We start from the raw sequence: 71,700 nt of genomic DNA, 5'->3' as shown, positions 1-71,700 counted from the left end.
CCAGGTCTTGTAGGGAGATCATACAGGCACGTGGAGGCGACACACACTACTGAGCATCATTTCCTTGTCTTGAGGCATTTCCACCGAAGTTGGATCAGCCTGTAACTTCATTTTCCACTTTGATTTTGAGCATCATTCCAACTCCAGACCTCCATGGGATATTAGTTGTGATTTAGGTTGATCATTTTTAGGTTTTATTGTTCTCAACACATTCCACTATGTAATGAATAAAAATTTACAACTGGAATATTTCATTCAGTGATATCTAGGAATTCCCTTTATTTTATTGAGCAGTTTATATATAATGATTTAAATATTTACAAAGAAATGATAATATGGTATTTGAATTTGTAACCTCAATTTTCCCAGGCATTCCAAAGAAAATACTGCTAAACAGTGAATTTTACACGGAATCAGACATTCTACGATGTGCACTCCGTGTTGTAAGATGTCTGAGAGACTCCGGCATGACTGGGCTCTCTTAAAAATGCTGGTGAAGGCAACTCCCCCTGTCAGAAAATCTGTTAATGATTTAATCACAGTCATAGGGCAGATTGCTTTAACCCCTTTACCGACAACGGTGGTTTGCACGTTAATGACCAGGCCAATTTTTACAATTCTGACCACTGTCCCTTTAAGAGGTTATAACTCTGGAACACTTCAACGGATCCCAGTGATTCTGACACTGTTTTCTTATGACATATTGTACTTCATGAGAGTAGTAAAATTTCTTTGATATGACTTGCGTTTATTTGTCCAAAAAAACAGAAATTTGGCAAAAATTTAGAAAATTTCGCAATTTTACAAATTTGAATTTTTATGCCCTTAAATCACACAGATATGTCACACAAAATACTTAATGAGTAATATTTCCCACATGTCTACTTTACATCAGCACAATTTTGGAACCAATTTTTTTTTTTGTTAGGGAGTTATAAGGGTTAAAAGTTGACCAGCGATTTCTCATTTTTACAACACCATTTTATTTTAGGGATCACATTACATTTGAAGTCACTTTGAGGGGTCAATATGATAGAAAATATCCAAAAGTGACACTATTCTAAGTCTGCCCCCATCAAGGTGCTCAAACCACATTCAAGACGTTTATTAACCCTTTAGGTGCTACACAGGAATTTTTGGAATGTTTAAAAAAAATGGACATTTAACTTTTTTTCACAAAAAATTTAGGTCAGATCCAATTTGTTTTAAATTACCAAGGGTAACAGGAGAAATTGAAAACCAAACGTAGTTGTACAATTTGTCCTGAGTACACTAATACCTAAAATGTGGGGGTAAACCAATGTTTGGGCGCATGGCAGAGCTTGGAAGGGAAGGAGCGCTGTTTAAGTTTTCAATGCAAAATTGGCTGGAATCGAGATCGAACGCCATGTTGCATTTGGAGACTCCCTGATGTGCCTAAACAGTGGAAACCCCCAAGTGACATCATTTTGGAAAGAAGACCCCCTAAGGAACTTATCTAAAGGTGTAGTGAGCACTTTGAACCCCAAGTGCTTCATAGAAGTTTATAATGTAGAGCCATAAAGATAAAAAATCATATTTTTTTCACAACAATGATCTTTTCGCCCCCAATTTTTAATTTTCCCAAAGGTAACAGGAGAAATTAAACCCCAAAAGTTCTTGTGAAATCTGCTCCGAGTACGCTGATACCCCATATGTGGGGGGAACCACCATTTGGGCGCATGTCAGAGCTTGGAAGGGGAGGAGCGACGTATTGGAATGCAGACTTTGATGGAATGGTCTGCGGGCATCACGTTGTTTGCAGAGCCCCTGATGTACCTAAACAGTAGAATCCCCACACAAGTGACCCCATATTGGAAACTAGACCCAACAAGGAACTTATCTAGATGTGTTGTGAGAACTGTGAACCCCCAAGGGTTTCCCTAAAGTTTATAACGCAGAGCAGTGAAAATAAAAAATAATTTTTTCCCACATAAATTATTTTTTAGCCCCAAAATTTTTATTTTCCCAAGAGTAACAGGAGAAATTGGACCACAAAAGTTGTGGTCCAATATGTCCAGAGTATGCTGATACGGTAAACCACTGTTTGAGCGCAAGCAGGGCTTGGAAGGGAAGGAGCACCATTTTACTTTTTCAACACAGAATTGGCTGTAATTGAGATCAGACACCATGTCACGTGTGGAGAGCCCTTGGTGTGCCTAAACAGTGGAAACCCCAATTCTAACTCCAACCCTAACCCCAACACACCGCTAACCCTAATCCCACCCCTAACCATAACCACACCCCTAACCGGAGCATACCCCTAACACTAATCCCAATGCTAACCACAACCCTAACCCCAACACACCCCACACCCTAATCTCAAACCTAACCACAACACTAACCCCAACACACCCCAAACCCTAACCACACCCCTAACCCTGACACACCCCTAACCCTAATCCCAACCGTAAATGTAATCCAAACCCTATCCCCAACTCTAGCCCCAGCCCTAACTTTAGCACTAACCCTAATCCTAATGAGAAAATAGAAATGAATAAATTTTATTATTTTATTATTTTTCCCTAACTAAGGGGGTGATAAAGGTGTAAAGGTTTGATTTACTATTTGTGGTGGGTTTTTATATCAGGTTTTTATGTTTGGCAACTGTCACATGATAAAAGATGCTTTTTATTGCAAAAAATAGTTTTTGCATCACCACATTTTGAGAGCTATAATTTTTCCATATTTTGGGCCCCAGAGTCATGTGAGATCCTGTTTTTTGCAGGACGAGTTGACGTTTTTATTGGTACCATTTTCGGGCACATGACATTTTTTTATCACTTTTTATTTCGATTTTTGGGAGGCAGAATGAACAAAAACCAGCAATTCATTAAACTCTTTTGGGTGGGGCGTTTATACCGTTCCGCGTGTGGCAAAATTGATAAGGCAGCTTCATTCTTTAGGTCAGTACAATTACAGCAATACCTCATTTATATCTTTTTTATGTTTTGGCGCTTTTATACAATAAAAACTATTTTATATAAAAAAATAATTGTTTTTGCATCACTTTATTCTGAGAGCTATAACTGTTTTATTTTTTCGCTGATGATGCTGTATGGTGGCTCATTTTTTTGCGCGACAAGATGACGTTTTCAGCGGTACCATTTTTTTATATCCTTCTTTTTGATCGCTTGTTATTCCTTTTTTGTTTGGCGGTATGATAATAAAGCATTGTTTTTTTCCTCGATTTTTTTAGTGTTTACTGAAGGGGTTAACTAGTGGGACAGTTTTATAGGTCGGGTCGTTACGGACACGGCAATACTAAATATGTATTTTTTTATTGTTTTTTTATTTACACACAAATGTATTTATTGGAATAATATTTATTTTTTCTTGATTTAGGAATTTAAAAAATAGGCATTAGTCCTACCGGTAATTATGTTTCCAGGAGTCCATCCTGACAGCACCATGGCAGATGTCCTCCTCCCCCTTGCTGGGACAGGAAACACACGAGAGTTTAAAGGTCATGTCCCACCCCCAAATCCTCAGTGTTGTAACAAGAACCGCTTCATGGAAATGCAAATAATACTTTAATGACAAAAAAACATATTACATCTTATGTCAGAAACACATTACATGTTATGTCATAACATCAAAACAGGGAGGGAACAACCAGTGCTGTCAGGATGGACTCCTGGAAGCATAATTACCGGTAGGACTAATGCCTATTTTCCATGACGTCCCTCCTGACAGCACCATGGAGAGTACCAAAGCACCTCCTTAGGGTGAGATTACCACTTGGAGAACTTTTCTCCCAAATGAACAGACAAGACATCAAGTTTATAATGTTTACAAAAGGTATTGGTGCTTGCCGATGTTGCTGCCCTACAAATCTGCTCAAGAGAGGCACCTGCCCTCTCAGCCCAGGAGGTAGATATCCCTCGAGTAGAGTGGGCATGAAGATCCCCTGGAGGAGGGACCCCTTCAGACAGGTGGGCCTCGGAAATCACAGATGTGATCCAACAAGCAATAGAGGCCTTAGAGGCCCTCTTACCCCTATTCTTTCCCCCAAAAAGAATGAACAGGTTTGGATCTACCCGCCAGGAACTAGTGGCTGCTAGGTAATCTAAGACTGCTTGCCTGACATCAAGGGAATGAAGGGCTTTTTCTTTTGCGTTGGCAGGGTTATTACAAAATGAAGGCAATACAATCTCCCGATTTCTGTTTTTGGCTGAGCATACTTTTGGGATAAAAGATGGATCAAGTTTAAGGATTAGACTATCCTCTCTAATATGTAGGTACGGGTCCCTAGTGCATAGGGCCTGGATTTCCCCCACCCTCTTGGCCGTGGTGACTGCCACTAGAAATGCTGTCTTTCGTGTGAGTATTGAAATGGGCATATTATCAGACGAGGCGTATGCACCTGAGGACCAGGTTGAGGTCCCAGGGAGGAGTCAATTGCCTAATGGTGGGGCGCAACCTCTGAGTAGCGCTAATCAATCTAACCACCCACGGGTGAGAAGCTATGGGGTAGTCAAAGAAGGAGCTAAGTGCTGAGATCTGCATCTTCAGAGTGCTTGGTCTAAGGCCCTTGTTGAACCCGGCCTGCAGAAAGTTTAGGATTCTAGGAATGTCCGGAATGTCTGCCGCAACCTCAGACTTGCCACCCTCCAGACAAACGCTTCCAGATCTTTAAATATATAGCCGATGTGACCGGCTTCCTACTGGCCTTGATAGTGGCTATCACCTGATCTGATAAGCCCCTAGCCTTTAAGATGTCCCTTTCAGGATCCATGCTGAGAGATGGAGTTTCCCTGGATTCGGGTGGTAAATCGGACCCTGGTGGATTACATACTCCCGGAGAGGAAGCTCTATTGGGCTTTCGATCGCCAGGTTCCCTAGCAGAGGGAACCAGCTTCTTCTTGGCCAGTATGGGACAATCAAAATAACCTGGGCTCGCTCCTCCTTGATCTTCCTGAGAACGGCTGTGATCAGCGCCAGAGGTGGGAATGCATGAGAGAGGTTCCTCCCAGTCCTGGCTCAGAGCGTCTACCCCTTCCGGTAGATCCAATGGGTTCAGAGAGAAGAATCTTGAGACCTTCGAGTTTCTTCTGGTTACAAACAAGTCTATACTGGGAGTTCCCCAACGAAGGCATAACTCCTGGAAGATATCCTGGTTGAGTTCCCACTCTGTTGCGCACACCCGCCTTCTGCTCAGATAATCTGCTATCACATTCTGCGAGCACTCCAGGTGAATTGCAGTTATGGATAGAACCGAATTTTCTGCCCAGCGGAATATTCTTCCCACCAGATCCTGGAGCGGATGGTGTCTCGGGCCTCCCTGATGTTTCAGGATTGAAACCGTTGTCACATTGTCGGATAGTATCCTGACATGACGATTTGCCAGAGTGTGCCGGTTTTTTCTCAAGGCCTCCCAGACGACATACAGCTCCTTGAAGTTGGATGAGTTGTGAATTACATGTTCTGGCCACCTGCCCTGTAGAATTCTGCCTTTTAGATGGGCTCCCTAGCCCCATGCGCTGGCATCGGTAGTGATCACTACGTAGGGGGACGTAGACCATAGGACTCCGACTCTTAGATTCTCTGGCTGTGTTCACCAGTGAAGAGACCTTCACACTGGGTCTGTTATCATCAAGGCACTATCCAGTGAAGACTGTCGGTGATCCCAATTGGAGAGGATCAATCTCTGCAGAGGTCTTGAATGTGGCTGTGCCCATCTGACGCATGGTATGCATGCCGTCATTAGACCTAACACTCTCATGGCCATCCTTATGGAAACTCTGTATTCCAATAGGTGCCTGATCTGGATCTGGATTGCCTCCAGCCTGTCTTCGGGCAGTAAGGATATTCTGCTTCTGGAGTCTAGGCACACTCCCAAGAAGGTCTTCCTGTGTTCCGGGATCAGGTCGGATATCTGCCAGTTTATGACCCAGCCTAATTGTTCCATTACTGATATAGTCCGGCTTCTGTAGGCTGATAGTGCCTCTGGCGATCTTCAAGATATGGAACTATTATGATCCCCTGGCTTCTCAGGAAGGCAACAATCTCCGAGACGAGCTTTGTGAATATACGAGGTGCTGAGGCAAGCCCGAAAGGAAGGCATTGAAACTGGTAGTGACAGGTCCGGGTCGGCAGAGCTACAGCAAACCTCAGAAACCTCTGAGATGAGGGATGGACGGGAACCTGGTAATAGGCACTCTTCAGATTGATAGTGCACATAACGGTGTCCCGATCTATGAGGTGATTTGCTGATCGAATGGATTCCATACGGAACCTTTTGTACCTGACCCAGGCATTCAAAGGTTTTAAATTTATTATCGTGCGGGAGTCGCCGGACGGTTTTGTGATGGATGTGCACTTACCCCTTCATTGCCGGTCATGTCTCCTTCCATGGCGCCAGCAGCAATCCAAAGGTCCAGCGATTCCAAACGCCGTGGAGGAGTGCCCGTGCTGCTATGCATTCCACCACTGGAGCGCACGCACTTCCCCGCTTTTACAGCGTCACCGGAAGTGACAATTACCAGATGCGGCGATACCGGAAGTGACGCGGTTCCCTCGGAGATCTGGAAGACGCTGGTCAGAGCGGGATGCCGTGACCCGCTGCCCCATGGAGTCGCATCCGCAGTTGAGAGCCTCCCCCTGGGAGGAGCGGCTGCCACCAGGAGCCTCGTCCTGCTCCTGGTCTTTGGAGCAGAGGGACTCCCCACCGGAGACTTTCTGCCCTGAGCCTCTTGACAGGGGGAAGGGTATTGGCAAGCCGTACGATCCCCCTGAGCTCCGATAAGCTTGCGCAGCTTCTCTCGTGCGTCCCTCCTTGCAGGGACAGGAAAAGCACTGAGGATTTGGGGGTGGGACATGGCCTTTAATCTCTCGTGTTTCCTGTCCCAGCAAGGGGGAGGAGGACGTCCTCCATGGTGCTGTCAGGAGGGACGTCCTGGAAAAATATATTTTTACACAGTATATTTTTTACATTATACAGTGATGTCCCACCCTGGGACAAAGTCAGATCGCTGATCTGATACTTTGCACAGCACTGTGTCAGATCAGCGATCTGACAGGCAGTGAAGGAGGCTTCTCAGCGCCTGCTCTCAGCAGGCACTGAGAAGCCACCTCCCTGCAGGACCCGGAAGGACCTGTGACCATCTTGGATCCGGGGGCCTGCAGGGAGGAGACCCTCGAAACAACACGATCACATCGCGCTGTTCTGAGGGTCTCAGGGAAGCACGCAGGGAGCCCCCTCAATGCGCGATGCTTCTCTATGCCACAGGAAAGCTGCGATCTTGTTTGCTCGCAGTGCATCATAATGTGCAGTACAGGAGGCATCTGCACCAGTGTTGTGAACAGGGAATTGGGAAGCACCTAGCACAGGAGAAGAGGCAGTGGTGTCACACACTGGCACCAATCATGGACCCAGGCGCCACGTACTTAGATGACATGTGCTCAATCATGCTAATGGTGGTTAGGCTCTTAGTGGTCAGGTCTCAGAACGCTCTTTAAAAAAGTCCCAGACTGGGGAGATCCTAGATGGTGAAATTCACGTGTCGGTACTCTACGGAACAGTTGCCTGCTTCTCCCTCTGGCCACCTCATTGCCTTTTTCTGCCTGTTTCAGTGCTGCTGATCCATCCCCCTTCTGGTCTCGCTCTGCATGCCTCCTTGGGTCAGTGACTTCGTCATCCACCACTTTCAAATCCTGGCCTTCTGACTTGGTGACTTAACAACAACCTGACTTGTCAACAACTGTGCCTCATAATCATCTTCCACATTAGACAAAATGTGGGTACACTAAGTTTTGTGCATCATTAAACAGAAATTCCAAGAGTTACAAGGTGACAATGCAGGCTGAGAGGCAACAATCAAGAAATTATATTGTAGAGAGTTTCTCGGAGTATCCTAGTGTGGGATCACTAATCTCCTGGGAATCAACATGGAAGGAGGGTCAAGGTGAGGATTAAGTGATCCAGGCTGGTGAGACTGGACCGTATGGAAGACTGGGTGGTACTGACAAGCATGCTGGAAGCATTATCTGCTATCCAACCCACCACTTGTTTGCACTGTTCTGGCTTCAGAAGTGGTGTACCTTACCTTCCTGCAAAGTGGGACAGAAACCATGGTGATGTGGATGGGAGTGGTTCTTGTGCTTCAGCAACAGGCGTAGTCACATCTGCTCTATATCCTCCATCATTAGCACCTCCACTTCTCCTTTCCATACCACACACATTACGAATTTTCGAATTTCTATGTCTCTGGAAACCAAGTTCATTTTTGATAAAACATAAATTGGTCATCTGCAGCAGTCAAAGCATTTTTTTTAGTTTATTATCACCATAATGTAACACAAACAACGTAAAAATGTATGAATGACAAATTATATGCAGAAAAATTTGTCAACGCTTATTTGGAGTGTTATATACCACTGAAATGCACCACAAAGCACATAATACTCTACGGATAACGCTATAGTCTATTTCTTCACCCCCCAGAAAAGATTGTGGTCCACTGCCGCTGCTATATATTTAGCAATGGACTGCAAGGCACTAAGCCCTGCCTAGAGACAGTATTCAGCCACTTTCCCTGCTCATGCAACTGTCTCTCTCTATGCTAAATGCAGAATGTATATTATGCAAACAAAGCACAAGATTAGTCCTTACAAGGTTCAGCTTCAGCACTAGTATAATCACTACAGGACTCCGATTTGTTATACTATGCACACACAGACCTGTACAACCACTCTCTTCCTCTAATAAGAACTGTCCTTGAGCTGTGCACTGACGTCAGTGTGCTGAGCATGGCGGCACCTGTTCTTTTATAACCCCTGATTACATAATACTGCCAGCCAATCACAGTAATGCCACTACCAAGATAGCTACGGAATTACAGTGACTGGCAAGCAATCCCCTGCATGTTTATTGGCTGTGTAACAGACACCAAACATGCGGAGTGGGGATTCGAACTTCAAATCCAAGCAACGGCTAATGCTCACCGAGTATTTCCAAGCACCCAGATACTCAAGTGATATCCGAGTATCACAGAGCACGTTTGCTCATACAGTTAGGTCCATATATATTTGGACAGAGACAACATTTTTCTAATTTTGGTTATAGACATTACCACAATGAATTTTAAACAAAACAATTGAGATGCAGTTGAAGTTCATACTTTCAGCTTTCATTTGAGGGTATCCACATTAAAATTGGATGAAGAGTTTAGGAGTTTCAGCTCCTTAATATGCGTCACCCTGTTATTAAAGGGACCAAAAGTAATTGGACAGATTAAATAATTTTAAATAAAATGTTCATTTTTAGTGCTTGTTTGAAAACCCTTTGTTGTCAATGACTGCCTGAAGTCTTGAGCTCATGGACATCACCAGACGCTGTGTTTCCTCCTTTTTGATGCTCTGCCAGGCCTTCACTGCGGTGGTTTTCAGTTGCTGTTTGTTTGTGGGCCTTTCTGTCTGAAGTTTAGTCTTTAACAAGTGAAATGCATGCTCAATTGGGTTCAGATCAGGTGACTGACTTGGCCATTCAAGAATATTCCACTTCTTTGCTTTAATAAACTCCTGGGTTGCTTTGGCTTTATGTTTTTGGTCATTGTCCATCTGTAGTATGAAACGACGACCAATCAGTTTGGCTGCATTTGGCTGGATCTGAGCACACAGTATGGCTCTGAATACCTCAGAATTCATTCGGCTGCTTCTGTCCTGTGTCACATCATCAATAAACACTAGTGACTCAGTGCCACTGGCAGCCATGCATGCCCAAGCAATCACACTGCCTCCACCGTGTTTTACAGATGATGTGGTATGCTTTGGATCATGAGCTCTACCACGCCTTCGCCATACTTTTCTCTTTCCATCATTCTGGTAGAGGTTGATCTTGGTTTCATCTGTCCAAAGAATGTTCTTCCAGAACTGTGCTGGCTTTTTTAGATGTTTTTTAGCAAAGTCCAGTCTAGCCTTTTTATTCTTGATGCTTATGAGTGGTTTGCACCGTGCAGTGAACCCTCTGTATTTACTTTTGTGCAGTCTTCTCTTTATGGTACATTTGGATATTGATATGCCTACCTCCTGGAGAGTGTTGTTCACTTGGTTGGCTGTTATGAAGGGGTTTCTCTTCACTATGGAGATTATTGTGCGATCATCCACCTCTGTTGAATTCCGTGGGCGCCCAGGTTTTTTTGCATTGATAAGTTCACCAGTGCTTTCCTTCTTTCTCAGGATGTACCGAACTGTAGATTTTGCCACTCCTAATATTGTAGCAATTTGTCAGATGGGCTTTTTCTGTTTTCGCAGCTTAAGGATGGCTCGTTTCACCTGCATGGAGAGCTCCTTTGAGCGCATGTTGACTCCACAGCAAAACCTTCCAAATGCAAGCACCATACCTCAAATCAACTCCAGGCCTTTTATCTGCTTAATTGAGAATGACATAACAAAGGGATTGCCCACACCTGTCCATGAAATAGCCTTGGAGTCAATTGTCCAATTACTTTTGGTCCCTTTTTAACCAGGGTGGCACATGTTAAGGAGCTGAAACTCCTAAACCCTTCGTCCAATTTTAATGTGGATACCCTCAAATGAAAGGTGAAAGTCTGATCTTCAACTGCATCTGAATTGTTTTGTTTAAAATTCATTGTGGTAATGTCTATAACCAAAATTAGAAAAATGTTGTCTCTGTCCAAATATATATGGACCTAACTGTACATCGTAATGACCATTTCTCATTTAATTATACGATTATCTGTTATGTTTTTGTACAATTTTTAATAAGTAGTATGTCTCCCCGTCTGAGTTAATTTTGATGGCCAACAAAATAACATTTTCCAGTAAGTTATTTTTCACACTCTAGGTATGATAATGGTTTCTCTCTGTGTGGGATTTTTGATGTTGGACAACCCCTTCTCACTTGAAAGGAAAAGATTTATCCAGCTTCTACTCCACAATTCCAAGACATGTTTAAAATGATGAATTCTTTATTTTTTTTCAAAGTTACAATATAGTCATATCAAAAAGTCTTTTTTCTTTCTTGGTTCAACCATATAGGAAAAATGTATTTAAGGATCATAGGGAACATAGGGAAAAGACTAATAGAATACCAAACGTGTTTCGAAAGCAAGTGCTCCCTTAAAGGGAACCTGTCACCCCGAAAATCGCGGGTGAGGTAATCCCACCGGCATCAGGGGCTTATCTGCAGCATTCTGTAATGCTGTAGATAAGCCCCCGATGTTACCTGAAAAAGGAGAAAAAGACGTTATATTATACTCACCCAGGGGCGGTCCCGCTGCTGGTCAGGTCGGATGGGCGTCTCCGGTCCGCTCCGGCGCCTCCTATCTTCTTTCCATGACGTCCTCTTCTGATCTTCAGCCACGGCTCCGGCGCAGGCGTACTTTGCTCTGCCCTGTTGAGGGCAGAGGATAGTACTGCAGTGCGCAGGAGCCGGAAAGGTCAGAGGCCCGGCGCCTGCGCACTGCAGTACTTTGCCTGCCCTCAACAGGGCAGAGCAAAGTACGCCTGCGCCGGAGCCGTGGCTGAAGATCAGAAGAGGACGTCATGGAAAGATAGGAGGCGCCGGAGCGGACCGGAGACGCCCATCCGACCTGACCAGCAGCGGGACCGCCCCTGGGTGAGTATAATCTAACGTCTTTTTCTCCTTTTTCAGGTAACATCGGGGGCTTATCTACAGCATTACAGAATGCTGCAGATAAGCCCCTGATGCCGGTGGGATTACCTCACCCGCGATTTTCGGGGTGACAGGTTCCCTTTAAACTTGATTCACTGTCTCCACTTTTGGAATTATCAAACAATAAGAGTAAGTCAGAGAGCAGCCTCAGCCTTGGCTTCCTGTTGATGGTCAATACATTCGAAGGCAGGAACAGTGAAGCCAGCATTGATTTGGCGCTGGGCTCCTGTTATGTAACAACCTCACATGAACCCTGGCAATGTGAGTGGCAAGACCACTTGAAGAGCGGTGCCATGGAAAACGACTATGAGTGTTATTATTTGAAACAGGACAAACATGATGAATTACAAGGTGTTGTCCTAGTAATGGACAACACCTTTAAGAAATACAATTTTTGGTTAAAACATTTCCAACATTCTGAACATGAAAAAAGCTTCTCCCCTTTGTGACTTCTCTGATGTTAAAGAGTTTATTTTAGTGTAAAACATTTCCTACATTATTAACATGAAAAAGGCTTCTACCTTGTGTGGGTTCTTTGGTGTTTAACAAGATTACCTTTCTGGTTAAAACATTTCCCACATTCTTGACAGGAAAAAGGCTTCTCTCCTGTGTGGGTTCTCTGGTGCGTAACCAAAACTGTTTTCTGATTAAAACATTTCCCACATTCTGGACAGGAAAAAGGCTTCTCTCCTGTGTGGATTCTCTGGTGGCAATCAAGATGCGCTTTCCGGTTAAAACATTTCCTACATTCTGAACATGAAAAAGGCTTCTCCCCTGTGTGGGTTCTCTGGTGCTTAACAAAATCTGATTTATGGTTAAAACATTTCCCACAGTCTGAACATGAAAAAGGCTTTTCCCCTGTGTGAGTTCTCTGGTGCTTAACAAAATCTGATTTCTGTGTAAAACATTTCCCACATTCTGAACATGAAAAAAGTTTTTCTCCTGTGTGGGTTCTTTGGTGTACAACAAGATGCCATTTCTGGTTAAAACATTTCCCACATTCTAAACAGGAAAAAGGCTTCTCCCCTGTGTGGGTTCTTTGGTGTCTAACAAGAAATGATTTGTGCTTAAAACATTTCTCACACTTGGAACATGGAAATCTTTTCTCCACTGTGTGAATTTTTGGATGTTTATGAAAAGACTTTTCGATGGGAAAATGGTTTCTATATTCCGAACATGAAAATAGCTTATTTGATTGAGGAGCATTTCCGTTTTTAATGCTTATTTTGCGATTCTGATGTTCCTTAGTTGTCACTAATGAATTAGAAGACAGGACCTGTTTCAAAGGATTATTTGACAGATCTTTGCTGTGAAGGGATGATGGTATATCTGGAGTAAAGGCATTGACTTCAACAATAGTATCAGGAGGGATCTCAAAATCATCTGATTTAAAAATTGAAGATGTCCGTTGTTCCTCTGATCTGCTGGTACAGTCATCTGTCAAAATATAAACCAATTATTATTTTTTAATAAAATGTCTTTGAATGTCAGTTAACATTTTAATTTAAACTGTATGTAAAAATGGCAAGTTATGTAAAAAATTGAATTCTTCACCAATACAATGACAGTTCACAGTCTAATAGAGAATCTCATAAGATGAACCAGTGGAGCGTGGTGTTCAACTGTTTGTTCATTCTGCTTCCCAAATATGGAATAAAAAGCCACAAAGAAACATTATGTACACGAACATAATACCAATAAAAATTTCTATTCATCACACAAAAACAAGTCCCCATTCAGGTCCATCATCTGTCAGCGGAAAAACGGAGGTTTCCATATTATTAGTGGCTCAACGACTCTTGAAAAGCAACATGGCTTCTATAAACAAATCCACCAATAACCACTCTCTCAAAGTGAAATCTCCCCCTCGCTTCTGAGCCTTGTCATGTGCCCAAACTACATTTAGCATCCATATATTTGGCACTACTATAGTGAGAAGAACCCACTTAATTTACAGTGTGCGTCTCCTGAAACACATTCTGGGCACTATGTGTTGTGTAATAAAATGGCATATTTGCAAATTTTTTTCTCCCACATCCACTGCGTACTAATTTCCGGAAAGTGCCTGTAGAATAAAAAATAGTCACTACTCTAATAGATTAATTCTCTGAGGGATATAACATGGGTAGCAGTGGTGGATAAACCATATGTCCTGGGTGAAGGTGGCTACATGGATAGAACAATGGTCAGACAAAATGGAGGAGTTAAAGGGAACCTGTCACCCCCCTCAGGTGTTTGTAACTAAAAGAGCCACCTTGTGCAGCACTAATGCTGCATTCTGACAAGGTGGCTCTTTTAGTTATGCTCCCTGCACACGCTGAAATAAACACTTATAAAATGTGCCCCCTCATACCGTGAAATCGTCCAGGGGCGGATCTTTCTCCCCTAATCAGACGCAGCACAGCCGTCACTCCGGGCGCCGCCTCCTCTTGCTTCATTAGCGTCCCTGGCGCCTGCAACTGCGCATGCCCGGAAAAAAAAAATACTTACAGAGCAGGCGCCTGGAACGCTAATGAAGCAAGAGGAGGCAGAGCCCGGCGCGCACAGGCCCGCAGTGACGGCTATGCTGCATCTGATTAGGGGGGAAAGACCCACCCCCGGGACGGTTTCACGGTATGAGGGGGCACATTTTATAAGCCTTTATTTCAGCGTGTGCAGGGAGCATAACTAAAAGAGCTACCTTGTCAGAATGCAGCATTAGTGCTGCACAAGGTGGCTCTTTTAGTTACAAACGCCTGAGGGGGGTGACAGGTTCCCTTTAATCAAGCACCAGATCCTAAGCCAACAGCAGCAGCAGGTACAGCAGGAGAAAAATAAACTCCTAATACAGCAGCTTCAACAGCAACAAAGGCAGATTGAACTCCTGTTGGGAGATGTCCGCAGCAGAGAAACTGCCCCTCACGCATATCAAGGAGATGACTCGTGTGTCCGGAAAGCGGTAAGATAAGCCATGCAGAAGATGACCTCAGGGGATGATATAGAGGCATCTGACTGTGTTTGAACGGGTTGCAGAGCGGGAGAGCTTCCCCTTGGAGGAGTGGGCAGAGATGCTGGCCCCCTGATGGGTGAACCTCAGAAAGTTAATTTTGACTTAGCCTGGCAGGATACCCGGAAATATGCCAAGTTAAAAACTGAGATATTGGCACGCTCAGGGGTCGCTATATCTGTCAGAGCCCAAAGGGTTCATCACTGAGTGTACTATGGTGACAAACCTCCCAGCTCTCAGATGTTTGACTTGTTGCATTTGGTCCAGAAATGTGTTGTGAATTCTGTGGCAGAGCTCCCTCCTGTGGTCACGAGTGGTACTGCGGCTTCTGAGTTTCCTTCCTCAGGTGATGTGGTGAAGTCGTTAGGTGCTGCTCTATTTAACTCCACCTAGTGCTTTGCTCCTGGCCTCCAGTCAATGTTCTAGTATTGGTCTTGCTTCCTCCTGGATCGTTCTTGTGGCCGTCTGCTCTGCATAAGCTAAGTTTTGCTTGTGTTATTTTTGTTTTGCTATTTTTTCTGTCCAGCTTTCTTAATTGGTTTTTCTTGCTTGCTGGAAGCTCTGGGACGCAGAGGGAGCACCTCCGTACCGTTAGTCGGTGCGGAGGGTCTTTTTGCCCCTCTGCGTGGTTGTTTGTAGGGTTTTGTGTTGACCGCAAAGTTATCCTTCCTATCTTCGGTCTGTTCAGTAAGTTGGGCCTCACTTTGCTAAATCTATTTCATCTCTGCGTTTGTATTTTCATCTCTACTCACAGTCATTATATGTGGGGGGCTGCCTTTTCCTTTGGGGTATTTCTCTGAGGCAAGGTAGGCTTGTTTTTCTATCTTAGGCCTAGCTAGTTTCTCAGGCTGTGCCGAGTTGCATAGGGAGCGTTAGGCGCAATCCACGGCTGCCTCTAGTGTGGTTGGATAGGATTAGGGATTGCGGTCAGCAGAGTTCCCACATCTCAGAGCTTGTCCTATGTCTTTTGGTTATTGTCAGGTCACTTTGTGTGCTCTGAACTTCAAGGTCCATTGTGGTTCTGAATTACCTAATCATAACAGAAATGGTTTCAGCCGGAGTCCTCCACTCCAGCCCAGATGGTTGAGCGAATGGTCATGGACAGATTTATTCACTCCCTCCCCAGGCCGGTGCAGACCTGGGTTGCCTCGTAGAAAGGTACCAGATGGTCGAGAAAGCCGGGTGGTGGTGGGACATCCCCCCACTGGGGTACTCAGCGTGAGCCAGAGTCCCAAAAGAGGGATAGCAGAGTCATCACTGGGGAGAGTCCAAGATCCCAAGTAGTCGCTGAGGGGTTATCAAAGACTGCTGGCAAAGACCTGATCTGCTGGAGATGCCACGGGCCCGGACACATAGCCGCCCATAGACCTATGTCCTCTGAGCAGATGGACTGCAGGCCTGGGAGGCGCTCCTCATACTACGCTTATCCCACCTGCAGTGTGTATCAGCCCAGAGAGGAGCCACAGTTAGGTCCTGTGACCATAAATGGAGTACTGGTGTCCCGACTGTTGGACTCAGGGAGTTTGGTGACCCTGATAAGGGCCACACTTCTCTACCAGTTGATCGCAAGGAAACATGTGGGCATCTGCTGTATCCACGGGGACGCCAAGAACATCCCTATTGCCAGAGTGCTGATAAAAACGAGCCGATGTACGGAGTCACACGAAGTCAGGGAACTGCTACACCCCGTGATAATCGGGCGGAACTTCAGCCTGTTCTGCAACTTGTGGGAAAGGCAGGGCTGCCAAGTGACTCAGACAGGAGGCAGCTCAACCGTTATGAAACCCCATCGCAGTCAGAGATGGACGAGTTCCCCTTGTGTGTCCTGGCTGGTGAAGAGGACGAGAATGTGTCTAGTGAGGCCAAACATTCTGAACTGGAGGTTTCTGGTGGGAATTTTGTGACTGCCCAAATGCAGGATTTGACTTTAAAATATGAAATTGGTAATGTGACTGTGATAAATGAGGTTTCCCAAGAGCCAGGGCCGACACCAGGTTCCTGTACTTCACAGTCAATGAGGAGTTGCTATATCAGGCCTCTAATCAGCAAGGGGAAGTATTAGATCCCATGACCCTATAAAAGGTAGGGTACTAGATCTGGCCCATGATCATATCTTGGGGGGCATCTAGGAGTAGATAAAACCCAAGACCGAGTCCTTCAAAGGTTCTACTGGACTGGGTGTCACAGGGACATTGTTAATTTCTGCTGGTCCTGCACTGTCAGCTAACTGCAGTCCCCTTGTTCCGTTACCCATAATTGAAGTCCCATTTGACCGGATTTCCATTAACCTGGTTGGGCCCTTAGTTGTCTGCCAGGGGTCATCAATATATCCTGGAGGTAATGGACTATGTTACGCGGTACCCGGAGGTGGTACCACTGAGAAACTCCTCCACCAAGAGTATAGCATGGGAACTAGTCCATATTTTCTCCCGGATAGGCATGCCATAGGAGACCCTGACAGATCAAGTGACACTGTTCATGTCCAAGGAAATGAGTGAGTTGTGAAAGGCCCTCCAGATTATCGAACTTAGGACGTCGGGGTACCATCCGCAGACAGAAAGCCTGGTAGAAAGGTTCAATAAGACTTTGAAGTCCATGTTGAAGGTCATGGAGAAGGATGGCCGAGAGTGGGATTGCCTCCTGCCATACTTACTGTTCTCCATCAGAAAAGTCAAACAGGCCTCTACGGGTTTCTCACCATTCTAGCTTTTATACGGACTGTAGAAGGGAAGTGCCCCAGGTTGTACATTTATTTATGTATTTGCATGCTAGCCATGCATGCAGATATATATATTACCCCATATTAAAATATTCCCATTGATAATGTCCCCTGTATGTGGCAATGTATACAGACATGCCCTGGACAGAAATGTTGGGCATGTCAAAAGAAGATGGGTGGGAAGGATAATTAGGATATTGGGGTCAATATACAGTGGGGCAAAAAAGTATTTAGTCAGTCAGCAATAGTGCAAGTTCCACCACTTAAAAAGATGAGAGGCGTCTGTAATTTACATCATAGGTAGACCTCAACTGTTGTGAATTCTGTGGCTGAGTTCACTTCTGTGGTCACAAGTGGTATTGCAGTCTCTGGGCTTCCTCCCTCAGGTGTTTTGGTGAGCTCGTTGGCTGCCTTGCTATTTAGCTCCACCTGAGTCTGTCTTCCTTGCTCCTTGTCAATGTTCCAGTGTTGGATCTGAGCTACTGCATCTTTCCTTGGGCCTGCTGCTCTGCTAGATAAGTGCTTCTAGTTTGTTTTCTGTTTTTTCTGTCCAGCTTGTTATTATCTTTTGCTGGAAGCTCTGAGAAGCAAAGGGGTGCACCGCCGTGCTGTTAGTTCGGCACGGTGGGTCTTTTTGCCCCTTTGCGTGGTTTTCGTTTTAGGGTTTTTTGTAGACTGCATAGTTCTCTTTGCTATCCTAGCTCTGTCTAGAATATCGGGCCTCACTTTGCTGAATCTATTTCATTCCTACGTTTGTCTTTTCATCTTGCTAACAGTCATTATATGTGGGGGCTGCCTATTCCTTTGGGGTATTTCTCTGAGGTAAGTCAGGCTTGTATTTCTATCTTCAGGCTAGTCAGCTCCTCAGGCAGTGCCGAGTTGCATAGGTAGTTGATAGGCGCAATCCACTGCTGCTTCCAGTTGTGTGAGGATAGATTAGGTACTGCAGTCTACAGAGATTCCACGTCTCAGAGCTCGTCCTATTGTTTTGGGTTATTGCCAGATCTCTGTATGTGCGCTGATTACTGCACGCTGTGTTGCCTGATTGCCAGCCATAACAGTACAAGGAGCCATTCAATGATTTCCAATAGAGGGAAAAAAGAAATCCTGACATCATTTTTTTTTCTTAGCTCTGTCTTCAGTCTTTTTTTTCCCCTAGACATTAGAGTGCTTCAGGACACAGCTGTGGACATGGATATTCAGGCTCTGTGCTCCTCAATGGATAATCTCGTTGTAAATGTACAAAAGATTCAAGATACTATTGATCAGAAATCGATGCTAGAACCAAGAATTCCGATTCCTGATTTGTTTTTTGGTGACAGAACTAAGTTCCTGAGCTTCAGAAATAATTGTAAGCTATTTTTGGCCTTGAAACCTCATTCTTCTGGTAATCCTATTCAACAGGTTTTGATTATTATTTCTTTTTTGCGCGGCGACCCACAGGACTGGGCGTTTTCTCTTGCACCAGGAGATTCTGCATTGAGTAACGTTGATGCATTTTTCCAGGCGCTGGGATTGCTTTACGATGAGCCTAATTCAGTGGATCAAGCTGAGAAAAATCTGCTGGCTTTATGCCAGGGTCAGGATGATGTAGAAGTATATTGTCAGAAATTTAGAAAATGGTCAGTACTCACTCTGTGGAATGAATCTGCACTAGCGGCTTTGTTCAGAAAGGGTCTCTCTGAAGCTCTTAAGGATGTAATGGTGGGATTTCCTATGCCTGCTGGTTTGAATGAGTCTATGTCCTTGGCCATTCAGATCGGTCGTCGCTTGCGCGAGCGTAAATCTGTGCACCATCTGGCGGTATTGTCTGAGAGTAAGCCTGAGCCTATGCAGTGCGACAGGACTATGACTAAAGTAGAACGGCACGAACACAGACGTCTGAACAGACTGTGTTTCTATTGTGGTGATTCTACTCATGCTATTTCTAATTGTCCTAAACGCACTAGGCGGTTCGATAGCTCTGCCGTTATTGGTATTGTACAGTCCAAATTCCTTTTGTCCATTACCTTAATGTGCTCTTTGTCATCATATTCTGTCATGGCGTTTGTGGATTCAGGCGCTGCCCTGAATCTGATGGATTTGGATTATGCTAAACGTTGTGGATTTTTCTTGGAGCCTTTGCGGTGTCCTATTCCGTTGAGAGGAATTGATGCTACACCTCTGGCCAAGAATAAGCCTCAGTACTGGGCCCAGCTGACCATGTGCATGGCTCCTGCACATCAGGAAGTTATTCGCTTTTTGGTACTGCATAATTTGCATGATGTGGTCGTGTTGGGGTTGCCATGGCTACAAACCCATAATCCAGTATTGGATTGGAACTCTATGTCGGTAACCAGCTGGGGTTGTCAGGGAGTACATGGTGATGTTCCATTTTTGTCTATTTCGTCATCCATTCCTTCTGACATCCCAGAGTTCTTGTCGGACTTTCAGGATGTATTTGAAGAGTCCAAGTCTGATGCCCTTCCTCCGCATAGGAATTGTGATTGTGCTATCGATTTGATTCCTGGTAGTAAATTCCCTAAGGGTCGTTTATTTAATTTGTCCGTACCTGAACACACCGCTATGCGCAGTTATGTGAAGGAGTCCCTGGAGAAGGGACATATTCGCCCATCGTCGTCACCATTGGGAGCAGGGTTCTTTTTTGTAGCCAAGAAGGATGGTTCGCTAAGACCGTGTATTGATTACCGCCTTCTTAATAAGATCACTGTTAAGTTTCAGTATCCCTTGCCATTGATTTCTGACTTGTTTGCTCGGATTAAGGGGGCTAGTTGGTTTACTAAGATTGATCTTCGTGGTGCGTATAATCTGGTGAGAATCAGGCAGGGAGATGAATGGAAAACGGCATTTAATACGCCCGAGGGTCATTTTGAGTATCTGGTGATGCCGTTCGGACTTGCCAATGCTCCATCTGTTTTTCAGTCTTTTATGCATGACATTTTCCGTGAGTATCTGGATAAATTCTTGATTGTTTACTTGGATGACATTTTGATCTTCTCAGATGATTGGGAGTCTCATGTGAAGCAAGTCAGAATGGTTTTCCAGGTACTGCGTGCTAATTCCTTGTTCGTGAAGGGATCAAAGTGTCTCTTCGGTGTGCAGAAAGTTTCATTTTTGGGGTTCATCTTTTCCCCTTCTACTATCGAGATGGATCCGGTTAAGGTTCAGGCCATCCAGGATTGGACTCAGCCGACATCTCTAAAAAGTTTGCAGAAATTCCTGGGCTTTGCTAATTTTTATCGTCGCTTCATCTGTAATTTTTCTAGCATTGCCAGACCATTGACCGATTTGACCAAGAAGGGTGCTGATTTGGTTAATTGGTCTTCTGCTGCCGTGGAAGCTTTTCAGGAGTTGAAGCGTCGTTTTTGCTGTGCCCCTGTGTTGTGTCAACCTGATGTTTCTCTTCCGTTCCAGGTCGAGGTTGATGCTTCTGAGATTGGTGCAGGGGCGGTTTTGTCACAGAGAGGTTCTGGTTGCTCAGTGTTCAAACCATGTGCTTTCTTTTCCAGGAAATTTTCTGCTGCTGAGCGTAATTATGATGTGGGCAACCGAGAGTTGCTGGCCATGAAGTGGGCATTCGAGGAGTGGCGTCATTGGCTTGAGGGTGCTAAGCATCGCGTGGTGGTTTTGACTGATCATAAGAACCTTACTTATCTTGAGTCTGCCAAGCGCTTGAATCCTAGACAGGCCCGTTGGTCGTTATTTTTTGCTCGTTTTGATTTTGTGATTTCATACCTTCCGGGCTCTAAAAATGTGAAGGCGGATGCTCTGTCTAGGAGTTTTGTGCCCGACTCTCCGGGGTTATCTGAGCCGGCGAGTATCCTCAAGGAAGGAGTCATTGTGTCTGCCATCTCCCCTGATTTGCGGAGAGTGTTGCAGAAATTTCAGGCTAATAAACCTGATCGTTGTCCGGCCGAGAAACTGTTCGTCCCTGATAGGTGGACTAGTAAAGTTATCTCTGAACTTCATTGTTCGGTGCTGGCCGGTCATCCAGGAATCTTTGGTACCAGGGAGTTGGTTGCTAGATCCTTCTGGTGGCCATCTCTGTCACGGGATGTGCGTGCTTTTGTGCAGTCCTGTGGAATTTGTGCTAGGGCTAAGCCCTGCTGTTCACGTGCCAGTGGGTTGCTTTTGCCCTTGCCGGTCCCGAAGAGGCCTTGGACACATATTTCGATGGATTTCATTTCTGACCTTCCCGTTTCTCAAAAGATGTCTGTCATTTGGGTGGTCTGTGATCGCTTTTCTAAAATGGTCCATCTGGTGCCCTTGGTTAAATTGCCTTCCTCCTCTGATTTGGTGCCTTTGTTCTTCCAGCATGTGGTTCGTTTACATGGCATTCCTGAGAATATTGTTTCTGACAGAGGTTCCCAGTTTGTCTCGAGGTTCTGGCGAGCCTTTTGTGGTAGGATGGGCATTGACCTATCTTTTTCCTCGGCCTTCCATCCTCAGACTAATGGCCAGACCGAACGAACCAATCAGACCTTGGAAACATATCTGAGATGTTTTGTTTCCGCTGACCAGGATGATTGGGTGTCATTTTTGCCGTTGGCTGAGTTCGCCCTTAATAATCGGGCCAGCTCGGCTACCTTGGTCTCTCCATTTTTCTGCAATTCTGGGTTCCATCCTCGTTTCTCTTCAGGACAGGTTGAGTCTTCGGACTGTCCTGGTGTGGATTATGTGGTGGACAGGTTGCAGCAGATCTGGACTCAGGTAGTGGACAATTTGACCTTGTCCCAGGAGAAGGCTCAGCTTTTCGCTAATCGCAGACGCCGTGTGGGACCCCGACTTCGTGTTGGGGATCTGGTTTGGTTATCTTCTCGTCATATACCTATGAAGGTTTCCTCTCCTAAATTTAAACCTCGTTTTATTGGTCCGTATAGGATTTCTGAGATTCTCAATCCGGTGTCTTTTCGTCTGACCCTCCCAGACTCCTTTTCCATACATAATGTATTCCATAGGTCGTTGTTGAGGAGATACGTGGCACCTATGGTTCCATCTGTGGAGCCTCCTGCCCCTGTTTTGGTGGAGGGGGAATTGGAGTATATTGTGGAGAAGATTTTGGATTCTCGTGTCTCTAGACGGAAACTCCAGTATCTGGTCAAATGGAAGGGTTATGCTCAGGAAGATAATTCCTGGGTTTTTGCCTCTGATGTCCATGCCCCAGATCTTGTTCGTGCCTTTCATGTGGCTCATCCTGGTCGGCCTGGGGGTTCTGGTGAGGGTTCGGTGACCCCTCCTCAAGGGGGGGGTACTGTTGTGAATTCTGTGGCTGAGTTCACTTCTGTGGTCACAAGTGGTATTGCAGTCTCTGGGCTTCCTCCCTCAGGTGTTTTGGTGAGCTCGTTGGCTGCCTTGCTATTTAGCTCCACCTGAGTCTGTCTTCCTTGCTCCTTGTCAATGTTCCAGTGTTGGATCTGAGCTACTGCATCTTTCCTTGGGCCTGCTGCTCTGCTAGATAAGTGCTTCTAGTTTGTTTTCTGTTTTTTCTGTCCAGCTTGTTATTATCTTTTGCTGGAAGCTCTGAGAAGCAAAGGGGTGCACCGCCGTGCTGTTAGTTCGGCACGGTGGGTCTTTTTGCCCCTTTGCGTGGTTTTCGTTTTAGGGTTTTTTGTAGACTGCATAGTTCTCTTTGCTATCCTCGCTCTGTCTAGAATATCGGGCCTCACTTTGCTGAATCTATTTCATTCCTACGTTTGTCTTTTCATCTTGCTAACAGTCATTATATGTGGGGGCTGCCTATTCCTTTGGGGTATTTCTCTGAGGTAAGTCAGGCTTGTATTTCTATCTTCAGGCTAGTCAGCTCCTCAGGCAGTGCCGAGTTGCATAGGTAGTTGATAGGCGCAATCCACTGCTGCTTCCAGTTGTGTGAGGATAGATTAGGTACTGCAGTCTACAGAGATTCCACGTCTCAGAGCTCGTCCTATTGTTTTGGGTTATTGCCAGATCTCTGTATGTGCGCTGATTACTGCACGCTGTGTTGCCTGATTGCCAGCCATAACACTCAACTATGGGAGACAAACTGAGAAAAAAAAATCCAGAAAATCACATTGTCTGTTTTTTTATCATTTTATTTGCATATTATGGTGGAAAATAAGTATTTGGTCAGAAACAATCAATCAAGATTTCTGGCTCTCACAGACCTGTAACTTCTTCTTTAAGAGTCTCCTCTTTCCTCCACTCATTACCTGTAGTAATGGCACCTGTTTAAACTTGTTATCAGTATAAAAAGACACCTGTGCACACCCTCAAACAGTCTGACTCCAAACTCCACTATGGTGAAGACCAAAGAGATGTCAAAGGACACCAGAAACAAAATTGTAGCCCTGCCCCAGGCTGGGAAGACTGAATCTGCAATAGCCAACCAGCTTGGAGTGAAGAAATCAACAGTGGGAGCAATAATTAGAAAATGGAAGACATACAAGACCACTGATAATCTCCTTCGATCTGGGGCTCCACGCAAAATCCCACCCCGTGGGGTCAGAATGATCACAAGAACGGTGAGCAAAAATCCCAGAACCATGCGGGGGGACCTAGTGAATGAACTGCAGAGAGCTGGGACCAATGTAACAAGGCCTACCATAAGTAACACACTACGCCACCATGGACTCAGATCCTGCAGTGCCAGACGTGTCCCACTGCTTAAGCCAGTACATGTTCGGGCCCGTCTGAAGTTTGCTAGAGAGCATTTGGATGATCCAGAGGAGTTTTGGGAGAATGTCCTATGATCTGATGAAACCAAACTGGAACTGTTTGGTAGAAACACAACTTGTCGTGTTTGGAGGAAAAAGAATACTGAGTTGCATCCATCAAACACCATACCTACTGTAAAGCATGGTGGTGGAAACATCATGCTTTGGGGCTGTTTCTCTGCAAAGGGGCCAGGACGACTGATCCGGGTACATGAAAGAATGAATGGGGCCATGTATCGTGAGATTTTGAGTGCAAACCTCCTTCCATCAGCAAGGGCATTGAAGATGAAACGTGGCTGGGTCTTTCAACATGACAATGATCCAAAGCACACCGCCAGGGCAACGAAGGAGTGGCTTCGTAAGAAGCATTTCAAGGTCCTGGAGTGGCCTAGCCAGTCTCCAGATCTCAACCCTATAGAAAACCTTTGGAGGGAGTTGAAAGTCCATGTTGCCAAGCGAAAAGCCAAAAACATCACTGCTCTAGAGGAGATCTGCATGGAGGAATGGGCCAACATACCAACAACAGTGTGTGGCAACCTTGTGAAGACTTACAGAAAACGTTTGACCTCTGTCATTGCCAACAAAGGATATATTACAAAGTATTGAGATGAAATTTTGTTTCTGACCAAATACTTATTTTCCACCATAATATGCAAATAAAATGTTAAAAAAACAGACAATGTGATTTTCTGGATTTTTTTTTCTCAGTTTGTCTCCCATAGTTGAGGTCTACCTATGATGTAAATTACAGACGCCTCTCATATTTTTAAGTGGTGGAACTTGCACTATTGCTGACTGACTAAATACTTTTTTGCCCCACTATATACAGGTCCTTCTCAAAAAATTAGCATATAGTGTTAAATTTCATTATTTACCATAATGTAATGATTACAATTAAACTTTCATATATTATAGATTCATTATCCACCAACTGAAATTTGTCAGGTCTTTTATTGTTTTAATACTGATGATTTTGGCATACAACTCCTGATAACCCAAAAAACCTGTCTCAATAAATTAGCATATTTCACCCATCCAATCAAATAAAAGTGTTTTTTAATAACAAACAAAAAAAACATCAAATAATAATGTTCAGTTATGCACTCAATACTTGGTCGGGAATCCTTTGGCAGAAATGACTGCTTCAATGCGGCGTGGCATGGAGGCAATCAGCCTGTGACACTGCTGAGATGTTATGGAGGCCCAGGATGCTTCAATAGCGGCCTTAAGCTCATCCAGAGTGTTGGGTCTTGCGTCTCTCAACTTTCTCTTCACAATATCCCACAGATTCTCTATGGGGTTCAGGTCAGGAGAGTTGGCAGGCCAATTGAGCACAGTAATACCATGGTCAGTAAACCATTTACCAGTGGTTTTGGCACTGTGAGCAGGTGCCAGGTCGTGCTGAAAAATGAAATCTTCATCTCCATAAAGCATTTCAGCCGATGGAAGCATGAAGTGCTCCAAAATCTCCTGATAGCTAGCTGCATTGACCCTGCCCTTGATGAAACACAGTGGACCAACACCAGCAGCTGACATGGCACCCCACACCATCACTGACTGTGGGTACTTGACACTGGACTTCAGGCATTTTGGCATTTCCTTCTCCCCAGTCTTCCTCCAGACTCTGGCACCTTGATTTCCGAATGACATGCAAAATTTGCTTTCATCAGAAAAAAGTACTTGGGACCACTTAGCAACAGTCCAGTGCTGCTTCTCTGTAGCCCAGGTCAGGCGCCTCTGCCGCTGTTTATGGTTCAAAAGTGGCTTTAACTGGGGAATGCGGCACCTGTAGCCCATTTCCTGCACACGCCTGTGCACGGTGGCTCTGGATGTTTCCACACCAGACTCAGTCCACTGCTTCCTCAGGTTCCCCAAGGTCTGGAATCGGTCCTTCTCCACAATCTTCCTCAGGGTCCGGTCTCCTCTTCTCGTTGTACAGCGTTTTCTGCCACATTGTTTCCTTCCAACAGACTTACCATTGAGGTGCCTTGATACAGCACTCTGGGAACAGCCTATTTGTTGAGAAATTTCTTTCTGGGTCTTACCCTCTTGCTTGAGGGTGTCAATGATGGCCTTCTTGACATCTGTCAGGTCGCTAGTCTTACCCATGATGGGGGTTTTGAGTAAAGAACCAGGCAGGGAGTTTATAAAAGCCTCAGGTATCTTTTGCATGTGTTTAGAGTTAATTAGTTGATTCAGAAGATTAGGGTAATAGGTCGTTTAGAGAACCTTTTCTTGATATGCTAATTTATTGAGACAGGTTTTTTGGGTTATCAGGAGTTGTATGCCAAAATCATCAGTATTAAAACAATAAAAGACCTGACAAATTTCAGTTGGTGGATAATGAATCTATAATATATGAAAGTTTAATTGTAATCATTACATTATGGTAAATAATGAAATTTAACACTATATGCTAATTTTTTGAGAAGGACCTGTATATATTAGTATTGTGTATTATTGTATATGATGTTAGTGTGATAATTTAGTAGCATATAACTGTAGATGTGTGTGTAATAAATATGGCATCACAGACTTGGCCCTATCCTGGATCTCATCATATCTAACAGACCGGACATTCAGTGTCTCCCTCTCCCACACCACCTCCTCATCTTGCCCCCTATCTGGACCCGACCTCACTTCCTTACTGACCAAAATCCCACAATGTCTGTCTGCTATTTCATCCTTCTTTTCTGCTTGTTTTCTAAAACTGAACATGGACAAAACAGAATTCATCATCTTTCCCCCACCTCTCTCTACCCCTCCACCCGACCTATCCATCAATGTCAATGGCTGCTCACTTTCCCCAGTCCCGCGCGCTCGGTGCCTCGGGGTGATCCTTGACTCTACCCTCTCTTTCAAGCCACATATCCAAGCCCTTGCCTCCTCTTGCCGATTCCAACTCAAAAACATTTCCCGGATCCGTGCATTCCTTGACCATGAAACCACAAAAACACTAGTACATGCCCTTATCATCTCCCGCCTCGACTACTGCAACCAACTACCGTATATACTCGAGTATAAGCCGAGATTTTCAGCCCATTTTTTTGGGCTGAAAGTCCCCCTCTCGGCTTATACTCGAGTCATATACCCGGGTGTCAGCAGGGGAGGGGGAGCGGGGGCTGTGTAGTCATACTTACCTGCTCCCAGCGCGGTCCCTGCAGTCCCTGGCTTCTCCGGCGCTGCAGATTCTTCCTGCACTGAGCGGTCACATGGCACCGCTCATTACAGAAATGAATAGGCAGCTCCACCCCCATAGGGGAGGAGCCGCATATTCATTGCTGTAAATGATCGGTGCCATGTGACCGCTCAATTACAGGAAGAAGCTGCAGCGCCGGAGAAGCCAGGGACTGCAGGGACCGCGCCGCAGCAGGTAAGGGGAGCGCAGCGCTATAATTACCTGCTCCTCGCTCCGGCTCCGTCTGCAGCGTCCTCTAGCAATGACGCTCAGGTTAGAGGGCGCTGTGACGTAGTCAGTGCGCGCCCTCTGCTGAGCGTCAGTGCTGGAGACGGAGCCGCAGAGGAGCAGGTAATTATTGAAAGCGCCGGCGTCCTGAGAAGAGAGGTGAGTATGTGATTTTTATTTTTGCTTAATAATTCTGTGCTATTCATTTATTTTCTCTTGTCCAGCTTAGACTGTGTCAGTTTTTTCTCAGTCTTGTTGGATTCTCTGGAGTTGCAGATATACGCTCCACATCTTTAGTTAGATGGTGGAATTTTTTGTATTTTCTGCTGTGGATATTTTTGGAAGGATTTTAATACTGACCGCTTAGTATTCTGTTATGATCAGGTGGCCTTGGAGCAGCATGAAATAACCTTCGCTGGAGCAGTGGTAACTTTACTGACCGTAAACCCTGATCCTATCACCGCAACTAGAAGTAGCCGTGGGGAGTGCCTGACCAGACCTAGACACCTCGACACAGCCTAAGGACTAAATATTCCTAAAGATGGAAATAGGAAAACTCCCTTGCCTCAAAGTAGATCCCCAAAGGATAGGTAGCCCCCCACAAATAATGACTGTGAGTTGGAGAGGAAAAGACACACGCAGACAGAAAACAGGGATAAGCAAAGGAGGCCACTTCTACCTAGATAGGAAAGGAAAGTACAGGATACTAAGCGGTGAGCATAAAACACTACAAAATATCCACAGCTGAAACATACAAAAACTCCACCACCTAGCTAAAGATGTGGAGAGTATATCTGCGACTCCAGCGAGTCCAACTAGACTGAGAAAAACATCAGGCACAGTCTAGCAGGAACAAAAATAGAAACAAGATAAGCACAGAAAATGAACACACAGCAGTGTGTCTAAAAAAATGAAGCAAACACTTATCTTAGCTGAATTGGCAGCAAGCAGGAGAGGCCAGGCAGAGGACCAACACTTCCAAAGGAACATTGACTACTGGCAAGGACTAATGAGTCCTGCACAGCTAAATACCCCAGTCAGAATTGCAATTAGCAGAAACACCTGTCCAAGACTGCTGCTCAGGAATAACTGCATTACCATCAACAACCACCGGAGGGAGCCCAAGAGCAGAATTCACAACAGTACCCACCCCCCCCTTGAGGAGGGGTCGCCGAACCCTCACCAGAGCCCCCAGGCCGGTCAGGACGAGCAAGATGAAAGGCACGAACCAAATCAGTGGCATGGACATCACAGGCCGAAACCCAAGAATTATCCTCCTGGCCATAACCCTTCCATTTGACAAGGTACTGAAGCTTCTGCCTCGAAAAACGAGAATCCAAAAAATTCTCAAGCACATATTCCAACTCCCCATCGACCAACACAGGGGCCAGAGGATCAACAGAGGGAACAACGGGCTCCACATATTTCTGCAACAAAGATCTATGGACGACATTATGGATAGCAAAAGAGGCCGGAAGCACCAGACGAAAAGACACCGGATTAATAATCTCAGAAATCCTATAAGGACCAATAAACCGAGGCTTAAACTTAGGAGCAGAAACCTTCATAGGAACATGACGGGAAGATAACCAAACCAGATCCCCAACCTGAAGCCGGGAACCAACACACCGACGACGGTTAGCAAAACGTTGAGCCTCCTCCTGAGACAACACCAAATTGTCCACCACCTGAGCCCAAATCTGCTGCAACCTGTCAACCACAGAATCCATACCAGGAAAGTCAGTAGACTCAACCTGCCCAGAAGAAAAACGAGGATGAAAACCAAAATTACAAAAAAAGGCGAAACCAAAGTAGCCGAACTAGCCCGATTATTAAGGGCAAACTCGGCCAATGGCAAAATAGCCACCCAATCATCCTGATCAGCAGACATAAAGCATCTCAAATAAGTCTCCAAAGTCTGATTAGTACGCTCGGTCTGGCCATTTGTCTGAGGATGAAATGCAGAAGAAAAAGACAAATCAATACCCAGCCTGTTATGGCTGGCAATCAGGCAACACAGCGTGCAGTAATCAGCGCACATACAGAGATCTGGCAATAACCAAAAACAATAGGACGAGCTCTGAGATGTGGAATCTCTGTAGACTGCAGTACCTGATCTATCCTCACACAACTATAAGCAGCAGTGGATTGCGCCTAACAACTACCTATGCAACTCGACACTGCCTGAGGAGCTGACTAGCCTGAACATAGAAATACAAGCCTGACTTACCTCAGAGAAATACCCCAAAGGAATAGGCAGCCCCCCACATATAATGACTGTTAGCAAGATGAAAAGACAAACGTAGGAATGAAATAGATTCAGCAAAGTGAGGCCCGATATTCTAGACAGAGCGAGGATAGCAAAGAGAACTATGCAGTCTACAAAAAATCCTAAAACGAAAACCACGCAAAGGGGCAAAAAGACCCACCGTGCCGAACTAACAGCACGGCGGTGCACCCCTTTGCTTCTCAGAGCTTCCAGCAAAAGATAATAGCAAGCTGGACAGAAAAAACAGAAAACAAACTAGAAGCACTTATCTAGCAGAGCAGCAGGCCCAAGGAAAGATGCAGTAGCTCAGATCCAACACTGGAACATTGACAAGGAGCAAGGAAGACAGACTCAGGTGGAGCTAAATAGCAAGGCAGCCAACGAGCTCACCAAAACACCTGAGGGAGGAAGCCCAGAGACTGCAATACCACTTGTGACCACAGAAGTGAACTCAGCCACAGAATTCACAACAGTACCCCCCCCTTGAGGAGGGGTCACCGAACCCTCACCAGAACCCCCAGGCCGACCAGGATGAGCCACATGAAAGGCACGAACAAGATCTGGGGCATGGACATCAGAGGCAAAAACCCAGGAATTATCTTCCTGAGCATAACCCTTCCATTTGACCAGATACTGGAGTTTCCGTCTAGAGACACGAGAATCCAAAATCTTCTCCACAATATACTCCAATTCCCCCTCCACCAAAACAGGGGCAGGAGGCTCCACAGATGGAACCATAGGTGCCACGTATCTCCTCAACAACGACCTATGGAATACATTATGTATGGAAAAGGAGTCTGGGAGGGTCAGACGAAAAGACACCGGATTGAGAATCTCAGAAATCCTATACGGACCAATAAAACGAGGTTTAAATTTAGGAGAGGAAACCTTCATAGGAATATGACGAGAAGATAACCAAACCAGATCCCCAACACGAAGTCGGGGTCCCACACGGCGTCTGCGATTAGCGAAAAGCTGAGCCTTCTCCTGGGACAAGGTCAAATTGTCCACTACCTGAGTCCAGATCTGCTGCAACCTATCCACCACAGAATCCACACCAGGACAGTCCGAAGACTCAACCTGTCCTGAAGAGAAACGAGGATGGAACCCAGAATTGCAGAAAAATGGAGAGACCAAGGTAGCCGAGCTGGCCCGATTATTAAGGGCGAACTCAGCCAACGGCAAAAATGACACCCAATCATCCTGGTCAGCGGAAACAAAACATCTCAGATATGTTTCCAAGGTCTGATTGGTTCGTTCGGTCTGGCCATTAGTCTGAGGATGGAAGGCCGAGGAGAAAGATAGGTCAATGCCCATCCTACCACAAAAGGCTCGCCAGAACCTCGAGACAAACTGGGAACCTCTGTCAGAAACAATATTCTCAGGAATGCCATGTAAACGAACCACATGCTGGAAGAACAAAGGCACCAAATCAGAGGAGGAAGGCAATTTAACCAAGGGCACCAGATGGACCATTTTAGAAAAGCGATCACAGACCACCCAAATGACCGACATTTTTTGAGAAACGGGAAGGTCAGAAATGAAATCCATCGAAATATGTGTCCAAGGCCTCTTCGGGACCGGCAAGGGCAAAAGCAACCCACTGGCACGTGAACAGCAGGGCTTAGCCCTAGCACAAATTCCACAGGACTGCACAAAAGCACGCACATCCCGTGACAGAGATGGCCACCAGAAGGATCTAGCAACCAACTCCCTGGTACCAAAGATTCCTGGATGACCGGCCAGCACCGAACAATGAAGTTCAGAGATAACTTTACTAGTCCACCTATCAGGGACGAACAGTTTCTCGGCCGGACAACGATCAGGTTTATTAGCCTGAAATTTCTGCAACACTCTCCGCAAATCAGGGGAGATGGCAGACACAATGACTCCTTCCTTGAGGATACTCGCCGGCTCAGATAACCCCGGAGAGTCGGGCACAAAACTCCTAGACAGAGCATCCGCCTTCACATTTTTAGAGCCCGGAAGGTATGAAATCACAAAATCAAAACGAGCAAAAAATAACGACCAACGGGCCTGTCTAGGATTCAAGCGCTTGGCAGACTCAAGATAAGTAAGGTTCTTATGATCAGTCAAAACCACCACGCGATGCTTAGCACCCTCAAGCCAATGACGCCACTCCTCGAATGCCCACTTCATGGCCAGCAACTCTCGGTTGCCCACATCATAATTACGCTCAGCAGCAGAAAATTTCCTGGAAAAGAAAGCACATGGTTTGAACACTGAGCAACCAGAACCTCTCTGTGACAAAACCGCCCCTGCACCAATCTCAGAAGCATCAACCTCGACCTGGAACGGAAGAGAAACATCAGGTTGACACAACACAGGGGCACAGCAAAAACTACGCTTCAACTCCTGAAAAGCTTCCACGGCAGCAGAAGACCAATTAACCAAATCAGCACCCTTCTTGGTCAAATCGGTCAATGGTCTGGCAATGCTAGAAAAATTACAGATGAAGCGACGATAAAAATTAGCAAAGCCCAGGAATTTCTGCAGACTTTTTAGAGATGTCGGCTGAGTCCAATCCTGGATGGCCTGAACCTTAACCGGATCCATCTCGATAGTAGAAGGGGAAAAGATGAACCCCAAAAATGAAACTTTCTGCACACCGAAGAGACACTTTGATCCCTTCACGAACAAGGAATTAGCACGCAGTACCTGGAAAACCATTCTGACTTGCTTCACATGAGACTCCCAATCATCTGAGAAGATCAAAATGTCATCCAAGTAAACAATCAAGAATTTATCCAGATACTCACGGAAAATGTCATGCATAAAAGACTGAAAAACAGATGGAGCATTGGCAAGTCCGAACGGCATCACCAGATACTCAAAATGACCCTCGGGCGTATTAAATGCCGTTTTCCATTCATCTCCCTGCCTGATTCTCACCAGATTATACGCACCACGAAGATCAATCTTAGTAAACCAACTAGCCCCCTTAATCCGAGCAAACAAGTCAGAAATCAATGGCAAGGGATACTGAAACTTAACAGTGATCTTATTAAGAAGGCGGTAATCAATACACGGTCTTAGCGAACCATCCTTCTTGGCTACAAAAAAGAACCCTGCTCCCAATGGTGACGACGATGGGCGAATATGTCCCTTCTCCAGGGACTCCTTCACATAACTGCGCATAGCGGTGTGTTCAGGTACGGACAAATTAAATAAACGACCCTTAGGGAATTTACTACCAGGAATCAAATCGATAGCACAATCACAATTCCTATGCGGAGGTAGGGCATCAGACTTGGACTCTTCAAATACATCCTGAAAGTCCGACAAGAACTCTGGGATGTCAGAAGGAATGGATGACGAAATTGACAAAAATGGAACATCACCATGTACTCCCTGACAACCCCAGCTGGTTACCGACATAGAGTTCCAATCCAATACTGGATTATGGGTTTGTAGCCATGGCAACCCCAACACGACCACATCATGCAAATTATGCAGTACCAGAAAGCGAATAACTTCCTGATGTGCAGGAGCCATGCACATGGTCAGCTGGGCCCAGTACTGAGGCTTATTCTTGGCCAAAGGTGTAGCATCAATTCCTCTCAACGGAATAGGACACCGCAAAGGCTCCAAGAAAAATCCACAACGTTTAGCATAATCCAAATCCATCAGATTCAGGGCAGCCCCTGAATCCACAAACGCCATGACAGAATACGATGACAAAGAGCACATTAAGGTAATGGACAAAAGGAATTTGGACTGTACAGTACCAATAACGGCAGAGCTATCGAACCGCCTAGTGCGTTTAGGACAATTAGAAATAGCATGAGTAGAATCACCACAATAGAAACACAGTCTGTTCAGACGTCTGTGTTCTTGCCGTTCTACTCTAGTCATAGTCCTGTCGCACTGCATAGGCTCAGGTTTACTCTCAGACAATACCGCCAGATGGTGCACAGATTTACGCTCGCGCAAGCGACGACCGATCTGAATGGCCAAGGACATAGACTCATTCAAACCAGCAGGCATAGGAAATCCCACCATTACATCCTTAAGAGCTTCAGAGAGACCCTTTCTGAACAAGGCCGCTAGTGCAGATTCATTCCACAGAGTGAGTACTGACCACCTCCTAAATTTCTGACAATATACTTCTACATCATCCTGACCCTGGCATAAAGCCAGCAGATTTTTTTCAGCCTGATCCACTGAATTAGGCTCATCGTAAAGCAATCCCAGCGCCTGGAAAAATGCATCAACATTACTCAATGCAGAATCTCCTGGTGCAAGAGAAAACGCCCAGTCCTGTGGGTCGCCACGCAAAAAAGAAATAATAATCAAAACCTGTTGAATAGGATTACCAGAAGAATGAGGTTTCAAGGCCAAAAATAGCTTACAATTATTTCTGAAGCTCAGGAACTTAGTTCTGTCACCAAAAAACAAATCAGGAATCGGAATTCTTGGTTCTAGCATCGATTTCTGATCAATAGTATCTTGAATCTTTTGTACATTTACAACGAGATTATCCATTGAGGAGCACAGAGCCTGAATATCCATGTCCACAGCTGTGTCCTGAAGCACTCTAATGTCTAGGGGGAAAAAAAGACTGAAGACAGAGCTAAGAAAAAAAAATGATGTCAGGATTTCTTTTTTCCCTCTATTGGGAATCATTGGTGTGGCTCCTTGTACTGTTATGGCTGGCAATCAGGCAACACAGCGTGCAGTAATCAGCGCACATACAGAGATCTGGCAATAACCAAAAACAATAGGACGAGCTCTGAGATGTGGAATCTCTGTAGACTGCAGTACCTGATCTATCCTCACACAACTATAAGCAGCAGTGGATTGCGCCTAACAACTACCTATGCAACTCGACACTGCCTGAGGAGCTGACTAGCCTGAAGATAGAAATACAAGCCTGACTTACCTCAGAGAAATACCCCAAAGGAATAGGCAGCCCCCCACATATAATGACTGTTAGCAAGATGAAAAGACAAACGTAGGAATGAAATAGATTCAGCAAAGTGAGGCCCGATATTCTAGACAGAGCGAGGATAGCAAAGAGAACTATGCAGTCTACAAAAAACCCTAAAACGAAAACCACGCAAAGGGGCAAAAAGACCCACCGTGCCGAACTAACAGCACGGCGGTGCACCCCTTTGCTTCTCAGAGCTTCCAGCAAAAGATAATAGCAAGCTGGACAGAAAAAACAGAAAACAAACTAGAAGCACTTATCTAGCAGAGCAGCAGGCCCAAGGAAAGATGCAGTAGCTCAGATCCAACACTGGAACATTGACAAGGAGCAAGGAAGACAGACTCAGGTGGAGCTAAATAGCAAGGCAGCCAACGAGCTCACCAAAACACCTGAGGGAGGAAGCCCAGAGACTGCAATACCACTTGTGACCACAGAAGTGAACTCAGCCACAGAATTCACAACACCAGCCTAGCACAAAAGGCCCGCTAAAACCTACAAACAAACTGGGAACCTCTGTCGGACACAATATTCTCAGGAATACCATGCAAAAGGACCACATGCTGAAAAAACAACGGAACCAAATCAGAAGAAGAAGGCAATTTAGGCAAAGGCACCAAATGAACCATCTTAGAGAATCGGTCACAAACAACCCAGATAACAGACATCCTCTGGGAAACAGGAAGATCGGAAATAAAATCCATAGAAATATGCGTCCAGGGCCTCTCAGGGACTGGCAATGGCAAAAGCAACCCACTAGCACGGGAGCAACAAGGCTTGGCCCGCGCACAAGTCCCACAGGACTGCACAAAAGACCGCACATCACGCGATAAAGAAGGCCACCAAAATGACCTACCAACCAAGTCTCTGGTACCAAAAATGCCAGGATGACCAGCCAACACAGAACAGTGAACCTCAGAAATCACTCTACTAGTCCATCTGTCAGGAACAAACAGCTTCCCCACAGGACAACGATCAGGTTTGTCAGCCTGAAATTTCTGAAGAACCCATCGTAAATCAGGAGAAACGGCAGAAAGGACCACCCCTTCCTTCAAAATACCGACTGGTTCCAAGACCTCAGGAGAATCAGGCAAAAAACTCCTAGAGAGGGCATCAGCCTTAATATTCTTAGAACCCGGAAGGTACGAGACCACGAAATCAAAACGAGAAAAAAAAACAAGGACCATCGAGCTTGTCTAGGATTCAACCGTTTGGCAGACTCGAGGTAAATCAGATTCTTATGATCGGTCAAGACCACAATACGGTGCTTAGCTCCCTCAAGCCAATGTCGCCACTCCTCAAACGCCCACTTCATAGCCAACAACTCCCGATTGCCGACATCATAATTGAGTTCAGCAGGCGAAAGCTTACGGGAAAAGAAGGCACACGGTTTCATTAAGGAACCAACAGGATCCCTCTGAGACAAAACGGCCCCTGCCCCAATCTCAGAAGCGTCAACCTCAACCTGAAACGGAAGAGAAACATCCGGTTGACGCAACACAGGAGCAGAAGTAAAACGATGCTTAAGTTCCTGAAAGGCAGAGACAGCCGCAGGGGACCAATTCGCCACATCAGCGCCCTTCTTCGTCAAATCAGTCAAGGGTTTAACCACGCTGGAAAAATTAGCAATGAACCAGCGATAAAAATTAGCAAAACCCAAAAATTTCTGAAGGCTCTTCACGGATGTGGGCTGAATCCAATCATGAATGGCCTGAACCTTAACCGGATCCATCTCTATAGACGAGGGAGAAAAAATAAAGCCCAAAAAGGAAACCTTCTGCACCCCAAAAAGACACTTAGACCCTTTCACAAACAAGGCATTGTCACGAAGGATCTGAAATACCATCCTGACCTGCTGCACATGAGACTCCCAATCATCGGAAAAAATCAAAATATCGTCCAAATATACAATCAGGAATTTATCAAGATAATCCCGGAAGATATCATGCATGAAGGACTGAAAAACAGATGGAGCATTAGAAAGTCCGAATGGCATCACAAGGTATTCAAAATGGCCCTCGGGCGTGTTAAACGCAATTTTCAATTCATCACCCTGCTTAATACGAACAAGATTATAAGCCCCCGAAGGTCAATCTTAGTAAACCAACTAGCTCCCTTAATCCTAGCAAACAAATCAGAAAGCAAAGGTAAAGGATATTGAAACTTGACCGTGATCTTATTCAAGAGGCGATAATCAATACAGGGTCTTAAGGAACCATCTTTTTTAGCAACAAAAAAAAACCCCGCTCCCATCGGTGAAGAAGATGGCCGAATATGCCCTTTCTCCAAAGACTCCTTAATATAGCTCCGCATGGCGGTATGTTCAGGTACAGACAGGTTGAAAAGTCGGCCCTTAGGAAACTTACAGCCTGGAATCAAGTCAATAGCACAATCGCAGTTCCTGTGTGGTGGAAGGAAACTGGACTTGGGCTCATCGAATACATCCTGAAAATCAGACAAAAACTCCGGAATTTCAGAAGAGGGAGAAGGGGCGATAGACATCAGAGGAACATCATTATGAACCCCCTGACAACCCCAACTAGTCACAGACATGGACTTCCAATCCAAAACAGGATTATGTACTTGCAACCATGGAAAACCCAGCACGATAGCATCATGCAAATTATGCAACACCAGAAATCGACAATCTTCCTGATGGGCTGGCGCCATGCGCATGGTCACCTGTGTCCAAAACTGGGGCTTATTTTTAGCCAAGGGTGTAGCATCAATGCCCCTTAAAGGAATAGGGTTCTGCAAAGGCTGCAAGGGAAAACCACAACGCCTGGCAAACTCAAAGTCCATTAAGTTCAAGGCGGCGCCTGAATCCACAAACGCCATGACAGAAAATGATGACAATGAACAGATCAAGGACACAGATAACAGAAATTTAGGTTGTACAGTACTGATGGTAAATGAACTGGCGATCCTCTTGGTCCGCTTAGGGCAGACAGAAATGACATGGGAAACGTCGCCACAATAATAACACAACCTATTCTGACGTCTGAAACCTTGTCGTTCCGTTCTAGACAGAATCCTATCACATTGCATTGGCTCAGGAATTTGCTCTGAGGATAACGCCATAGCGCGCACAGTTCTGCGCTCCCGCAAGCGCCGATCAATCTGAATGGCCAGAGACATAGAATCACTCAGATTGGAGGGTGTGGGAAACCCCACCTTAACATCTTTAACGGATTCAGAAAGACCCTTTCTGAAAATTGCCGCCAAAGCATCATTATTCCATTTAGTCAATACAGACCATTTTCTGAATTTCTGACAACACAATTCTGCCGCATCTTGACCCTGAGACAGGGCCAACAAAGTCTTCTCATCTTGATCCACCGAATTAGGTTCATCATACAGTAATCCTAACGCCTGAAAGAAGGAGTCTACATTAAGCAAAGCAGGATCCCCAGATTCCAGGGAAAATGCCCAATCCTGTGGATCACCACGCAGCAGGGAAATGATGATTTTAACTTGTTGAATGGAATCACCGGAGGATCGAGGTTTCAATGCAAAAAACAGTTTACAGTTGTTTTTAAAACTCAAAAATTTGGACCTGTCACCAAAAAACAAATCAGGAGTAGGTATCTTCGGTTCTAAAGCAGGAGTCTGAACAATGCAATCAGAAATACCCTGTACTCTAGCAGCAAGTTGGTCTACACGAGAAACTAATTCCTGAACATTCATGCTAGCACAAGGCTCTTCAGCCACCCAGAGATAAAGATGGAGGAGAAGACAAAACAGACTGGAGAAAAAAAAATGGCTCAAGATCTTTCCTCCCTTCTTCTGAGATGCAATTAACTCATTGTTGGCCAGTAGTACTGTTATGATCAGGTGGCCTTGGAGCAGCATGAAATGACCTTCGCTGGAGCAGTGGTAACTTTACTGACCGCAAACCCTGATCCTATCACCGCAACTAGAAGTAGCCGTGGGGTGTGCCTAACCAGACCTAGACACCTCGACACAGCCTAAGGACTAAATATTCCTAAAGATGGAAATAGGAAAACTCCCTTGCCTCAGAGTAGATCCCCAAAGGATAGGTAGCCCTCCACAAATAATGACTGTGAGTTGGAGAGGAAAAGACACACACAGACAGAAAACAGCGATAAGCAAAGGAGGCCACTTCTACCTAGATAGGAAAGGAAAGTACAGGATACTATGCGGTCAGCATAAAACACTACAAAATATCCACAGCAGAAAAATACAAAAACTCCACCACCTAACTAAAGATGTGGAGAGTATATCTGCGACTCCAGCGAGTCCAACTAGACTGAGAAAAACATCAGGCACAGTCTAGCAGGAACAAAAATAGAAACAAGATAAGCACAGAAAATAAACATACAGCAGTGTTTCTAAAAAAATGAAGCAAACACTTATCTTAGCTGAATTGGCAGCAAGCAGGAGAGGCCAGGCAGAGGACCAACACTTCCAAAGGAACATTGACTACTGGCAAGGACTAATGAGTCCTGCACAGCTCAATACCCCAGTCAGAATTGCAATTAGCAGAAACACCTGTCCAAGACTGCTGCTCATGAATAACTGCATTACCATCAACAACCACCGGAGGGATCCCAAGAGCAGAATTCACAACAGTATTCTATCCTATCCTTTCCTATTTCAGCTAGAGTGGCCTCTTTTGCTTTATCCTGTTTCCTGCCTGCGTGTGTCTTTTCCTCTACTACTCACAGTCAATATTTGTGGGGGGCTGCCTATCCTTTGGGGTTCTGCTCTGAGGCAAGGTAGAATTCCTATTTCCATCTATAGGAGTATTTAGTCCTCCGGCTGTGTCGAGGTGTCTAGGATTTGTTAGGCACACCCCACGGCTACTTCTAGTTGCGGTGTTAAGTTCAGTATTTGCGGTCAGTACAGTTTACACCAACTCCAGAGAAAGTTCCATGCGGCTCCAAGGTCACCGGATCATAACAGGGAAGGAACAGGTTGGGACCTGTTCACACAGGAAGAAAATCGCAAGGCTGCGGATAGGAATGGTAGAGCAGCAGGAGATGGAGCAGCAACAGAAGCTAAGCAGAGCGGAACCGCAAGGAATGCGGAGAGGAGCTGCAGCAAGAGGTTTCTGCAGCAGCAAAAGCTAAGCAGAGTGGAACCACAAGGAATGCGGAAAGGAGCTGCAGCAAGAGGTCTCTGCAGCAGCAGAGTAGAACGGAGCAGAACCGCAGGAGTGCAGAGCAGAGCAGAGGCAAAGCTGCAAGAGAGCGGAGCCCAGGGAAAGTTACAAGAGCCGCAAGAGTGCAGGGCATAAGCAAACAGAAAGGACGCAAGGAAAGCCACAGCAGGGAAGGAAGCCACAGACAAGGAGACAGAGGTAGGTCAAAGTTCAGACAAGCTATTGGAACAAGACAAGGTACAAGAACAAAGACACAGGGACCAGGATATTCTGCCTCCAGGATGGCAGACAAACGTAAACAAGGCAAAGCAAGGACACAGACACAGAGACCAGGATATACAGCCTCCTGGAGGGCAGACCAACAAGAACAAGGCGAGGCTAAGAGTAGAGCCTCCAGAGATGGAGGAACACAGAGCAAGGCCTGGCAACTCAGAAGCTAAACACTAACTGAGTTTACACATTGCACAGGCCCAGTCCACTGGGTGGAGCTGCACTAAATACTGAAAGCCTCTTGGTAATTGGTCAGAAACAGATTAGACAGGTGCACCTGATTCCTATAAGAACCAGAGAGTTCAGGCGCCGCCCCCCTATGCACATAGCCAAGAAGCATGCAGAGAGCAGAGACACAGAACATGGAGCTGGCATGAAACAGAAACCACATCATGACCTGGAGCAGTGGGTAAGATAGTGTGAGAGATGAGAGGCCATGCCATGATGCCAGCAGAGTTGTTACAATCATCAACATTAACAGAAATAAACACATGAAATAGATCATTCTGTTTGTAATGACTCTATATAATATATGAGTTTCACTTTTTGTATTGAATAACTTAAATAAATTACCTTTGGATAATATTCTAATTTTGTGAATAGCACCTGTATATCATGGCACATGATAAAAATGATAAAGAGAAACTCTGTCGTTATTGTACAAAAATTCACGCTTGGCCCTCACTGCTCATTTAATCTTGTCGATCATAAAAGCGAAGTTTGGGGGGGCGTGGCCTGAGTGTCCATGTGAACGGACGTGCGGCAGAGAGCTCCCGCTGCTGTACTTAATAAAATCCTGTATAGCCGCCGCTGAACGGCTCCAAGGGAGGCTTACCGGCTGTGGGGAGACCCAGAGAGACCGGCGGTGCTGAGCGGCAGCTCCGTGAACGGAGACCATGACCAGGAGAAGACAGAAGGACGCGGGAGCCGGGGATGCAGGCGCAAGCCAAGATGGCGCCGATGCAAGGGAGAAGGCGGATAAAGAGAACGCCGCATGTAAGAAGCGCATGGAGGTGGCGGCAAAGCTCCAGCAGTTTGCAAGAGTGGAGGCCGCAGAGGAGGAAACCGGAGCTGATACAGAGGAGGAGGACGAGGAAGAGAACCCAGCAGGAGAGCATGAGGTACAACAGGGGAGAAAGGAGAGCAATATGGTGGTGGCAGTAGGGGGACCTGAGGATATGGCGCCAGAAGCTGAGCCTACCCTAAGAGACGTTTTTGCGCTGGTCTTTTCATGTAAACAGTCTCTGACCCTACAGATACAGGAGGTTAAGGGGGATACAGCCCAGATAAACGCAGCCATGCAGAAAATTGACAAACGTGTGGGGGAGGTAGAGGAGAGAGTGAGCACTGCAGAAGATCATATAGTTCAGCTGCAAAAAGCTGAGAAGAAGTTCACTCAAGCAATAGCTGAATTGGCGGCAAAAAATGAGGACCTTGAGAATAGGTCCAGAAGAAATAATATACGCATAGTGGGCATCCCTGAAAAAGCTGAAGGGAGGAATCCAACTGAGTATATTGAAAAATGGCTGTTAGAGACTTTTGGAGATATGGCGCTGACAAAAGTGTTCGCGGTGGAGAGAGCGCATAGGGTCCCACCGAAACCACCTGTCCCTGGAGCGAATCCCCGTACCATGCTTGCCAAAATTCTAAATTACAGAGACAGAGACATTATCCTGAGGAAGGCTAGAGACATGACGGATCTGACAGTTGAAGGCCAAAGAATTGCTATCTACCCAGACTATTCTGCTTTGGTTCAGAAACAACGGATGATGTTCACGGGTATCAAGAGACCGCTGAGGGAGCTGGGAGTGCAGTACTCCATGATGTTTCCAGCAAGACTGAGGGTGGTTGCGTTTGACAAAATTCACTTTTTCCAGAAGCCGGAGGAAGCTACTCAGTGGATTGACATTAATGCTAAAAGGCTTAAAGGAAAAGGAGACTGAAACTGCGGGGTGATTCTGAATGTGATTACTTCTCTGTCAGTTGGAAAAGAGACTTGTGATTAACAACTCAGGGGTTATGGGAGGAGAAGAGTGGAGCTGGGTTGTAATCAGTTAAAGTTAAGGGAATGCTGTAATGGCTGCTGGGAAAGGAGGAGGAAGGGTAAGCGGCGTATTATAAGTTTGTTTAGGTTTCTTGCATTTGCAGGTTACTCTATGTTGGAAATTTTGTGATATGTTAAAGAATGTATGGAATCCTGCTATGTACAGTGGCGGGAGGGGGGTTGGGAAGGTAATGCCAACCGGAGTGTTTGCTATGGGCGATGATGCCCCACTCTTGAAAAGAGGGGAATGTTTAGTTTTGGGAGGGGAAGGGTGGGAGGGAGAGTTGGGACAGGGGGGGTTAGGGAAGTTAGACAGCTCATGTTCAAGAATAATGATACATTTAGAGAAGATGAGCCAATTGTTGGGGGGCCGTTTTAAGATTTTGAGCTGGAATGTGAGAGGCCTGGCGGAGAAATCCAGACGAGCCGCGAGTTTGCAATATGCAAGAGACCAACGGGCCTCAATGATATGTTTGTTGGAGACGCACTTGATAAGGGAGAAGGTGGATGTCTTAAATAGACGTTGGATTCAGAAGGGATATCACTCTACCTTCTCCACGTATGCAAGAGGAGTCTCAATTTTGGTTCCAGCGGGAGTTCAGTATGAGGAGGTGAAGGTCTGTGTGGATGCGGATGGTCAGTATGTACTAATACAGTGTATATTGTATGGAGTGAGAGTATGTATTGCAGCAATGTATATTCCACCTCCCTACTCAAGCAGGAAGATTAGAGAAGTATTGGAGCGAGTGGAACGATGGGGGCCGACACCGCTGATGATTATTGGGGACCTAAATAACATCTGTGATGATTTTTGGGATAAAAATAAAAACACCCAGAATAGGTCGGGGGGACATACTACAACATTTGGCACCTATATACATGAGATAGGTATGATTGACCTTTGGAAGGTCAGACATGTTGGGGAGAGAGGGTACTCATGTTATTCGCAGGCGCATGCCACGCTCTCTAGAATTGACATGGCTCTGGGTAATAGGCTCTTAGACACACTGGTTGGGGAAGTGAGATATCTACCAAGGGCCTTATCGGACCACAGTCCAATTGAGGTGGAGTTTAGGTTGGCGGGGACACAGTCTGTAAGTAGGAGAGAATGGAAGATTCATCCTAATTGGTTACATAGTATTGAGTGGGAAAGTATAGGACGAGAGGTGGCGGAGTTCTTTGTTTTAAATGATGGGAGCACAGACGCTCTTACGATTTGGGATGCAATGAAGGCGTATCTGAGAGGACTACTGTTTAGGGATATTAGTAGGTGTAAGCGGAGGACGAGAGAGGCAGAAAAGGCGGCAGTTGATGAGTTGAAGGATGCAGAGGATGGGATGGCTACACTGGGAACTCCTGAGGCTGGAAAAAGGCTGAAAAAGGCACAAAATCAATTGGAAAAAGTACTGTTGGAAAAAGCTGAGAGGAAGCGGGAATTTCAAAGGGTGCTGTATTATCAGGAGGGAGAAACAGTGGGTCATATGCTGTCGCTGGTGGCAGCTGCTCAGAGAAGTACTTCATATGTACACTCGTTGGAGCCTGTAAGTGGAAGCAGAGTATCTGAAACACCTGAGATTTTGAGGATTTTTGCGGACTTTTATGCAGACTTATATTCCTCCCGGTTTGATGAGTCGGTCGGAGATACATTGACTTTCTTGGAGGGTCTGGATCTGCCAAGACTGAACGAGGTAGATAGGGAGAGTTTGGAAGCCCCTATCACGGAGGAGGAACTGAGTCGGGCATTGATGTCCATGGCCAATGGGAAGGCGCCTGGTGTCGATGGATTGCCTGCCGAGATCTATAAAAGCTTGGGAGAAGTGTTGATTCCTAGATTAAAGACGGTTCTGGAGGAAGCTAGGTCCCGGGGGTGTTTGCCAGCCTCTATGAGAGAGGCCATAATAGTGGTTATTCCAAAGGAGGATAAGGATTTGGGGAAACCTGAGTCATATCGCCCAATCTCTTTACTAACTATTGATGTCAAGCTTCTGGCCAAGGTGTTGGCTTCCCGTCTCTCTAGTGTCATTACGGGCCTGGTGCATCCGGATCAGTCTGGCTTTATGCCTGATAGGTCAACGGCGATTAATCTACGGAGGTTATATGTGAATCTGCAGATGAAGTCTGACAACTGTGGCCGGAGGGTGATTGCGTCATTAGATGCCCATAAGGCGTTTGACAGTGTTGAGTGGGGATATCTCTGGCAGGTGTTGAAATGTATGGGTATTGGTCCGCAGTTTGTGGCTTGGATTCAGCTGTTGTATTCATTACCGACGGCCAGAATCAGAGTGAACGGGGAATTGTCTCAGCCTATAAAGTTGGCTAGAGGCACTAGGCAGGGATGTCCGCTTTCGCCTCTCTTGTTTGCTTTGGCTGTGGAACCTCTTGCCGCCATGATTCGACAATCTGATGGGGTCCCTAGGTTTAGGTATGGGGAAGTTGAGGAAAAGATAGCGCTATATGCAGATGACGTCTTGCTGTTCCTGGCGGATCCGGATGATTCACTGAGAGGGGCCATTGAAATTGTTGAAAGATTTGGTTCCGTATCGGGGCTAACAATTAACTGGGGCAAATCGGTTCTGTTTAGGGTGGATGACGTAGGAGAGAATGTGAGTGAGACTGTGGGTGATGAGCGGCTTAAGGTGGTATCTCATTTTAAATACCTTGGGATATGGATTTCGGTTCCAATCGCGGAGTTTTTACAGAGGAATCTGACTCCTGTTATGGGGGTACTCAAGGCAAAAGTAGACGCTTGGAATAAGTTACATTTGTCGGTGGTTGGTAGGGTTAACCTTATTAAAATGGTCCTGATGCCTAAAATTCTATACGTTTTACATAACGCGCCAATTTGGATCCCACGGGGGAAATTCCGACAGATTAATGCCCTCTTTAGAAGTTTGATATGGGGGAGACAATACCCACGTATTAGCCTGGAGACGCTTCAGCGACCCAAGGAAGATGGTGGTTTGGCTTTGCCCAACCCTGAAATATACTTTCTTGCAGCCCAGAGTCAGCATTTGAAGGGCTGGGCGCGAGAGGCGTCATCCAGTGCAGTACAACACCTGATGGAAGGGGTGACAGGTCGACGGCCGGTGATACAATGTTTAGAGGACGGCTCCTTGGGAGCATTAGGGAAATTATATCCAACCCTGTTTCTGATACGTAAATTGTGGAACAGACTGAGGCAGATTCGGGGGGTCACAGGGTTAACCAAATTCACACCGATATGGTCTAACAATAACTTAAAGGAATTTGCGGCTCTGGGAGTTTTAAAACCCTCGTTGGGTCCGGTGGAGAATGAAACCTGGGAATCGGTGCTGGAGTGGGTCCCGCGATTATCATTGAGTGAACCATACAGGCTCTCGCAGCTATATATTTTGCACAGAGTATATAAATCTCCGGAAGTGTTACACAAAGCGGGGTTGCGTGCTAACTCTGAATGCCCGAGGTGTGGGAGTGAGAATGCAGGAATATATCATATGATGTGGACGTGTCCTAGACTGGCCGCTTTTTGGGTGGTGGTTTTGAGTAGGGTGGAAGGAGCGTATAAATGTAGAGTCCTTAGATAATATGCTTGTTGGGATATGTGGATGAAATAGGAGTGGACAACACCTGGAAGATTACAATCGCTAGGTTACTATATATGGCTCGGAAAGTGATAGCACGGAATTGGATAAAGGTAGAACCACCTGCGAGGAGGGAATTTCTTCAATATGTACAACATGGTCTAAAGTTGGAAAAAGGGGTTTACAAGAGACGGGGGAAAATAGAAATGTTTACTAAAATGTGGTCTCCATGGCTTGAGTTGGGATGAGGAGTAATAGAAGTTGGGAACTATAAGCTTCTGATAGGCGAGAACTACTTGAGGCATTGGCGGCCTCAGGGGAGTATAGATTGGGGATGAGCTGTCCTATGAGGGGGGGAGGGTTGTTGTGGGTATGTTGGGGTTTCTTAAAAATAAGAAAATGTGTATGTAACATATTGAAATGTGGATGAGAATGTGATGTTTCTCTTTCGTTTATTGTTAATAAAAACCTATTTAAATTTAAAAAAAAAAAAGCGAAGTTTGGCTAGAAAGACTGGACCTGGTCTTGTAGGGACCATATGAGCACATTCAGCAGCACAGAAGGGGAGAAGGTAGATTCACCCAATAAGATATCAGGGATCTAGGAAGCCAAACAGCATAATTTCCCTCCGCTTCCTATTACAGGTCCATTATACTATTTTTCTTCAAGTGATTTTCTAATTTGTCAGCACATTCTATGTATGCTGTAATTTGGCTTTGCAGTTCACGGATCTGGGCAGGTAACAGTCAGCAGCTTTCACAATTTCACAAAGTAATTTCAACATTTCCAAATGGAGGAGAATGTTGTGGTGTAGAGGCAAATTGGTAATCACATGATTGTAACATGGGTGGACTACACCATCGATAAAGCAGCCACAGCCGGTGACTGAAAATAATCTGTGACTCCTCTGCATTTAGTGGTTACTACTCACCTGGGTAGTCATATGTAGGAATCTCCTCTTTACACCACTCATCACCCCTCACATATGTCTCTGTAGTATTAATATGAGTCAGATCTTCACCCTGAAACAAATATTGTAAAAGTCACAGACAGATGGAGAAGTCACATCTATGATCAGCTCTAATCCTGCCATCTCCACCGTTCTCGTTACACAAGTATAAAACATATAATACTGGTGGATAAAACAAGACTGAACACAAGACCTTCACAGCTGTCTACACATCATAGGGGAGATCTCATGAAACCTTCTCTCCATCTACCTGATGATCCTGAGGAACATTGAGATCTTCTTGTTTACAGTCCTGTGGAAGAAGAGGACAGGGACATCCCTCTGGTGTTTTCTTCTTACTGGATAGATCTGTAGGAAACACAAACAGGGACTGAATACATTATTTATATATAGATAATTATAGGCCGCGTGTATTTAGTCCTGTCTATTACCTGGTGATGTGAGGGGTAGAGGAACCTCCATCATGACATCCTTGTACAGATCTTTGTGTCCTTCTAAATACTCCCACTCCTCCATGGAGAAATAGACAGCGACATCCTGACATCTTATAGGAACCTGACACATACAATGATACCGTCATCCCCCGATCCCTTCATAGCGTTACTGTATAATGTCCCAGCATTCCCAGCAGTGTCACCTCTCCAGTCAGCAGCTCAATCATATTGTAGATTAGTTCTAGGATCTTCTGGTCATTGATGTCCTCATGTATCAGGGAGTGAGGTGGAGGCCCTGTGATTAGGCTCAGGGGTCTTCCCCATCCCTCAGACACAGGGTCCTGACAGCGCTCACTAGAGGTCTTCTTCACTACTGTGTAATCCTGGTTACGGAGAGACACATTAATAAATCTCACTACAGACATTTCCAGAGTCCTCACCTCTCCAGTTTTGTCCATCTGTTATTCCCATAGATAAGAATGATGTAATGTGACGTCATCAGAATCTCTCACCTCTCCAGTAAGCCGGAAGAGGATCTCTAGGGTGAGGTGTAATATCCTGTCTGCCATCTTGTCCTTGTCCATTTCCAAAAATGGGTAATTCAGAAAAACGTCTTACATAGAAGATCTTCACAGAGAGGATCCGATATTGTAGAGACCTGAATGAGAAGATGAGCCGATGTAACATCATAAAAATCCTGTGTAACAATACAATTACTGGAGATAATAAGGGAAACATAGGAGATAGAATGTGTAGATGTTGCATTCTGTAGTCTTGTATGGACTGGAACATAAGATGAATTGCTGACTCCTCCATGCTCCCAATCACTGGTTATGATGCTCACTGCTTCAGCAACTGAATGGCTGTGGGAATCACAAGTTCATTGGGACTGACCAGGAAATAGAGAGACTGGCGGGGACCCAAGCAGCAATGGTATTTTTTTATGTTTTACAACATTCCGTTTTTTCCCCTGACATCTACTAATAAAATCTATATATTTAGGCCACACACAACAAGCAGTTCCTTCCTCGGAGTCGGCAGCTGAATACGTTTCTCATAGACTCATCTTCCATAACGCTAATTCTCATCTCATTTACCGACACTGGAATCGGCATTAGCAATACTGCAGGAGATATTCATTACACGTGACAGGAGAAATAACGACTTCATGATGAGGACGACATCTTCATCTTCTACTACGGTGCTAGAAACATATTTGTCCAGAGTCCGTCACTGACTCCATCACCACCGGCCGTCTATATGAAGGTTTCCTGACAATACTGTGTGGGGGCCCCGAACTATGAGAGTAAGGTCTCCTTCTCACTTGCGAAAAATACATCCGAGTCTCGCAGGTTAAAACTCCTCTGGCACTGGCACTCCGGAGCGGAGCGTGCAGCTCCATGTACTCCGCTCTGGAGTGTCGGCGCCATAGCAGGGTTTTAACCTACGAGACTCGGACGTATTTCTCGCAAGTGAGAAGGAGCCCTAATACATGTTTCCTTGGTTCCTGTCTTTCATAGTTGGGTCGTTTGTTTTTATCACTGGACAAGGAACAAAACCATTGTGATTCTTTTGAGGCAACACAAAATCCCCTAAATATAACATTTTCTAACACCCCCACAATCTGTGACTCTTCAGGGTAAATCGCTCTCTCCCCATTGGATTAGAGCTGATACTATGAAGCTAAAGGGACTAAACAGACTTTCTGTCACCTCCATAAAGGGGCACTTTTCCGTGTTTGTCAGAACTGTCCGAGGATTATTAGAGGTGATAGTTTCCCCCCAATTAGAAGGGACACCTGTGGATATTGGGGTCTTTACCTGCTACAGTTCTGGTGTGGAGCCTCCAGGACCTACCTCCACCTGCAGAGCTGCACTCCACATATATGGCTGTTCTTTGCGTACAGGACCTGTGATGAGGTCACAGGAGGGGAGGAGTCACGGGTCACATGATCAGGGGCCTCAGTGTATGCAGGACTCTTCTGTCAGCTGTGCTGGTTGTCATGGTGCTGGATGAGGGGAAGTTTATGTGTGGGGTCAGGAGGGGTTTAAAGTGTGGATGTAGCAGAGCCGTGTGTACGAGGTGTACGGAGCGGAACCATGTGTGTACGGAACAAAGTTGTGTGTGTACGAGGTCTACGGAGCAGAGCCGTGTGTACGAGGTGGATGGAGCGGAGCCGCGTGTGTACGAGGTGTGTGGAGTGGAGCCGTGTGTGTACGGGGTATACGGAGCAGAGCCGCGTGTGTACGATGTGCACGGAGGAGAGCCACAGGTGTACGGGGTGTACGGAGCGGAGCCGTGTGTGTACGGGGTGTACGGAGCAGAGCCGTGTGTGTATGGGGTGTACGGACCGGAGCCGTGTGTGTACGAGGTGTACGGATTATGTATTCTGCTTTGCTTATACAACCCCTGGCAAAAATTATGGAATCACTGGCCTTGGAGAATGTTCATTCAGTTGTTTAATTTTGTAGAAAAAAAAGCAGATCACAGACATGGCACAAAATTAATTCATTTCACAGTCAGCTGTGTCTAAAATCTGGACCAAATACAAACAACATGGGAAGGTTGTTAAAGGCAAACATACTAGTAGACCAAGGAAGACATCAAAGCGTCAAGACCGGAAACTTCAAACAATATGTCTCCAAAACAGGAAATGCACAACAAAACAAATGGGAGGAAACTGGAGTCAGCGTCTGTGACCGAACTGTAAGAAACCGCCTAAAGGAAATGGGATTTACATACAGAAAAGCTAAATGAAAGCATCATTAATGCCTAAACAGAGAAAACAAAGTTACAATTGGCTAAGGAAAAGCAATCGTGGACTGTGGATGACTGGATGAAAGTCATATTCAGTAATAAATCATGAATCTGCATTGGGCAAGGTGATGATGTTGGAACTTTTGTTTGGTGCCGTTCCAATGAGATTTATAAAGATGACTGCCTGAAGAGAACACGCAAATTTCCACAGTCATTGATGATATGGGGCTGCATGTCAGGTAAAGGCACTGGGGAGAATGCTGTCATTACATCTTCAATAAATGCACAAGTTTATGTTGATATTTTGGACACTTTTCTTATCCCATCAATTGAAAGGATGTTTGGGGATGATGAAATCATTTTTCAAGATGATAATGCATCCTGCCATAGAGCAACAACTGTGCAAACATTCCTTGAAAATAGACACATAAGGTCAATTGTTGTGAATTCTGCTCTTTGGTTCCCTCCAGTGGTTGTAGGTGGGAATGCAGTTGTCTCTGAGTCACAGACCTGGCCAGGTGTATCGGATGATTACAATTCTGACTGGGATATTTAAGTGGGCAGGATCCTTTAGCCCTTGCCAGTAGTCAATGTTCTTTGTGAAGTGTTGGATCACTTTCTGGCTTCTCCTGCTGGCTACCTATTTCAGCAAAGATCAGTGTTTGGTTTTTGTTTCTGTGGCACAGTGCCAGTGTGCTTGTTTCAGTTTTATTCCTGCTCTGATTGTAGGATTCACTGGAGTTGCAGATTTACGCTCCTACATATTTTAGTAAAGATGTAGGAAGTTTTTGTATATTCTGCTGTGGATGTTTTGAAGGGTTTTTTATACTGACCGCACAGAACTCTGTCCTATCCTGTCCTATCTAGCTAGAGTGGCCTCCTGTGCTAATCCTGTTTTTCTGCCTGTGTATGTTTTTTCCTCTCCGACTCACCGCCAATATTTGTGGGGGGCTGTCTATCCTTTGGGGATTTTCTATGAGGCAAGATAGTATTCCTATTTCCATCTTTAGGGGTATTTAGTTCTCCGGCTGTGACGAGGTGTCTAGGTGTGTTAGGTACACTCCACGGCTACTTCTAGTTGCGGTGTTAAGTTCAGGATTGCGGTCAGTACAGTAGCCACTTTCTCCAGTGAATGTTCTCATGCAGCTCCTAGGTCACTGGATCATAACAGTCAATGTCATGGCCTGCAAACAGTCCGGATCTCAATTTAATTGAAAATCTTTGGTGGAAGTTGAAGAAAATGGTCCATGACAAGGCTCCAACCTGCAAAGCTGATCTGACAACAGCAATCAGAGAAAGTTGGAGGCAGATCAATGAAGAGTCCTGTGTGACACTCATTAAGTCCTTGCCTCAGAGACTACAAGCTGTTATAAAAGCCAGAGGTGGTGCAACAAAATACTAGTGATGTTTTGGAGTGTTTTTTTATTTGTTTGTTTTTCATGATTCCATAATTTGTTTCCTCAGAATTGAGTGATTCCATAATTTTTCCCCTATGCTTGGTCAAAAAAAGTAACCATTACTGACTACCACATTTTTTGTGCTAGATTTCTTTTAGTGTTTCTTAAAGCCAGAAAGTTGCCATTTGAAATGACTTTAGTTTTGTGCCATGTCTGTGATCTGCTTTTTTTCTAGAAAATTAAACAACTGAAGGAACATCCTCCAAGGCCGGTGATTCCATAATTTTTGCCAGGGGTTGTATAGCACTATCTTAGTGCTTTTCATACATTATCATCGCTGTCCCCATTGGGTCTCACAATCTGCATTCTTTATCAGTATGTGTTTGGAATGTGGGAGGAAACCAGAGTACCCGGAGTAAACCCACACAAATACGGGGAGAACATACAAACTCCTTGCAGATGTTGTCGTTGGGGGGATTTTAACCCAGGACCCCAGCACTGCAAATCAACAGTGCAAACCACTGAGCCACTGTGAATGCATGCTGCACACAGAGCGGAGCCGTGTGTGATGCTTCGGGAATATAGACCGCAGTGCAGTCACAGGCGTAGCTGTGATTGCAATGCAGACTAAAGTGAGTATTGGTCCTGGGCATGCTATGTGTCCAAGGCAGATTTAGGGAACACCTGCTCTGAGCTTTTGTGTTTTAAACAGACTGCAAATGGTATTGGTGCAGTCCATTTCATTCTGGGTCGGGTTTTCCATGTGGCTGAAGGCCACAGATTGCTAGTTAAAAACCCTGCAGTATAGGGCTTGGGTATATCAGGGTCATAGATAATTTTAGTCTGGTGTTTGGAGGAGTACAGAGCAGTCGGCTCTGCAGCGCTCCACCTGTGTGAGGCAACACAGGCCAGTGGAGTCAAACAGCCAGGGGAGCTGAGACGCCTGGCACCCACAGCGTACACAGTGGTGCAGTCGCCCACATGCAACTGGTCTCGGAGGTGAGCTGTCTTGTGCACGGCGGTGAACCCGAGGTAGACTGTCCTGTGCCCGAAGAAGGACTGGCGTGTTTAGTGACTGTAAACTGGAGGATATGGTTCCCGGCTGCGATCCGGACGATATCTTGTATGGTATAATGCTGTGAGTAAAGAGACATTAACACAGTGGTGCAGTCACCCACCTCTCTCAAGAGGACAACTTGCGTGTTTAGTGACTGTAAACTGAAGGATATCTGTTATGACCTGGTGGTCAGGACAATAATGGACCTGGTGGTTAAGAGCACACGGATTGACCTGATAGTTACTGATAATAAAGGACGAGCTCTGGGTCGTGGGAACTCTGCTGACCGCAATCCCTAATCCTATCAAACACACTAGAAATAGCCGTGGATTGCGCCTAACGCTCCCTATGCAACTCGGCACAGCCTAAGGAACTAGCTAGCCCTGAAGATAGAAAAATAAAGCTTACCTTGCCTCAGAGAAATTCCCCAAAGGAAAAGGCAGCCCCCCACATATAATGACTGTGAGTAAACATGAAAATACAAACACAGAGATGAAATAGATTTAGCAAAGTGAGGCCCGACTTACTGAACAGACCGAGGATAGGAAAGGTTACTTTGCGGTCAGCACAAAAACCTACAAAAAGACCACGCAGAGGGCGCAAAAAGACCCTCCGCACCGACTCACGGTGCGGAGGCGCTCCCTCTGCGTCTCAGAGCTTCCAGCAAGCAAGACAACAATAAAAATAGCAAGCTGGACAGAAAAATTGTAAACCAAAGAAACACAAGCTGGAACTTAGCTTCTGCTGGGAAGACAGGTCACAAGAACGATCCAGGAGTGAACTAGACCAATACTGGAACATTGACAGGTGGCATGGAGCAAAGATCTAAGTGGAGTTAAATAGAGCAGCCAGCTAACGAATTAACCTCGTCACCTGTGGAAGGAAACTCAGAAACACCCATCAGAGGAAGTCCATGGACAGAACCAGCCGAAGTACCATTCATGACCACAGGAGGGAGCCCGACAACAGAATTCACAACAGTACCCCCCCTTGAGGAGGGGTCACCAAACCCTCACTAGAGCCCCCAGGCCGACCAGGATGAGCCAAATGAAAGGCACGAACCAGATCGGCAGCATGAACATCAGAGGCAAAAACCCAGGAATTATCTTCCTGACCATAACCCTTCCACTTGACCAGGTACTGGAGTTTCCGTCTCGAAACACGAGAATCCAAAATCTTCTCCACCACATACTCCAACTCCCCCTCAACCAACACCGGGGCAGGAGGATCAACGGATGGAACCACAGGCGCCACGTATCTCTGCAATAACGACCCATGGAACACATTATGGATAGTAAAAGAAGCAGGAAGGGCCAAACGAAATGACACAGGATTGATAATCTCAGAAATCTTATACGGACCAATGAAACGAGGCTTAAACTTAGGAGAGGAAACCTTCATAGGAACATAACGAGACGACAACCAAACCAAATCCCCAACACGAAGTCGGGGATCCACACAGCGCCGGCGGTTAGCGAAACGTTGAGCCTTCTCCTGGGACAATGTTAAATTGTTCACCACATGAGTCCAAATCTGCTGCAACCTATCCACCACAGTATCTACACCAGGACAGTCCGAAGACTCAACCTGCCCTGAAGAGAAACGAGGATGGAAACCAGAATTGCAGAAAAACGGCGAAACCAAAGTAGCCGAGCTGGCCCGATTATTAAGGGCGAACTCAGCCAACGGCAAAAAGGACACCCAATCATCCTGATCAGCAGAAACAAAGCATCTCAGATGTTTCCAAAGTTTGATTAGTTCGTTCGGTTTGGCCATTTGTCTGAGGATGGAAAGCCGAGGAAAAAGACAAATCAATGCCCATCCTTGCACAAAAGGATCGCCAAAACCTCTAAACAAACTGGGAACCTCTGTCAGAAACGATGTTCTCCAGGATACCATGTAAACGAACCACATGCTGGAAAAATAATGGCACCAAATCAGAGGAGGAAGGCAATTTAGACAAAGGTACCAAATAGACCATCTTAGAAAAGCGATCACAAACCACCCAAATGACAGACATCTTTTGAGAGACGGGGAGATCCGAAATAAAATCCATAGAAATATGCGTCCAGGGCCTCTTTGGGACCGGCAAGGGCAAAAGCAACCCACTGGCATGAGAACAGCAGGGCTTAGCCCGAGCACAAGTCCCACAGGACTGCACAAAAGAATGCACATCCCGTGACAAAGACGGCCACCAAAAGGATCTAGCCACAAAATCTCTGGTACCAAAGATTCCAGGATGCCCAGCCAACACTGAACAATGAATCTCAGAAATAACTCTACTAGTCCATCTATCAGGGACAAACAGTTTCTCCGCTGGGCAGCGGTCAGGTCTATCAGCCTGAAATTTTTGCAGCACCCGCCGCAAATCAGGGGAGATGGCAGACAAAATTACCCCCTCTTTGAGAATACCTGCCGGCTCAGGAACACCCGGAGAGTCAGGCACAAAACTCCTTGACAGGGCATCAGCCTTCACATTCTTAGAGCCCGGAAGGTACGAAACCACAAAATCAAAACGGGAGAAAAATAACGACCATCGAGCCTGTCTCGGATTCAACCGTTTGGCAGACTCAAGATAAGTCAAATTCTTGTGATCTGTCAAGACCACCACGCGATGCTTGGCTCCTTCAAGCCAATGACGCCACTCCTCGAATGCCCACTTCATGGCCAACAACTCACGATTACCAACATCATAATTACGCTCAGCAGGCGAAAACTTTCTAGAAAAGAAAGCACATGGCTTCATCACCGAGCCATCAGAACTTCTTTGCGACAAAACAGCCCCTGCTCCAATCTCAGAAGCATCAACCTCAACCTGAAATGGGAGCGAAACATCTGGCTGGCACAACACAGGGGCAGAAGAAAAACGACGCTTCAACTCCGGAAAAACATCTACAGCTGCAGAAGACCAATTGACCACATCAGCACCCTTCTTGGTCAAATCAGTCAACGGTTCAGCAACAGTAGAAAAATTAGCGATGAAGCGCCGATAAAAATTAGCAAAGCCCAGGAACTTTTGCAGGCTCTTCCCAGATGTCGGCTGAGTCCAATCGTAAATGGCCTGGACTTTAACAGGGTCCATCTCAATAGTAGAAGGGGAAAAAATGAACCCCAAAAATGAAACCTTCTGAACTCCAAAGAGACACTTTGACTCCTTCACAAACAAGGAATTCGCACGAAGGACCTGGAACACCATTCTGACCTGCTTCACATGAGACTCCCAATCATCCAAAAAGACCAAAATATCATCCAAATACACAATCAGGAATTTATCCAGGTACTTTCGGAAGATGTCATGCGTAAAGGACTGAAATACTGATGGAGCATTGTAAAGCCCGAATGGCATAACCAGGTACTCAAAATGGCCCTCGGGCGTATTAAATGCTGTTTTCCATTCATCGCCTTGTTTAATACGCACAAGATTATACGCCCCTCGAAGATCTATCTTGGTGAACCAACTAGCCCCTTTAATACGAGCAAACAAATCAGACAGCAACGGCAAAGGATACTGAAATTTGACTGTACTTTTATTAAGAAGGCGGTAATCAATACAAGGTCTCAAAGAACCATCCTTCTTGGCCACAAAAAAGAACCCTGCTCCTAATGGTGATGACGACGGGCGAATATGGCCTTTCTCCAAGAATTCCTTTATATAACTCCGCATAGCGGCGTGTTCTGGCACAGATAAATTGAACAATCGGCCCTTAGGAAACTTACTACCAGGAATCAAATTAATTGCACAATGGCAATCCCTATGAGGAGGTAAGGCACTGGCTTTGGGTTCATCAAATACATCCCGCTAATCCGACAAACACTCTGGAACTTCAGAAGGAGTAGAAGACGAAATAGACAAAAATGGAACATCACCATGTACCCCCTGGCAACCCCAGCTGGACACAGACATAGATTTCCAGTCCAATACTGGATTATGAACCTGTAGCCATGGCAACCCTAAAACGATCACATCATGCAGATTATGCAACACCAGAAAGCGGATATCCTCCTGATGTGCAGGAGCCATGCACATGGTCAATTGGGTCCAGTACTGAGGCTTATTCTTGGCCAAAGGCGTAGCATCAATTCCTCTCAATGGAATAGGATACTGCAAGGGCTCCAAGAAAAAACCACAGCGCCTAGCATACTCCAAGTCCATCAAATTCAGGGCAGCGCCTGAATCCACAAATGCCATAACAGAATAGGATGACAAAGAGCAAATCAGAGTAACGGACAATAGAAATTTAGACTGTACCGTACCAATGGTGGCAGACCTAGCGAACCGCTTAGTGCGCTTAGGACAATCGGAGATAGCATGAGTGGAATCACCACAGTAAAAACACAGCCCATTCCGACGTCTGTGTTCTTGCCGTTCAGCTCTGGTCAAAGTCCTATCACATTGCATAGGCTCAGGCCCATGCTCAGATAGTACCGCCAAATGGTGCACAGCTTTACGCTCACGCAAGCGTCGATCGAACTGAATGGCCAAGGACATAGACTCATTCAGACCAGCAGGCATGGGAAATCCCACCATGACATCCTTAAGGGCTTCAGAGAGACCCTTTCTGAAGATTGCTGCCAGGGCACATTCATTCCACTAAGTGAGCACAGACCACTTTCTAAACTTCTGACAATATATCTCCGCTTCATCCTGACCCTGACACAGAGCCAGCAAGATTTTCTCTGCCTGATCCACTGAATTAGGTTCATCATAAAGCAATCCAAGCGCCAGGAAAAATGCATCAACATCACGCAATGCCGGATCTCTTGGCGCAAGGGAAAATGCCCAGTCTTGAGGGTCACCACGTAACAAAGAAATAATGATCTTTACTTGTTGAACAGGGTCACCTGAGGAGCGAGGTTTCAAGGCAAGAAACAATTTACAATTATTTTTGAAATTCAAGAACTTAGATCTATCACCAAAAAACAAATCAGGAATTGGAATCCTAGGCTCTGACATCGGATTCTGAACCACAAAATCTTGAATATTTTGTACCCTTGTAGTGAGATTATCCATCCAAGAGGACAGACCTTGAATGTCCATGTTTACACCTGTGTCCTGAACCACCCAGAGGTAAAGGGGAAAAGAGAGACAAAACACACTGCAAAGAAAAAAAAATGGTCTCAGAACTTCTCTTATCCCTCTATTGAGATGCATTAGTACTTTGGGCCACCTGTACTGGTATGACCTGGTGGTCAGGACAATAATGGACCTGGTGGTTAAGAGCACACGGAATGACCTGATAGTTACTGATAATAAAGGACGAGCTCTGGGATGTGGGAACTCTGCTGACCGCAATCCCTAATCCTATCAAACACACTAGAAATAGCCGTGGATTGCGCCTAACGCTCCCTATGCAACTCGGCACAGCCTAAGGAACTAGCTAGCCCTGAAGATAGAAAAATAAAGCCTACCTTGCCTCAGAGAAATTCCCCAAAGGAAAAGGCAGCCCCCCACATATAATGACTGTGAGTAAACATGAAAATACAAACACAGAGATTAAATAGATTTAGCAAAGTGAGGCCCGACTTACTGAACAGACCGAGGATAGGAAAGGTTACTTTGCGGTCAGCACAAAAACCTACAAAAAGACCACGCAGAGGGCGCAAAAAGACCCTCCGCACCGACTCACGGTGCGGAGGCGCTCCCTCTGCGTCCCAGAGCTTCCAGCAAGCAAGACAACAATAAAAATAGCAAGCTGGACAGAAAAATTGTAAACCAAAGAAACACAAGCTGGAACTTAGCTTCTGCTGGGAAGACAGGTCACAAGAACGATCCAGGAGTGAACTAGACCAATACTGGAACATTGACAGGTGGCATGGAGCAAAGATCTAAGTGGAGTTAAATAGAGCAGCCAGCTAACGAATTAACCTCGTCACCTGTGGAAGGAAACTCAGAAACACCCACCAGAGGAAGTCCATGGACAGAACCAGCCGAAGTACCATTCATGACCACAGGAGGGAGCCCGACAACAGAATTCACAACAGATATCGTGCACTGTGTAAAGCTGTGAGCAGCACATTAACATACTGGTGCAGTCGCCCTTGACAATTGGTCAGAGGTGGACTGGCATGTTGTTAAAAATGATTATTTCGCAAAAATATCTAATCAAGACTTAACCAGGTGCGTTATTCTTAAAAGAAAAATGTCATGGTATTCTGATGAACAGTATAGTGGTTTATTGAATTGTCCACAGAAAAAAAACAAATTGCAGAAAACATAAAAGTAGATTGTCCATGTGTAGATACAGTATATATATATATATATATATATATATATATATATATGTCAGTGAGACACATATACAGTGGGGCAAAAAAGTATTTAGTCAGTCAGCAATAGTGCAAGTTCCACCACTTAAAAAGATGAGAGGCGTCTGTAATTTACATCATAGGTAGACCTCAACTATGGGAGACAAACTGAGAAAAAAAATCCAGAAAATCACATTGTCTGTTTTTTTATCATTTTTTTTGCATATTATGGTGGAAAATAAGTATTTGGTCAGAAACAAACAATCAAGATTTCTGGCTCTCACAGACCTGTAACTTCTTCTTTAAGAGTCTCCTCTTTCCTCCACTCATTACCTGTAGTAATGGCATCTGTTTAAACTTGTTATCAGTATAAAAAGACACCTGTGCACACCCTCAAACAGTCTGACTCCAAACTCCACTATGGTGAAGACCAAAGAGCTGTCAAAGGACACCAGAAACAAAATTGTAGCCCTGCACCAGGCTGGGAAGACTGAATCTGCAATAGCCAACCAGCTTGGAGTGAAGAAATCAACAGTGGGAGCAATAATTAGAAAATGGAAGACATACAAGACCACTGATAATCTCCCTCGATCTGGGGCTCCACGCAAAATCCCACCCCGTGGGGTCAGAATGATCACAAGAACGGTGAGCAAAAATCCCAGAACCACGCGGGGGGACCTAGTGAATGAACTGCAGAGAGCTGGGACCAATGTAACAAGGCCTACCACAAGTAACACACTACGCCACCATGGACTCAGATCCTGCAGTGCCAGACGTGTCCCACTGCTTAAGCCAGTACATGTCCGGGCCCGTCTGAAGTTTGCTAGAGAGCATTTGGATGATCCAGAGGAGTTTTGGGAGAATGTCCTATGGTCTGATGAAACCAAACTGGAACTGTTTGGTAGAAACACAACTTGTCGTGTTTGGAGGAAAAAGAATACTGAGTTGCATCCATCAAACACCATACCTACTGTAAAGCATGGTGGTGGAAACATCATGCTTTGGGGCTGTTTCTCTGCAAAGGGGCCAGGACGACTGATCCGGGTACATGAAAGAATGAATGGGGCCATGTATCGTGACATTTTGAGTGCAAACCTCCTTCCATCAGCAAGGGCATTGAAGATGAAACGTAGCTGGGTCTTTCAACATGACAATGATCCAAAGCACACCGCCAGGGCAACGAAGGAGTGGCTTCGTAAGAAGCATTTCAAGGTCCTGGAGTGGCCTAGCCAGTCTCCAGATCTCAACCCTATAGAAAACCTTTGGAGGGAGTTGAAAGTCCGTGTTGCCAAGCGAAAAGCCAAAAACATCACTGCTTTAGAGGAGATCTGCATGGAGGAATGGGCCAACATACCAACAACAGTGTGTGGCAACCTTGTGAAGACTTACAGAAAACGTTTGACCTCTGTCATTGCCAACAAAGGATATATTACAAAGTATTGAGATGAAATTTTGTTTCTGACCAAATACTTATTTTCCACCATAATATGCAAATAAAAAAACAGACAATGTGATTTTCTGGATTTTTTTTTCTCAGTTTGTCTCCCATAGTTGAGGTCTACCTATGATGTAAATTACAGACGCCTCTCATCTTTTTAAGTAGTGGAACTTGCACTATTGCTGACTGACTAAATACTTTTTTGCCCCACTGTATATGCAGTGTACAGACCAAAAGTTTGGACACACCTCATTTAAAGATTTTTCTGTATTTTCATGACTATGGAAATTGTACATTCACACTCAAGGCATCAAACTATGAAATAACACATGTGGAATTATATACTTAACAAAAAGTGTGAAACAATTGAAATTAAGTCTTATATTCTAGGTTCTTCAAAGTAGCCACCTTTTGCTTGGATGACTGCTTTGCACACTCTTGGCATTCTCTTAATGAGCTTCAAGAGGAAGTCACCGGGAATTGTTTTCACTTCACAGTTGTGCCCTGTCAGGTTTAATAAATGGAATTTCTTGCCTTATAAATGGTGTTGGGACCATCAGTTGTGTTGTGCAGAAGTCTGGTGGATACACAGCTGATAGTCCTACTGAATAGACTGTTAGAATTTGTATTATGGCAAGAAAAAAACAGCTAAGTAAAGAAAAACGAGTGGCCATCATTACTTTAAGAAATTAAGGTCAGTCAGTCCGAAAAATTGGGCAAACTTTGAAAGTGTCCCCAAGTGCAGTGGCAAAAACCATCAAGCGCTACAAAGAAACTGGCTCACATGAGGACCGCCCCAGGAAAGGAAGACAAAGAGTCACCCTTGCTTCTCTACAACAACTGTTAAGAGGAGACTCTGTGCAGCAGGCCTTCATTGTAAAATAGCTGCTGGGAAACCACTGCTAAGGACAGGCAACAAGCAGAAGAGACTTGTTTGGGCTAAAGAACACAAGGAATGGACATTAGACCAGTGGAAATCTGTGCTTTGATCTGATGAGTCCAAATTTGAGATCTTTGGTTCCAACCACCGTGTCTTTGTGCGACTCAGAAAAGGTGAACGGATGGATTCTACATGCCTGGTTCCCACCGTGAAGCATGGAGGAGGAGGTGTGATGGTGTGGGGGTGCTTTTCTAGTGACACTGTTGGGGATTTATTTCAAATTGAAGGCATTCTGAACCAGCATGGCTACCACAACATCTTGCAGCGGCATGCTATTCCATCCGGTTTGCGTTTAGTTGGACCATCATTTATTTTTCAACAGGACAATGACCCCAAACACACCTCCAGGCTGTGTAAGGGCTATTTGACCAAGAAGGAGAGTGATGGGGTGCTACACCAGATGACCTGGCCTCCACAGTCACCAGACCTGAACCCAATCGAGATGGTTTGGGGTGAGCTGGACCGCAGAGTGAAGGCAAAAGGGCCAACAAGTGCTAAGCATCTCTGGGAACTCCTTCAAGATTGTTGGAAGACCATTCCCGGTGACTACCTCTTAAAGCTCATCAAGAGAATGCCAAGAGTGTGCAAAGCAGTCATTAAAGCAAAAGGTGGCTACTTTGAAGAACCTAGAATATAAGACATAATTTCAGTTGTTTCACTCTTTTTTGTTAAGTACAGTATTTTCCGGCATATAAGACGACTTTTTAACCCCTGAAAATCTTCTTAAAAGTCGGGGGTTGTCTTATACTCCGGGAATCGTCTTGCATGTCGGGTGTATATGGTGGGATGGTGGGTGGGGGAGTGGTCCCGATGACGAAGGGGGCGTCTCACAGGAAAGTGTGAGTGGAGTATGCCCCATTACCTCACATTGTAGCTGCAGCCAGCGTCAGCGTGGAGTGCTGGGGAGCGGCGGCGGCTGCTCCTCTTTGTGCCGCGTGGGTGCTGTGGGGCGGCGGTTCCTCTTGGTACAGCGTCGGGGCTCTGTGCTGTGGGGTGGCAGCGGCGGCGTATCTTCCCGCAGAGTCAGTCGGGGCTCCTCCGGCATCTCCTGAAAGCCCGGAGGCGCCGGCAGCTCAATTGCTGCGATGCGGTGGCCTCCTGGAAAATGGCCGCTGGGGGCGGCGCACGCTCAGATTCAGATCTCGCCTCCCGAGATCTCGGGACGAGATCTGAATCTGAGTATGCGCTGCCCCCAGCGGCCATTTTTCCGGAGGCCACTGCATCGCAGCAATGGAGCTGCCGGCGCCTCCGGGCTTTCAGGAGATGCGGGAGGAGCCCTGACTGACTCTGCGGGAAGATACGCCGCCGCTGCCGCCCCACAGCACAGAGCCCCGACGCTGTACCAAGAGGAACCGCCGCCCCACAGCACCCACGCGGCACAAAGAGGAGCAGCCGCCGCCGCTCCCTAGCACCCCACGCTGACGCTGGCTGCAGCTACAATGTGAGGTAATGGGGCATACTCCACTCACACTTTCCTGTGAGACGCCCCCTCCATCATCAGGACCACTCCCCCCCCAAAAAGGCACATTAGTCACCGGCCCTATAAGACAACATACAGCGTATAAGACCACCCCCGACTTTTAAGAAGATTTTATATTTTAACTGGAAAAGTTGGGGGGGTCGTCTTATACGCCCAGTCGTCTTATACGCTGGAAAATACGGTATATAATTCCACATGTGTTAATTCATAGTTTTGATGCCTTGAGTGTGAATGTACAATTTTCATAGTCATGAAAATACAGAAAAATCTTTAAATGAGAAGGTGTGTCCAAACTTTTGTTCTGTACTGTATATTTATATTTAATACAGAGCTAGATAGCATAAAAGCCGGAAATTCAATTGCCAGCTTTGCATCTCCTTATCAAACCCGACAGGATATGAGACATGGTTTACATACAGTAAACCATTTCATATCCCTTATTTTTTTACATGTTCCTCAATACTAATGTCAGATGTGTCTGTGTGCAAAATTTGGGAGCTCTAGGTGTTAAAATAAAGGGTTAAATCATGGAAAGAACTGGCGTGGGCTCCTGTGCAATTTTCTCCGCCAGAGAGGGAAAGCCAGTGACAGAGGGAAGATATTAATAGCCTAGAGAGGAACCATGGTTATTGACCCCCCCTGGCTAAAAACATCTGCCCCCAGCCACCCCAGAAATGGCACATCTGTAAGATGTAGCATTGCATATGGGGTAATGAAGGGTTAATGTCACCTTGCTAATGTAAGGTGACATTAAGCCTGGTTAATAATGGAGAGATGTCAATAAGACATCTATCCATTATTAATCCAATAATAATAAAAGGTTAAAACACACACACATTATGAATAAAGTATTTTAATGAATTAAATACACATGGGGTTTTAATATCTTTATTGTACTCTCAATCCAACTGACGACCCTTGTCATCTGAAAAAAAGGGAAAATAAAAAAAAACAATATCCCATACCTGTCCGCAGTACAGTCATGTCCCATGATGTAAATCTATCTGAAGGGGTTAAATAATTTTACAACCAGGAGACTGCTAATGCAGCTGCCCCTGGCTGTGAAAACTGGGGAATGAATGGAATTCAGGGGAACGTAGCTTCGTAGACTTGCGGTGATGCGCCCCCTGTTGGCAAAAATTCATATGAACTCTAGTGTGCACACAGACCCTTCTAATATTAGTAGTGAGGAATACAGTGGGGCAAAAAAGTATTTAGTCAGTCACCAATAGTGCAAGTTCCACCACTTAAAAAGATGAGAGGCGTCTGTAATTTACATCATAGGTAGACCTCAACTATGGGAGACAAACTGAGAAAAAAAAAATCCAGAAAATCACATTGTCTGTTTTTTTAACAATTTATTTGCATATTATGGTGGAAAATAAGTATTTGGTCAGAAACAAAATTTAATCTCAATACTTTGTAATATATCCTTTGTTGGCAATGACAGAGGTCAAACATTTTCTGTAAGTCTTCACAAGGTTGCCACACACTGTTGTTGGTATGTTGGCCCATTCCTCCATGCAGATCTCCTCTAGAGCAGTGATGTTTTTGGCTTTTCGCTTGGCAACACGGACTTTTAACTCCCTCCAAAGGTTTTCTATAGGGTTGAGATCTGGAGACTGGCTAGGCCACTCCAGGACCTTGAAATGCTTCTTACGAAGCCACTCCTTCGTTGCCCTGGCGGTGTGCTTTGGATCATTGTCATGTTGAAAGACCCAGCCACGTTTCATCTTCAATGCCCTTGCTGATGGAAGGAGGTTTGCACTCAAAATCTCACGATACATGGCCCCATTCATTCTTTCATGTACCCGGATCAGTCGTCCTGGCCCCTTTGCAGAGAAACAGCCCCAAAGCATGATGTTTCCACCACCATGCTTTACAGTAGGTATGGTGTTTGATGGATGCAACTCAGTATTCTTTTTCCTCCAAACACGACAAGTTGTGTTTCTACCAAACAGTTCCAGTTTGGTTTCATCAGACCATAGGACATTCTCCCAAAACTCCTCTGGATCATCCAAATGCTCTCTAGCAAACTTCAGACGGGCCCGGACATGTACTGGCTTAAGCAGTGGGACACGTCTGGCACTGCAGGATCTGAGTCCATGGTGGCGTAGTGTGTTACTTATGGTAGGCCTTGTTACATTGGTCCCAGCTCTCTGCAGTTCATTCACTAGGTCCCCCCGCGTGGTTCTGGGATTTTTGCTCACCATTCTTGTGATCATTCTGACCCCACGGGGTGGGATTTTGCGTGGAGCCCAAAATCGAGGGAGATTATCAGTGGTCTTGTATGTCTTCCATTTTCTAATTATTGCTCCCACTGTTGATTTCTTCACTCCAAGCTGGTTGGCTATTGCAGATTCAGTCTTCCCAGCCTGGTGCAGGGCTACAATTTTGTTGCTGGTGTCCTTTGACAGCTCTTTGGTCTTCACCATAGTGGAGTTTGGAGTCAGACTGTTTGAGGGTGTGCACAGGTGTCTTTTTATACTGATAACAAGTTTAACCAGGTGCCATTACTACAGGTAATGAGTGGAGGAAAGAGGAGACTCTTAAAGAAGAAGTTACAGGTCTGTGAGAGCCAGAAATCTTGATTGTTTGTTTCTGACCAAATACTTATTTTCCACCATAATATGCAAATAAATTGTTAAAAAAACAGACAATGTGATTTTCTGGATTTTTTTTTCTCAGTTTGTCTCCCATAGTTGAGGTCTACCTATGATGTAAATTACAGACGCCTCTCATCTTTTTAAGTGGTGGAACTTGCACTATTGCTGACTGACTAAATACTTTTTTGCCCCACTGTATATAAAAAAAAAATAAGGGATATGAAATGGTTTACTGTATGTAAACCCATGTCTCATATCCTGTCGGGTTTGATAAGGAGATAGCAAAAGCCGGCAACTGAATTACTGGCTTTTATAGTTACATAGTTACATAGTTATTAAGGTTGAAGGAAGACTATATGTCCATCTAGTTCAACCCATAGCCTAACCTTACATGCCCTAACATGTTGATCCAGAGGAAGGCAAAAAAAACCCATGTGCAAAGAGTAAGCTCCACATTGGGGAAAAAAATTCCTTCCCGACTCCACATACGGCAATCAGACTAGTTCCCTGGATCAACGCCCTATCAAGGAATCTAGTGTATATACCCTGTAACATTATACTTTTCCAGAAAGGTATCCAGTCCCCTCTTAAATTTAAGTAATGAATCACTCATTACAACATCACACGGCAGAGAGTTCCATAGTCTCACTGCTCTTACAGTAAAGAATCCGTGTCTGTTATTATGCTTAAACCTTTTTTCCTCCAACCGCAGAGGATGCCCCCTTGTCCCTGTTTCAGGTCTATGATTAAAAAGATCATCAGAAAGGTCTTTGTACTGTCCCCTCATATATTTATACATTAAAATGAGATCACCCCTTAGTCTTCGTTTTTCCAAACTAAATAGCCCCAAGTGTAATAACCTATCTTGGTATTGCAGACCCCCCCCAGTCCTCTAATAACCTTGGTCGCTCTTCTCTGCACCCGCTCCAGTTCAGCTATGTCTTTCCTATACACCGGAGACCAGAACTGTGCACAGTATTCTAAGTGTGGTCGAACTAGTGACTTGTATAGAGGTAAAATTATATTCTCCTCATGAGCATCTATGCCTCTTTTAATGCATCCCATTATTTTATTTGCCTTTGTAGCAGCTGCCTGACACTGGCCACTGAATATGAGTTTGTCATCCACCCATACACCCAGGTCTTTTTCATTGACGGTTTTGCCCAGAGTTTTAGAATTAAGCACATAATTATACATCTTATTACTTCTACCCAAGTGCATGACCTTACATTTATCCCCATTAAAGCTCATTTGCCATTTATCAGCCCAAGCTTCTAGTTTACATAAATCATCCTGTAATATAAAATTGTCCTCCTCTGTATTGATTACCCTGCAGAGTTTAGTGTCATCTGCAAATATTGAAATTCTACTCTGAATGCCCCCTACAAGGTCATTAATAAATATGTTAAAAAGAAGAGGGCCCAATACTGACCCCTGTGGTACCCCACGGCTAACCGCTACCCAGTCCGAGTGTGCTCCATTAATAACCACCCTTTGTTTCCTATCCCTGAGCCAGCTCTCAACCCACTTGCACATATTTTCCCCTATCCCCATTATTCTCATTTTATGTATCAACCTTTTGTGTGGCACCGTATCAAAAGCTTTTGAAAAGTCCATATACACTACATCCACTGGGTTCCCTTGGTCCAATCCGGAACTTACCTCTTCATAGAAACTGATCAAATTAGTCTGACATGAACGGTCCCTAGTAAACCCGTGCTGATACTGGGTCATGAGGTTATTCCTCTTCAGATACTCCAGTATAGCGTCCCTTAGAATGCCCTCCAGGATTTTACCCACAGTAGAGGTTAAGCTTACTGGCCTATAGTTACCGAGTTCAGTTTTTGTTGCCTTTTTGAATATTGGCACCACATTTGCTATACGCCAGTCCTGTGGCACAGACCCTGTTATTATGGAGTCTTTAAAGATTAAAAATAATGGTCTATCAATGACTGTACTTAATTCCTGCAGTACTCGAGGGTGTATCCCATCCGGGCCCGGAGATTTGTCAATTTTAGTGATTTTTAGACGCCGCCGCACTTCCTGCTGGGTTAAGCAGGTGACATTTAATTGGGAATTTTTATCACTAGACATTTTGTCTGCCATGGGATTTTCTTGTGTAAATACTGATGAAAAAAAGTCATTTAGCATATTGGCTTTTTCCTCATCCTCATCCACCATCTCACCCACACTATTTTTAAGGGGGCCAACACTATCATTTTTTAGTTTCTTACTATTTATGTAGTTAAAGAATATTTTAGGATTATTTTTACTCTCTCTGGCAATGAGTCTCTCTGTCTCAATCTTTGCTGCCTTGATTTGCTTTTTACAGAATTTATTTAATTTTCTGTATTTATTTAATGCCTCCTCACTACCTACTTCCTTTAATTCTCTAAATGCTTTCTTTTTGTCCCTTATTGCGCCCCTTACAGCTCTATTTAGCCATATTGGTTTCCTCCTATTTCTAATATGTTTATTCCCATACGGTATATACTGTGCACAGGTCCTATCCAGGATGCTAATAAACGTCTCCCATTTTCTCTGTGTATTTTTGTGTCTCAGGATATCGTCCCAGTTAATTGCACCAAGATCCTCTCTCATCCGTTGGAAATTTGCCCTCCTGAAGTTTAGTGTCCTTGTAACCCCTCTACTACACATCTTTTTAAAGGATACATGAAAACTTATTATTTTGTGATCGCTATTTCCCAAGTAACCCCCAACCCTTATATTTGATATGCGGTCTGGCCTGTTGGTTAATATTAGGTCTAGCAGTGCCCCCCTTCTTGTTGGGTCCTGAACCAGTTGTGAAAGGTAATTGTCTCTCATAATTGTCAAAAACCGATTACCTTTGCTGGAACTGCAGGTTTCTGTTCCCCAATCTATTTCAGGGTAGTTGAAGTCCCCCATAATAATGACTTCTCCTTGAGTCGCAGCTTCATCTATTTGCTTTACGAGGATATTCTCCATTGCTTCCATTATTTTTGGAGATTTATAACAAACCCCTATCAGTAATTTATTATTTTTTCCCCCTCCCCTTATCTCCACCCACAGGGATTCTACATTTTCATTAAATTCACCTATATTATCGCGCAGGATGGGTTTTAAGGATGATTTTACATATAGACACACCCCTCCCCCTCGCTTATCTGTACGGTCATTTCTGAACAGGCTATAGCCCTGCAAGTTAACAGCCCAGTCATGGCTCTCATCCAGCCACGTTTCAGATATCCCCACCATGTCATAATTATGCTCCAACAACATTAGTTCTAATTCGTCCATTTTGTTGGCGAGGCTTCTGGCATTAGTATACATGCACTTTATGTTCCTCTCTGTACTTCTATTTCTTAAATTATTAACTGTTCTGACCCCACCCCCCATGCCACCGCCACCCCCAACTTCCTTATTTGTGCCCAGGACTCTGTCTGCACTATCTTCCCCTCCTATAAAATGAATACCCTCCCCCCCAATTCCTAGTTTAAACACTCCTCCAACCTTCTAGCCATTCTCTCCCCCAGCACAGCTGCACCCTCCCCATTGAGGTGCAGCCCGTCCCTAGCGTAGAGCCTGTAGCCAACTGAGAAGTCGGCCCAGTTCTGCAGGAACCCAAACCCCTCTTTCCTACACCAATTCTTGAGCCACTTATTAACCTCCCTAATCTCCCGTTGCCTCTCTGGCGTGGCACGTGGTACCGGCAGTATTTCGGAAAATACCACGTTGGAGGTCCTTGCTTTCAGCTTGCAGCCTAATTCCCTGAAATCATCTTTAAGGACCTTCCACCTACCTCTAACTTTGTCATTAGTGCCAATGTGCACCATGACCGCTGGGTCCTCACCAGCCCCTCCCAATAATAATTATGCTATCTAGCTCTGTATTAAATATAAATAAATATATATATATATATATATATATATATATATGTGTGTGTCAGTGACACACACATATATCTATAATATAAGACTAGGAGTGTCACTCAATCCGAAGCCTTTATAGACTGCGTAAGCACAAGCGCCGACGCAGTCTGGACCCCACAGAGTGACGCTCCCAGGAGATCGCGGTATGCGTAAGCACTAAACGCACACCGCGATCTCCAATGGATAGCAGGGACGTGCCAGGAGGGTGAGTATAATATTCACCTGTCCTGTTCCAGCGCTGCGTGCCGCTTCGTGTTCCGGGTCCTCTGCCTGTGACGTTCACAGTTCAGAGGGCGCGATGACGCGCTTAATGCGCGCCACCCTCTGACTAAACAGTCACAGCCAGAGGACCCGGAACATGGAGCGGCATGCAGCGCTGGATCAGGGCCAGGTGAATATAGCAAGTGTCGGGGGCCTGAGCTAGCGGCGACTCCGGCACCTGACCCCCACAGCGCGCCGTATCCCCGCCTGCTCAGGCCCCCCAGCACTCAGCGCCCAACGATAGGTGAGTATGTTATTTTTTTTATATATCGCAGCAGCATACGGGGCATATACTATGGAGCATCTTATGGGGGCCATCAACCATAATGGAGCAGTGTACGGGGCATATACTATGGAGCATCTTATGGGGGCCATAAACCTTTATGGAGCAGTGTACGGGGCATATACTATGTAGCATCTTATGGGGGCCATAAACCTTTATGGAGCAGTGTACGGGGCATATACTATGGAGCATCTTATGGGGGCCATAAACCTTTATGGAGCAGTGTACGGGGCATATACTATGGAACATCTTATGGGGGCCATAAACCTTTATGGAGCAGTGTACGGGGCATATACTATGGAGCATCTTATGGGGGCCATCAACATTTATGGAGCAGTGTACGGGGCATATACTATGGAGCATCTTATGGGGGCCATAAACCTTTATGGAGCAGTATACGGGGCATATAGTATGGAGCATCTTATGGGGGCCATAAACCTTTATGGAGCAGTGTACGGGGCATATACTATGGAGCATCTTATGGGGGCCATAAACCTTTATGGAGCAATGTATGGGGCATATAGTATGGAGCATCTTATGGGTGCTGTTATGATCCGGTGACCTTGGAGCTGCATGAGAACTTTCACTGGAGAAAGTGGCCACTATACTGACCGCAAACCTGAACTTAACACCGCAACTAGAAGTAGTCGTGGAGTGTACCTAACACACCTAGACACCTCATCACAGCCGGAGGACTAAATACCCCTAAAGATGGAAATCGGAATACTGTCTTGCCTCAGAGAAAATCCCCAAAGGATAGACAGCCCCCCACAAATATTGGTGGTGAGTCGGAGAGGAAAAAAACATACACAGGCAGAAAAAACAGGATTTAGCACAGGAGGCCACTCTAGCTAGATAGGACAGGATAGGACAGAGTTCTGTGCGGTCAGTATTAAAACCCTTCAAAAAATCCACAGCAGAATATACAAAAAACATCCTACATCTAACTAAAGATGTAGGAGCGTATATCTGCAACTCCAGTGAAACCAACCAGACTGAGAAAACACAGACACAGTCTAATCTGGACAAAAGAAAAACAAACGAACAGTACTGAAAATAAGCACACTGCATGTGTGCCACAGGAAAAGAAACAGACACTTATCTTTGCTGAACTGGCAGATAAGCAGGAGAGGCCAGGCAGAGATCCAACACTTCCAGAGAAACATTGACAACTGGCAAGGGCTAAAGGATCCTGCACACCTAAATATCCCAGTCAGAATTGTAATTATCCGATACACCTGGTCAGGACTGTGAGTCAGAGACAACTGCATTCCCTGTTGTGAATTCTGCTCTTGGGTTCCCTCCAGTGGTTGTTGGTGGGAATGCAGTTGTCTGCAATTCACAACAGTATCCCCCCCCTTGAGGAGGGGTCACCGAACCCTCACCAGGGCCCCCAGGACGATCAGGACGAGCCAGATGAAAGGCATGGACCAAATCAGCAGCATGGACATCAGAGGCAAAAACCCAAGAATTATCCTCCTGGCCATAACCCTTCCATTTGACCAGGTACTGAAGCTTCCGCCTCGAAAAACGGGAATCCAAAATCTTCTCAACAACATATTCCAACTCCCTATCAACCAACACAGGGGCCGGAGGATCAGCAGAGGGAACAACGGGCTCCACATATTTCCGCAACAAAGATGTATGGAAGACATTATGGATAGCAAAAGAGGCCGGAAGCGCCAGTCGAAAAGACACCGGATTAATAATCTCAGAAATCTTATAAGGACCAATAAACCGAGGTTTAAACTTAGGAGAAGAAACCTTCATAGGAACATGACGGGAAGACAACCAGACCAGATCCCCAACCCGAAGCCAGGAACCAACACACCGACGACGATTAGCAAAACGTTGAGCCTCCTCTTGAGACAACACCAACTTGTCCACCACATGAGCCCAAATCTGCTGCAACCTGTCCACCACAGAATCCACACCAGGACAGTCAGAAAGCTCAACCTGCCCAGAAGAAAAACGAGGATGAAACCAAAATTACAAAATAAAGGCGAAACCAAGGTAGCAGAACTAGCCCGATTATTAAGGGCAAACTTGGCCAATGGCAAGAAGGCCACCCAATCATCCTGATTAGCAGACACAAAGCATCTCAAATAAGTCTCCAAGGTCTGATTAGTACGCTTGGTCTGGCCATTTGTCTGAGGATGAAATGCAGAAGAAAAAGACAAATCAATGCCCAGCCTAGCACAAAAGGCCCGCCAAAACCTAGAAACAAACTGGGAACCTCTGTCGGAAA

At 45.3% G+C, this 71,700-nt stretch overlaps 1 protein-coding gene across 1 annotated transcript; it reads right to left on the bottom strand.

Annotated features, from left to right (window-relative positions):
• Positions 1-11,738: 11,738 nt before the first annotated feature.
• On the bottom strand, positions 11,739-48,968 carry LOC138663680 (oocyte zinc finger protein XlCOF8.4-like). The gene is made up of 7 exons (XM_069749975.1): positions 48,897-48,968; positions 47,589-47,734; positions 47,280-47,459; positions 47,074-47,197; positions 46,893-46,990; positions 46,604-46,694; positions 11,739-13,093 (listed from the first exon to the last, which is right to left on the bottom strand). Exons 2-7 carry the CDS (start codon positions 47,658-47,660, stop codon positions 12,174-12,176), a joined length of 1,485 nt encoding a protein of 494 aa, XP_069606076.1. The 5' UTR covers positions 47,661-47,734; positions 48,897-48,968; the 3' UTR covers positions 11,739-12,173.
• Positions 48,969-71,700: the final 22,732 nt, after the last annotated feature.

The sequence above is a fragment of the Ranitomeya imitator genome, chromosome 2 (genome assembly GCF_032444005.1).
Source record: "Ranitomeya imitator isolate aRanImi1 chromosome 2, aRanImi1.pri, whole genome shotgun sequence".
NCBI lineage: Eukaryota > Metazoa > Chordata > Amphibia > Anura > Dendrobatidae > Ranitomeya > Ranitomeya imitator.
This window is presented reverse-complemented; position numbering and strand designations above follow the sequence as displayed.

Coding starts and splice junctions, on each gene's coding strand:
- LOC138663680 (XM_069749975.1), bottom strand. CDS start 47,660: ATGGACAAGGACAAGATGGCAGACAGGATATTACACCTCACCCTAGAG. Junction 46,991..47,073: donor TCTACCCCTCACATCACCAG/GTAATAGACAGG, acceptor TGTTTCCTACAG/ATCTATCCAGTAAGAAGAAA. Junction 13,094..46,603: donor TCCTACATATGACTACCCAG/GTGAGTAGTAAC, acceptor ATATTTTGACAG/ATGACTGTACCAGCAGATCA.